The 72089-nt window shown below is 33.8% G+C and overlaps 4 protein-coding genes, 1 non-coding gene and 1 pseudogene across 5 annotated transcripts; 1 reads left to right on the top strand and 5 right to left on the bottom strand.

Annotated features, from left to right (window-relative positions):
• Nucleotides 1-474: 474 nt before the first annotated feature.
• LOC107615782 (E3 ubiquitin protein ligase DRIP2-like) lies at nt 475-4144 on the bottom strand. Its single transcript, XM_021111961.2, has 7 exons — nt 3550-4144; nt 3142-3241; nt 2461-2902; nt 1990-2381; nt 1838-1888; nt 1020-1092; nt 475-914 (listed from the first exon to the last, which is right to left on the bottom strand). Exons 1-7 carry the CDS (start codon nt 3752-3754, stop codon nt 750-752), a joined length of 1428 nt encoding a protein of 475 aa, XP_020967620.2. The 5' UTR covers nt 3755-4144; the 3' UTR covers nt 475-749.
• A 2689-nt stretch (nt 4145-6833) lies between these two features.
• On the bottom strand, nt 6834-14358 carry LOC107618506 (magnesium transporter MRS2-I). Its single transcript, XM_016320599.3, has 11 exons — nt 13553-14358; nt 13414-13443; nt 12537-12690; nt 12203-12324; nt 11970-12044; nt 8986-9216; nt 8834-8878; nt 7645-7689; nt 7495-7524; nt 7279-7398; nt 6834-7182 (listed from the first exon to the last, which is right to left on the bottom strand). Exons 1-11 carry the CDS (start codon nt 13799-13801, stop codon nt 7096-7098), a joined length of 1188 nt encoding a protein of 395 aa, XP_016176085.1. The 5' UTR covers nt 13802-14358; the 3' UTR covers nt 6834-7095.
• A 6720-nt stretch (nt 14359-21078) lies between these two features.
• Nucleotides 21079-21186, bottom strand: LOC148546119 (small nucleolar RNA R71). Its single transcript, XR_015901451.1, has one exon. It is a non-coding gene; the product is annotated as a small nucleolar RNA R71 (small nucleolar RNA).
• Nucleotides 21187-32820: 11634 nt separating this feature from the next.
• LOC148546118 (uncharacterized) lies at nt 32821-33485 on the bottom strand (annotated as a pseudogene).
• A 17965-nt stretch (nt 33486-51450) lies between these two features.
• LOC107615781 (uncharacterized) lies at nt 51451-55143 on the top strand. The gene is made up of 3 exons (XM_088499147.1): nt 51451-51470; nt 53040-54285; nt 54340-55143. The coding sequence occupies exons 1-3, from the start codon at nt 51451-51453 to the stop codon at nt 55141-55143; spliced, it is 2070 nt and encodes a 689-aa protein (XP_088355273.1).
• A 737-nt stretch (nt 55144-55880) lies between these two features.
• LOC148546117 (uncharacterized) lies at nt 55881-58603 on the bottom strand. The gene is made up of 5 exons (XM_088499146.1): nt 58535-58603; nt 57992-58100; nt 57358-57601; nt 57186-57273; nt 55881-57101 (listed from the first exon to the last, which is right to left on the bottom strand). Exons 1-5 carry the CDS (start codon nt 58601-58603, stop codon nt 55881-55883), a joined length of 1731 nt encoding a protein of 576 aa, XP_088355272.1.
• Between the last annotated feature and the right edge of the window lie 13486 nt (nt 58604-72089).

Raw genomic sequence — 72089 nt, 5'->3', positions numbered from 1 at the left:
GGGGAGTTTTAATTTCCACCTCTTAATTATAAATTGAACTATATCATTCTTAAAAGAATTCACATATGTGACAAGCATACAGCTTTATGTGTTAATTAACTCTCAAGTATTTTAGAAATAAATCACTGTAAAAAAATAAAAATAATAATAAACATTTACCATAATAGAACTTGGGTATATTGTCCCGTTATTAAGTTGAAATTTGTACCCAAACATTATAATGAGTAATGTTGGAACAGACTTTTTTCAGTTAATATTAACCAATTTTTTTAAAATTATTTTACTTATCTTAAATTTTACAAATTGTTTAATTGTCAATATTGTCTCGTTGCGATGCTAGGATGAAAATTTGTAACAAAACATTATAACATTGATCCATATATATAGTTGACCTTATTAATATGACAATTTAGTTACTAGCTGTGCTATTGTAATAAGACAAACAGGATCAAATTGCCAGCATCATCACTGAGATTACTACCAACATGTATAGGTTGAAATTAGCCTCATCGCTGACATGTATATAGCCTCACTAAAACCCAAAAAACATTGGTCATGGATCTCTTTTGCATGCGTACAAAACATAATAATAATAAGAAGAAGAAGAAGTCATATATAGTTATAGTTAACAGAAAAACATATTCCTTTGTTTTGACCAACGATGAAGACTATTGTCAACCTTCAAGAATGCCAATGTATATAAATTGATTCCAAAAGAATGTAACGGTGATTAATTAATATGAGAGCTCTCAAGACTTTCGATGATATGAAAGGACCATAACAAAATCCTTAGCTGAGCTTCCAACATGTGTTTGAATCTTCTCATTCAATGGCTTTGTTTGCAGCCACAACTCTACCAAGTTTTGCAGTTGCATGCAAGGTAGAACCGGTTTACCTTGCAACGAGATCTCCACCTGGAATTCGTGAAAGCAATTAGGATCTGTTTGGTTTCTGTTTTCATTTTCAATATTTTTCGAAAGATGTGAAAACAAAAAAATAATAAACAAACACTAGTATACCTCGGATTCGCTAACAAGACCAAGCTTCTTCACTATATACATTTTGATATGGGAAACAAGTAAACTACCATCCCTATAAACAAATTTGAATATTGGTTAGAGGAAATTCGTGCACCTATATAAAGTATATGCTACACAAAAACATAAACTAAAGACAACTATTACATTTAATTTGTGCTTTCAATGGAGCACCACAAAGAAGACCTTTCCAAGTAAAGGGGTGATGGAATTTCATCGAGGAACAAAATTTTTCATAACATCTACGTTACCAACAAAATTTATCATTTTTAATCAAACACTTGACCAACAAAAATATTTTTATACTAAATTCTAACCTTATATCCTAGATCGTAATAATATAAAAATAAAATATTGGACCAAAGTATTAACTAAAATTGATAAAAAAAAGTATTGGTTCCTGATCTTTCTCATTCTTACATACACTCGTAAACCTTAACCATCTTTTTCTTCTTCCAAAATTGTGTCCCTGTAACTTCTGTGTATACTATTCAAGTAACTAATCAACTGTAACAAACTAACTACTCTTAACTAGTTATTGCTAGTAGTAATTTACGCATATACTATTGAGATCCTAACATAACCACACAAGAAAAAAAAATAGAAAATAAGTCCCAAAGAGAAATGCCCGAGTAAGGCATTGAAGAGAAAAAAAAGGTTTAGATCAGATACTATGAATTGAACATACAAAAGCATAATCAAGATAAATTAATTACTTCATGCATGACATTGTGCATTTCAAACATCAGAACACAGCAAATTAATAATAGAAAATGGGAATACATATATATATAACTTACTTGACCCTTAAGTAGCTGGGGGTTATTTTTGGCAATTTTGCACTTTCTTCACTGTTTCCAGCAATTCATAATTCACAAACATACAAATATAGTTAATAAATTTTCAAGAGATTAAAAAATTGAATAACACATGAAATGTAATTTTTTCTCACTTCACTTCAGAAGCAACCAAGGAGAACCAAACTGGACCAAACCCTCTGTTGCTTTCACCATTTGAAGTAATCACTTGCTGCTGTACTGGAACATTCAAGTCCTCAGAGAATTTGAGTTTTCTTCCTTTTGTATCCGATGATCTCGAACGATTCGATTCATTCTCATCACCATTTTCAACCTTAGGCTGGCCATCATTGTCACTTGACTTTACTGATGGAATGACAGCATGTTCTTGCATAGTGGACTTACTGCAAGATTTGTTCTTCCTTGCAGCTTCTACAATGGAATTTAATGGCTCACACAAATCAAGAGCTTCTTGCCATGATTCAACATTGTCAATTGGAATCTTGTTTGGCACTATTTGTTGACTTGAATCTGGTTTTGAAGGATTCTGCTAATCCAAACAAAGCATATATTCAGAACAAGAAAACACAGAGCCAAAAAATGTAAGAGGACTTTGTCTCATTTACCTGAACTCTGGCTTTGGAACTGTCATTGGAAATTTCAAGCTGAAACCGGTCATCATTTTCTTTCCTCTGATCTCCGGTTACTTTATCCGGTTCACAAGATGATGTTAACTCTTTCAGAAGGTACTTTTTTCTTGCTACAACTTTAGCTCTTCTTGCAGTTAACTTTGTAGAGACTTCATCCAAGATTCCTATCCTCCGCGGTTGTTTCTCGTCTTTTCTGACATCTTCCTCCACCTTTTCAGGCTTAGGAGAAGAACAATCCGGTTGCGAAGGCGCGGAAACTTCTCTCTCAGGAGTAGCAGCTTTTGCTCCTGTTGCGTTGGCTTCTAGAGAAGACAGAGATTTCTTCTTTCTTTTCACACAATTCTTAGGTGTCTTGCCAATTTTTTTTCCTTCTTCAGGCAAAATTTTGTTCCTCAAATCTTGTAAACTATGATCTGTCCTGTGTATTTTCAACACAACATATACTAAAATTTCAGGAAAAATAGTGAGACAGAGTACAAAAGAAAAGCTGCATAGTTTTAGCACATAAAAGTGCTCAAACATGTTTAATTTAAATCCTCTATCTTAACTAAATCATTAGCCCTCACATTCATCAGAATATAAATAAATAAAGTGATGATACAAAATAATAATCATGTGATGATAAGAGTAAAATTAGCCATTGATGGTGGTGGGTACCTTAATTTATCAAGTGGAGAACAACCCAAGTCAGCATTGCATACTGGACAGTGCTTTAATTGCTCATCTATTAGCTTCTTATCTATGCATCCCCTGCAAACTGTTATTCAACAAACACAGACTCAGCTCACATTACATGCTGCATGGAACATACTCACAGTGACACAGCCAAAAATGCATCAAAAGATATCAGATGATAGATACAAACATTTTCCACAGAATTGATTAGAAAAGTACTAAAACCTGACAGTAACAAATAATGTATCCAAGAGTGAACAAAATAAATAAAAATTGTATTGAATTTACCGAGACAACAGGGCCAGATAAAAGAGAATTAAATCAGATCGAAACTAAAAATAAAATAAAAAGAAAAAGGGGAAAGAAAGGAGGAGGAGGAGGTGTACTGACAAGTGTGTAAGCATTCTGAAATGGTGGTGGCATTGTTGAACAATTTATTGCACAAAGGACATGTTAAGCATGCCTCAAGCTTGGCTCTATTCAGCTTCACCGCTTGCCCCGTCATTCTTTTGTTTTCTGTATATATATATATACGTATGTATTTGTATGTATGTATGTATATGTCTATATCTGACAAGGACGCAAACAAAAGCATAAACAAGAAAGATACGGCACAAGAAGCAGCTAATGATTTCCGTACGGTAACGTACTACAAAAGCTCCACATGGACATGGTGCATGATGATGATGGTGAATAATACAAACAACCTCATTCTCGACGAAGAACGACACAGCTACTGATGATGATGATGGGAAAGGAAAAACAAAAAGGGATTGAAGGATTGTGTGATCGATCCGATGAAAGGGCACGGTTCTTGAAGAAGCAAGGGACAAGGGAGGGGGTTGGGTTCTTGGATTATCGAAGGCACGTGCTGCGGGTGCGGTTTTCGATTGGTACAATGATGATGAGGGCGGGTGGAGTCTCTTTTCGTTTTATTTTAATGTGTTAGGGGCTCAGAAAACAACGTATATATATATGCTTGTGTGTGAAAAGACGAGGGGAAGATAGAAAGAGTGTATATATGCGTTCTTCGTTCGTTCCCGACGGCGTGTGAATGTGATGTGTTATTTGAAGGGGTTCTTTGTCGGATACACTACCCCCCTCTCTCTATCCAACTCTATGCACTTTGCTTTTATTTTCTCTACAATGTATCTCAATTGTGTTAATTCTCAATGATCCTTTAAAAATTACATCTATTTGTTAATTTCGTATTAAAAAAAAATTAGAATTAGGTTTTTTTGAAAATTTAATTTAACTCATTATTTACATGAATATATTTTTATGAAAAAAAAATATTTACTATCAATTAGATAATTTAGTATTTTTGACTAAACTATTTCATAAAATAAATGTCTATCATTTAATTGTTATTTTTATGAACACATTTTAATATAAATAACTATTTTAGAGTGATTATTTGTGAAATTTTTTAGAAACTATTTTAAATATTATCATATTAATTTATGTTTAATCTGTTAGATAAGATTTAAACTCAAGATAAGTGAGTAAGATAGTTATTTAATATTAAATAGTATGTTAATTAATTAACACATTTTTTAATGATAGTATAAACACATAGATTGCATCTTGTATTATCTTATTAATAGTAAATAGTATGATAATGAACACGTTTTTTTTCTAATGGTAGTATAAACACATAGGTTCCATTTTGTATTTAGATATTACTTTTTAAAATGAAATTTAAAGATACAAAAATAAAGATAGAGATGTAAAATCTCTTTTGTATGTTATGTTTGATTATAATTTCCTTCTTTATAATCACTACAAAGTTTGGAATTTGATTTTGATTTGTTAACAGTATAATAGTGATGTATAAGGCTCTTTTTTAAGTGTTAGTCTCTCAATGTGCGATTCTTGTTCAAGTATTGATTTTGCAAGACTCATAACAATATTTTTAGTATAAAAAAATGTATATTTATATTACTTTTAATATATTCACAATAATATAAAACATTTAATATTATCATCCAATCTACATATATATGAAACAACTTTGTTCATTTTGATTGAGCGATCAGATGATTTGTATAATCATAAATCATGTCACGTTTGTCTTGTACCAAATAATATTACTGAGTATATTATATATTTATATTACTATAACAAAAGCTAACATTTTTAATTTTTTATCTTATTTGATCTTATTTTATTCTTGCATATAATAGAACATCAATTTGAAAGGAAATCTTTTAACATGAGTCATGACCTACCACCTATAAAATAAAATTAAAAGAATAAATAAAAGAAGAAGTTGATGAAACTTCCTTATGTAACACAAGTATAATCGGATTCATACAAAACAAATTTATATTTTAATTAACCCAATAAAATATTTTTTTTCTAGACTTTTTAAATGGTGTTTGATAAATTATCGCTTATTTATCCCCATCCAATATGTAAAATGAAAGAAAGCAATTAATGCAAGGTCAACAACCCCATAGGTTTTCAAAAGTGTTCAACTTTAGCAATTACACGAGATTACGAGCATAGCCAAATTGACTTTATACATATATTATAATAAAAAATATTATTAATACATCAAAATCAGTCACTAAAATCAATTACTAATATATTTGTGTATAAATACGTATGTAATTTAATTTATTTTTAAAGTATATTTATATTTTAATATATATTTTATACTAATAACTAACTTTAATAGTTAATTTTAATATACACATAACATGATCTATTATAATATATATAAAAAATACTAAGTAAATATGTTATTCTTGTAAGTTGTAACGAAATTTAATTAAGTCTTTTTTCTTCTATTTATGCCTCTCTTTTTTCTTCTTCAAATAATATATATATATATATATATATATAATCCAACCGTTCAATTTCTTATACGTAATGAATTTAATTAATCCAACCGTTCAATCATATTATATATAGTTTAATCTGATATACTAATCACGTAAAAAATTTTATACATCTATCCAATCTGATTCATGAATTTCGATACCTTTTTAAGTAATGAGATTAGAAATTAGTTACTTTTATTAATATGACAACACACAATTATTTGTTTGTAAAACTCTATACTAATGATGTATGAAAATAAATTATATATATTATGAGTCTATATTTTGATGGCTTTGATGACCACAATGTCTTAAAAAGTGTTATTAACATTAAAGTAATATTTTTTATTATTTAACAATGTTAATTTAAAAATAAAAGACAAAATGTTACCTAAATGTGAATATATATATATATATATATATATATATAATTTTAATTTTAACAACACTTATATACCCATGGTAATCATAGGTAGCATAAACACCATGTATATATTCAACTGCTCTACTCACCCTTTTTTGTCAAAAACCTGAGAACAATGTGAACATGCATGTCCCAATAGTAAAGACGACAAATAATTAAGGGGAAGTCTGGAAGAGTGCTGCCATATATACATATCAAAATCTAAAACCCATTTCCATTTCATTTTATGTAGGATATGGATTTGAATCTTCTAAATTTTGAATTTTACTTTAAAGGATAAAGTGTGATCTCTCACCATTTATTTTATAGGTGAAACCAAGAGAAAAAAAAAGAGAAACCAATCAAAAATGAGAGATCACACTTTACCTTCTAAAGTGAAAATTCAAAATTTAGAAGATCCAAATTCGTAGAATATTGCTCAATAGTCAATAATACATGAATTTCTATAGCAACAAACTCAAAAATTTAGTCGGATTGTATATCAAGGAAATGGGAAAATAGGAGGTTAAAAAAAAATCACATCTATCTAAGATGTAGTATTGGATTGAAATGGAAGCATATAAATATTAACTTGTTCAACTTTTAATCTGTTTTAAGGTACTTGAATCCAGGCAGATAATAAACCTTGAATCATCTTGAATGTAACAGTGCAAGGCACTGCAAGTCAATATTCATTCATTCTTTTCATGATCCAACCAACCCTTTTTTACGAGCATACGCAATAATCAACAGAAACGTAACGGCAGAAATTGTTCCAGAGATAATAACTACCTGTGAATAAATAAGATATCTCTCATTTTGTATTCACAAAAACATAAGTTAAAAGCTGTGGCATCTGAGTGAAAAAATATCAATGTCTAAGCTTACCCATTTGAACATGTAACCGTGATTTTCATTCCACGTATATGGAATGTTCATGCCAAATATTGCAGTCACCAAGGAAAAGAAGGATAGGCACACAGTTCCAGAGCTAAGGAAGAGTTCTAACTGCATAACATATATACAAATGTTTAAACGCCTTAGCATCCACAAGAAAATAAAATAACGTTACAGAATACCGATGGATGAACCACATAAACAAACCTGAATGAGCTGATTTCGATGATTGTCAAGCTGGAAAAAACAAAAAAAAAAAAAAAAACAAAAAACTTTGCTTGTATTACATGCATATCACCGAATACCAACCAGAAAAATATAAAAAACACCAGTACCACTAAACTTCTGGTCACTTACTTGGATATTGATATAATCTTCAGTATCATCAATATACTCGCGAAGCTGATAATGAAAATAAATAGTAAAGTAATTACAAGTTAGAAATATATGATATTTAACACGATTAAATTTAGTGCACTATCTGAATATGAATAAAATCAAACACAGAAACTTTGTTGCTTTGCGATAAAATGGCAAAATCACAGTTTATGCAAACCTATTTGTTAATAACATACTTCTGTAGATACTACCAGTGAGGAATGGGAGTTTGTTCTAGGCGATGACGGTGAGCTGAAAAGCTTGAGAACAAGACTGATAATTGATTAATCGTTATCACTAAGAACAGGAGTAACTAGGACAGAGATAGGGCTTTCATTGGGATGAATGCAAAATAAAAGGGACTTGAAGAATTTTGAGTGACATCAACAGTGACAAATGGTGTTGAGATGCCTATGGGTGTTGATAGTGATTGATTATTTGGATCAGCAGTTTTCTCAACTGAGAAAATGGATAAAGACGAAGAAGTTAATTTTCTGTCATTAATTATCAATAAAAAACATAAGCAATATATACATATATGAAAGGCAAAGGCTGCTAGAGCCAAGAATAATAAAATCTAAGAGAAGCTATACAAATTTACTGAAATGAAATCACATGGAAAAGCATCTCACAAATGGTGAGTCATAGTAACTAAAATGTTCTAGAAGAGGTGAAAGAAAAAACTGCCAATATCTGATTGCTGTATTGGGCTTTTATCTGCTTCTTGTTTATCGGGCTGTTTGGTGTTGGAAATAGACTGTTGCTCTCTTAAGCATCTTAGTTTTCTGACCCTATATGATATGCTTAATGCACAAGATGATGACCATCTAACACATCTCACCATGAACAAATCTATAAAGCATAAACTAGAATCAACACAATTTTGACACTAGATTTGAAAGATCACCCTCTTGTGCCACGGAAATAAGAAAAGTTCCCTTTTTGATCTGTTCAAACGTCAACATGCTTGCGAATCTAAAACTAGAAGCCTCTGCCTAAAAGGTCTAGCCTTCAGTTCACTGCCTAGAAATTAGATAGGAGATATTCTTCACAATATATTATAACTTTGTCCAACTACTTAATCAGTACAAAGAAATCTCCTGAAATACATTATAATTAATCTAGCAAGTGTCTGACATATCAAAATAATAAGATAAGATGATTCTACCGTGGTTAATTTGTTCAATGTGCCGTCGATTTGCATGAAATAAGCCTGAAAATAGAACAACCATCACTTATAAGTTAGCACAGCTTTCTTCCGCCATTAAACAAGAACTGAAGACCCTTTCCTTCTATATTCTCTCAAGTAAATAGTATAACCTCAAGTAACATTTCAAGCTCTTCGACATCATTTTCATCCAAATGAACTGTGGCTAGACTTGCTCTACTCGCTCTGGATATCTTTGATCCTATGGTGGGGGAAGCAGCAAACCAAGCACCACCACCGCCACGCGATCCACTAACTGGTGATGCGCTTGCCAACTTTCTTGATAAGTAGAGGTCAGCCATATCATCATCATCGTCCAGTAGTTGTTCAAGTTCGTCTCTCACCTACAGAAGATAACAAGTTAGGAACTATGAATTGATAGAACTGATGTTTTGACAGGGAAGAGAATATATGTTGTATTCCAGTTAAAACTGATCCAGAATGTTTACAGTCCTTTTGAGCTTTACAAAATCCACCATATACAGTTGAGCAATGCGTTGATGAACACATTGTGAAGAAATTAATCTAATATTATGATTAGATAGATGAAGTATTTTGTTTAGGGTTGAAAGGACATCACTCTTACAACAATGATAATACCTATAAACTAATATAGTCTACTTATAAACTCCTTGGAGAAAATATTACAATAATAATGAAAAGATGGAAAAGGAATGAATGAACAGCACTGGGTTTAGAATAGATAGTAAAGATTAAGTATATAGTTTCTCAGGGAATCCTGGTTTTAAGTATTATGTATTGTTATTTAACTAAAAAAAAGCATAAGCTGTCTAAACTGGTTTATAAAATGTAGGGTTCTCTTTGATAAACCGCTATTTTACAGTTTATTTTGTATTGAATTGAGTGGATTTTATCCATTATTCTCACACTTATTCATATAGTTCGCATGTTTTACATTTTCCTTCCTGATTTTGTGCTATGATTGAAAACATGCTTCTTTGGCCTTAATTTTGCTAATTTTTAATCCTCTTTTATTACCATCAATGCCGTGATATATGTGTTAAGTGTTTTCAGGGTTTACAGGGCAAGAATGGCTTAGAGGATGGAAAAGAAACATGCAAAAATGGAAGGAACACAAGAAATGAAGTATTTCAGAATCTGGTAGCGACGCGCACGCATGGACGACGTGCACACATGACTTGTGCATTCGACGCACGACGCGCACGCGTGGCTAACGCCTACACGTGGCCAGTAAAAAGACCAGCGACGCGTACGCGTGACAGAGCGTCACGTGCTGCAGATATCAGAAAACGATGGAGGCGATTTCTGGGCTGCTTTGGACCCAGTTTCAGGTCCGAAAATACTGATTAGAGGCTGCAGAGTGGAGCTGGAAGGGGGAATCAATCATTCATACTTTCATTCACATTAGTTAGGTTTAGATGTAGTTTTCTAGAGAAAGAGGCTCTCTCCTCTCTCTAGGTTTTAGGGATTTTAGTCTTGTTTCTTCTCAATTTCAGAATTCTACCTTGCTTTAATTTAGTTTTCTTCTACTCTTATTTGTTCTAGCACTTTAGTTATCTACTTCTCTTATTGATTCCTTTATTTTGCTAATTTAGTTTATGAACTCATGTGTTACTCTCAACTTTCATTAATGCAATTTATGTTTCACGTTTCTTATTGTTCGATTGCCTTGTTATTGTTATTTCCTTGCTTTGGTTAGTCTTAGATTTTGCTATGTCTTGTTAGTTTTATCTGTTTTTATTTTATACCTTCCAAGTGTTTGATAAAATGTTTGGTTGGATTTTAAATTAGATCTTTATGTTCTTAACTTGGATTGATCAATTAGAGACTCTTGAGTTATCAAAATTCTTTTGTTGATTGGTGATTGAGGCTTGCTGGTTGGCTTAGGTTTCACTAAATCTAGTCTTTGATTAGGACTTGTGAACTTAAGTTGATTTTGCTCACTTGAGTTTCCTTCATTGTTAGAGGTTAAATAAGTGAAAGCAAAAGGCAATTACCATCACAATTGATGATGATAATAAGGATAGGAATTCCAATTCTCAATCCTTGCTAGGACTTTTCTTAGTTGTTATTTTATTTCCTTGTTATTTACATTACTTGTCTCTTATCACAAAAACCCCAACAATACTTTTCCATAACCAATAGTAACATACTTCCCTGCGATCCCTTGAGAGACGACCCGAGATTTAAATACTTCGGTTAATTTTATTGGGTTTGCTTAAGTGACAAACAATTTAAACATTGACTGAGATTTAGTTGTCGGTTTAGAACTATACTTGCAGCGCAAATTTTTGTGAAAATCTTTACCGACATTTTTCCTCCGTCACTCTTCAAAATATATCTCATATATTAAGATGTTTGCTCTACTGATGGAGATGTACATGATCTTTCACTGTCAATAACTGGCTGTTATCTCTAAAAATTGCTATTCTACAGGACAAAATAAAATTTTAAATTGGGAACATTTGGATCCTATGTTTGTAATTCTCTTAAAATAATAAGCATCCCAAATTGGTATACAGTGGCTTGAAAGACGAAATTAGGTAAAACTTTACACAAGATCCTGGCACACCAAAGTTGTCATTTTTATTCTTGAAGAAAACAAAATGGATGAAGTAACTAGGAAAGAAACAAAAAAAATCCTGAACTTGTACTAAGTACTAACTATCACATGTAGAAGTACAAGAGATTGACATAATCTATTTCACCAAAAAAGGAAGAAATAAGTAACTACTAAGTTTAGTTGTGTAAACAAGTATCAAACTATGTACCATTTTGAAGATTCATACATGCTAGAGTGGTATATAATAAAGCATTAATTCAAAAGAGAAGCAAAGATACCCTTGTATATCTTTCACCTTTATGTACCACTAAAGAATAACACGAAAGGGTCAATGAAGTATTGAGAATTGAATCTTCTGATCTTTAATGAAATTTTGGAACTAGTGAACTGATATAAAAGCATTATAAATTTCTCATGCATCACTACAAACCGAATAGCCTATTTCAATTCAAAAAAAGTCCAGAGTATCAAAAACATTGAAGTGAGGGGCAGCAGGTGCAAATTTATTGGCATGCAAGATGATTTTCCAAATACATAATTTACTGCTCTGACCTTTTGCACCCTAGCAGTCAGCCTAGTCATTGCACTCTTCAATTTTCGAACTCTGTCCAAATTACGGCTGCTAATCTGCAGAACCAAGAGACTAAAACCGTTGATAACAGAGTGCAGATTTTTGTTTTTTTTGGGGGGGGGGGGGGGGGTGGGGGTTGAAGGAAAATTTTAATATGGTTTCAGCTCAGAACCAACATAAATAAATAAAATATGGAGTTCAATTATATATGTACCTTAGAGGTAAGTTCATCCAATGCAGGATAAGCAGCCATCTCCAATTCTGTTGTACGTGCCGCAAGGAAACTACAAATGGCTTCTAAAGCAACCTCCAAAGCCCGAAATTCAAAGGGTGACTCTGCATTGCTTAATCTAGAACATTCAGATGCCAAGGAAAAATAAAATAAAAAATGTTGGAGAAGAATTAAATCTAATATCTAGTATATCAATGCTCATTCACAAATAACAAGGTCACGAGATGATGCAAATAGAAGGATAAATTTCCCATAGAAGCAAAAAGTCAAAATGTTTGACATCATATTGCCATGCTTCGTCTATAATGTAACGTACCATCTTCTTCAGCTCCTTCCATATCATGTTGACCAACATTGTACTCTTTACCATCCCCTTCTTGTTGATGACCAGAACCTACTTGAGGAAGTCGTCTTTGCAGTTCCTCGACAACAGGGACCACGTTATCATCCGTTGGATCTCGCAGCAATACCTATCCAATAATCTAAATACGGTTACAATCCAGAAACAGATATCCATCTCAATCTGTATAAACAGTCTGTTCCACACAGGCAAAAGGTTGATATTTGATACATTGATCACAAATACACAAACCAGGTCAGAGAACAACGTAAATGAATTTGATGAGGCTGACTTCACAATATTCTAGTTGTATCAAAACCTGTCTCCCAAAAGTTTAAACTATTGGATACAGGTAATTGAATGCTTTTATATCTAACATGTCTTCACACCGAATGCTGGGAATCAATTTATATTTAGAAGAATGGGGAACAACAAGGATCAAATAAGTTCATACTATGTCATAAAGCTCGCTCTCTCTCAAATACTTTATAAGTTATTGAGTGGAAGCACGTGAACGACTTTATATTTAACAAGTAGTCCATGTAAAAACAGCAAGAATATTGTGACCCGTGCAGCTAGAACAAGTCAAGTTCTTTCAGCTTTAGCCGATTGGTATACTGAAGAGACAAGTATATAAAACATTTATGGATCTCTTTTAATACCAGTTGACAAGAGAACGTATATATTTTAAAGAAAAAAGTCTCATGGTGAGAAATTGTTTCCAACCAGTTTTTCTTCAATTCAACACACCCTGATGTAAACTCCAGAAATAAGTTTCAACCAACTATCAGAAAAAGTCAACCCCAAAAAAAATCACAGAAAAAAAAATAATTAAATAATCTGACTAACTAACCTCTTCAGCCGTGATAATTGCCTTGATATGCTGGGAAAAAAGAAAAAAGCAAAACCAAATCAATAACAGAGAACAAATTGCATCTCGAAAAACCATTAAAACAAAAAGAAGTAAAGAAATGATGATAAGTTTAGGTCACCTCCAAGTTAAGAACAATGGCCTTCTCACGACCAAGTATGGTGGAAGGGTAAGAGAGCAAGGGATCAAGGATCCTGAGATCACGAGCGTGAATCTGAACCCTGTGCATGATGGCATACTTGTCCACATCAAGAAGAGACCCTTGCCCAGACGCATCGAACAGAATCCAACTTCGCGATGACTGCGTCTTCTTCTTCACTAACGCCATCGCCTGCGGGTCCGCAGGGACTACGCTCCCGTCCCTTGCCATCCCCTCTCCTCTCTTATCCTCCACCAACGCAATTCACATGCCCCAAAAAACAATACCTCAATTTCCAACCTTCAATGCCCAGAAACAAATCAGAACTTTTCACAAACACCTTGAGCTCAATGCAATTCACCAGCTATACAACACAACCCCCTCTCGCGCATTTCATCAAACAGCCTATAGGGTATCCGAGTCAAGCCTCAAAATTCGAGTTTTCTTTCTTCCCAGTTTTCAACCACTATACTGAGGAATCAGATTCCCCAGAAGAAAAGAAAAATGCCCAAAACAATAATAGCAGTGTATTTTATTTGAAAAAAAAAACATCACCCTTCTATTGGCATCTGTCTTCATGAAAGAAACAAAGGTACGATTATGTGGGTGTTCTGAATTGATTAGTATATTCCTGTTTATACACTAATTAGCTTTGTCTTGTACTTTTGTTTTAGTTTCAACGAAGGGATGAATAATAGCGTGTGGCTGATTAAATATATGAAAAGGAGAAAAAAGGAAAACGGAAAAAAAAGCATGGCCATGAATAAGAATAAGGATGAAGAAGGGTTATTAGTAGTTAGTAGTAGCAAATATATGAACGTCACGGTTTGCTGAGGGGGTGGGTGCGGGGCGGCGCACGGTTAGTGATGTGGGGCCTGTGGCTCTTAGCCAATGAGATCATGACACGTAAGACACGAGAAGTTGAAGATCTGTGATATTGGGACCCACACTGACATATAGGTACGGCGGATCTCATTGTTGGTCTTGCCCTGTAGGCCTATACTGTTTGTCTTAAGATTAATACATCTTCTCAATTTTTTTTAATTATTTAATAAAATATCATTTTTTATTTTTTATTTTTAAATAAAAAATATATTAAAAATATTAAATAATAAAAAAAGTATATTTTCTTAAACAATTAAAGAAAAAAGTGAGAAGATTCACTCCCTGTGAGTCAATTCCTATCATTTCTTTTGCAGTTTATTTTATTGAGGTTTAAGGAATCTTTAGGCACTTCGGTCTATTAATTACTGTTGCGATCTCAGTGTTATCGATGATTACTATGTTTATTCGAAGAAGATTAATTGGTTTGTGATTTATTTGTAAGAGAATGAGATTTACAAAATAAGAAAATCTCTACATACAAGTGTTTTGCGATTACAAGCTTTATAAGCATGAAGAAAACGAAATCCACTAAATGCGCTGCTTATGTTATGTGACTCTTTAACAGACTTTTAAATTAATTTAAATCAATTAACGCGCAAATATATAACTTCCATTTTTCAAAAGATTTCGTTTCTTTTTTCGAGTTTTTTGTTTAATTTGTTGGATCTCCTTCGTGCGTTCTCTCTTTGCCTTTTCATTCGTTATTTTACCTGCGTTTATCACTGGTTTCTTCTTTGTCATTTACATGCGTTTTCTCTCTCTATATTCTTGCTTCGTTTTTTTTTCGATTTTCATTATTTCTGAAATCAAGCTTTGAAATCGTTTTGAAGATAATGGAACTTTAGAAATACACCCAAACGATTTTAGAAATACACCCAAACAGTTACAGAAAGAATTACAGAAATACACCCAAACCGTTACCCAAAGGATTTAAGAAATACACCCAAAATATGGGGGAGACAGTATATTTTTTTTTTTTTTGAAATCTTTTAATGTTTTGCTGGTTAAGGATGAGGCACATGGCTGAGACAATCTAGCAAAAAAACCTAGAAGAACAGTAAAACAGTACCTTGAATAATGTTTCTTCGTTTTTTCTGGTGATTTTTATGGAGATTTGTATCTTTTCTTCTTGATTTCTTCTATTCTTCGCGAGGAGTTGAAACGTTTCTGCAGAATCGTAATTTGTTTCAAATGTAGCTTGAATCTTGACGGTTTGCGTTTTGATTGAGGAAGAAGAGGAAGAGTAAACGTATTGTGGAAAGGGTGATTAAGGCGCGTGCGTTGGACGCTCGATTCTAAAAGAGTGGTGTGCGTGTTTTTTTCTTGGACTTGAACCAACTTATATAGCTTGTAAGTCAAAAAGACTTGTATGTGTAACAGACCTGTTACAAAATATGTAGAATAAACATTATACAACTAACATGACAGTTAATATTTAATATTAAAATTTTTATATTTTTTAAATTTAGAACATTTAAATTTTGACAAATATTTATTTTTAATAAGTTTTATACTGAATTTATTTAACAATTTGTTATAATATTAGTTAAAATTGACTATTAAAGTGTTAGTTTTTTAGTATTATTCTAATTTTATTTTTCAATTAAAACAATAATATTTTAAAAAATTGAATTATTAAACACATTTATTACTTATTTCCAAACTCGAAGGAGTTCCTTTATAGTGAAGAAAAAGGTATTAAATTTTAAATATTTTATTATTAATTTATTATTATATGATTATATGTAGGAGTTATAATCATGTAAGATTTTAGGGCAATTTACTATAATAAATAAAATGCAAACCAATTTTATCCGAATGTATAAAATGAAAAATGAATACCAAAATGTATTTTTTGTATAATCAATATAAATCGCAACAAGAGTCCTGCGGTTTACAAAATACACGTAATTCGCTCTAGGGGTGTCGCAGATTACGTGCAAGCAAAACTGGTCATAAATCGCGATAGGGGTGTCGCAGTTTACGTGTATGCGTGAATTGTCCATAAATCGCGATAGGGGTATAGCGGTTTATGCATTACTATAAATATTTATGTTAAACATAAAACAAAGTGTGATGTAACACCCTCACTACCAGAATGTCATGCTTTCGACTGCGCCACTCTGATAGCAAAAAGTATTACGACTACTTTATATACTTAATATTAAAATAGGAGCCTATGACTCAACACCATATCGCTGATTTCTTTGAAAACCGGAAATAAATACTTTATCTTAAAAAAAAACAAGCAGGCATAGATTCATATACAAGACTTCTTACATAATATCTTATAATATAATATATATCTAAAACATACAACTCCTATCCCTCTCACAAAATTGTAATAACAAAGACGAGGGAAGAAAATAATCTAATTAATACAACAACATATAAATCAAACACAGTATAACTCTTCTTAATGCTTCTTCATTCGATTCCTGAAAAGGTAAAGCCGTAGGGGGGTGAGAACCTAACTACACGGTCTCACCTTGGAGTTTCAAAGTTGTCATAAGAAGATATTTAATAAGAAAATTATTTTCAAGCTCAGTGATTATCATTGCCTTATGGATCTTTTTTAAAAACCAATAGGTAATCGTTTAAAACCTTTTCAGAGAAATAATGTTTATTCTTTCAGAAATCCGAAACATTTCCTTTCTTATTGATGAGCGGATAATTTATACGCTTTTTGGTATTGTTTTTAGTATGTTTTTAGTAGAATCTAGTTACTTTTAGGGATGTTTTCATTAGTTTTTATGTTAAATTCACATTTCTGGACTTTACTATGAGTTTGTGTGTTTTTCTGTGATTTCAGGTATTTTCTGGCTAAAATTGAAGGACTTGAGCAAAAATCAGATTCAGAGGCTGAAGAAGGACTGCTGATGTTGTTGGATTCTGACCTCCCTGCACTCGAAGTGGATTTTCTGGAGCTACAGAACTCAAAAAGGCGCGCTTCCAATTGCGTTGGAAATTAGACATCCAGGGCTTTCCAGCAATGTATAATAGTCCATACTTTAGCCAAGTTTAGACGACATAAAAGGGCGTTGAACGCCAGTTCTACGTTGCTGTCTGGAGTTAAACGCCAGAAACAAGTCACAAACCAGAGTTGAACGCCAGAAATACGTTACAACCTGGCGTTCAACTCCAGAAAGAGCCTATGCACGTGTAACATTCAAGCTCAGCCCAAGCACACACCAAGTGGGCCCCGGAAGTGGATTTATGCATCAATTACTTACTTCTGTAAACCCTAGTGACTAGTTTATTATAAATAGAACTTTTTATCATTGTATTCGCAGTCTTGGTTACTCCGGTTCCCCTCTGGGACCGAGACCAATGAACTCCATTATCACTTATGTATTTTCAACGGTAGGGTTTCTACACTCCATAGATTAAGGTGTGGAGCTCTGCTGTTCCTCAAAGATTAATGCAAAGTACTACTGTTTTCTATTCAATTCATCTTATTTCGCTTCTAATATATTCATTCGTACTTCAACCTGAATGTGATGAACGTGACAATCATCATCATTCCCTATGAACGTGTGACTGACAACCACTTCCGTTCTACCTTAGATTGAATGAGTGTCTCTTAGATCTCTTAATCGGAATCTTTGTGGTGTAAGCTAGAATGATGGCGGCATTCAAGAGAATCCGGAAAGTCTAAACCTTGTCTGTGGTATTTCGAGTAGGATTTAATGATTGAATGACTGTGACGAGCTTCAAACTCGCGATTGCTGGGCGTAGTGACAGACGCAAAAGGAGGGTGAATCCTATTCCAGCATGATCGGGAACCTCAGATGATTAGCCGTGCCGTGACAGGGCATCTTGGACCATTTTCACAAGAGGAGAGGATGTAGCCACTGACAACGGTGATGTCCTTGCATAAAGCCAGCCATAGAAGGAAGTAAGACTAATTGGATGAAGATAGCAGGAAAGCGGATGTTCAGAGGAACGATTGCATCTCCACACGCTTATCTGAAATTCTCACCAATGATTTACATAAGTATTTCTATCCTTCTTTTATTACTACATTTCAAAAACTACATAACTATTTTATATCCGCCTGACTGAGATTTACAAGGTGACCATAGCTTGCTTCATACCAACAATCTCCGTGGGATTCGACCCTTACTCACGTAAGGTATTACTTGGACGACCCAGTGCACTTGCTGGTTAGTTATGCGAAGTTGTGAAGATATGTTTAGACCATGGTTCTGTGCATCCGTTTTTGGTGCCATTGCCAGGGAATCAATTTCGAATAATAATTCACAACCTGAGTAACAATTTCGCATACCAAGTTTTTGGCACCGTTGCCGGGGATTGTTCGAGTATGGACAACTGACGGTTCATCTTGTTGCTCAGATTAGGTAATTTTCTTTTTGTTTTGTTTTCAAAAATTTTTCAAAAATTTCTCCTTTGTTTTTGAAAAAAAAAATAAAAAATATAATAAAAATGTTTTCAAAAAAAATATTTTTCCTCAGAATTTTTAAGAATGAATTCTAGTGTTTCATGAAGCATGTTGAAGCCTGGTTGGCTGTAAAGCCACGACTGTAGGGCATGTTAGGCGTGTCATGTCTGAGTTACATACTAAAGCTTGGCTGGCTATTAAGCCATGCCTAACCCTCATATTGGAGCTTTAGACTAAGAATGCTAGATTCCTGGAATTCATATTAAAAATTTTGGAATCCTTATTTTTGTTTTTCAAATAATTTTCGAAAAAATACAAAAAAATTAGAAAATCATAAAAATCAAAAATGTTTTTTGTGTTTCTTGTTTGAGTCTTGAGTCATGTTATAAGTTTGGTGTCAATTGCATGTTCATCTTGCATTTTTCGAAAAAATTCATGCATTCATAGTGTTCTTCATGATCTTCAAGTTGTTCTTGGTAAGTCTTCTTGTTTGATCTTTGCATTTGCATGTTTTGTGTCTTTTCTTGTTTTTCATATGCATTCCTGAATTCTTTATGTCTAAGTATTAAAGAATTCTAAGTTTGGTGTCTTGCATGTTTTCTTTGCATTAAAAATTTTTCAAAAATATGTTCTTGATGTTCATCTTGACATTCAAAGTGTTCTTGGTGTTCATCTTGACATTCATAGCATTCTTGCATGCATTCATTGTTTTGATCTAAAATTTTCATGCATTGAGTCTTTTTCATGTTTTTCCCTCTCATCATTAAAAATTCAAAAATCAAAAAAATATCTTTCCCTTTTTCTCTCATAAAATTCGAAAATTTGAGTTGACTTTTTCAAAAATTTTTAAAATCTAGTTATTTTTTATGAGTCAAATCAAATTTTCAATTTAAAAATCTTATCTTTTTCAAAATCTTTTTCAAAAATCAAATCTTTTTCATTTTTCTTGGTTATTTTCAAAAATTTCAAAAATATTTTTCAAAAACCTTTTTCTTAATTTTATATCATAATTTTCGAAAATAACATCATCAATTAATGTTTTGATTCAAAAATTTCAAGTTTGTTACTTGCTTGTTAAGAAAGATTCAAACTTTAAGTTCTAGAATCATATCTTGTGATTTCTTGTGAATCAAGTCATTAATTGTAATTTTAAAAATCAAATCTTTTTCAAAACTAATTTCAAATCATATCTTTTCAAAAATAACTTCTTATCTTCTTATCTTTTCAAAAAAATTGATTTTCAAAATTTGTTTCAACTAACTAACTAACTCTTTGTTTGTTTTTTATCTTTTTCAAAACCACCTAACTAACTCTCTCTCTCTCTCATTTTCGAAAATATCTTTCCCCTTTTTCAAAATTTCTTTTTAATTAACTAATTATTTTAATTTTTGATTTTTTATTTTCGAAAATTACTAACCTTTTTCAAAAACTATTTTCGAAAATCATAAACTCTTTTTCAAAAATTATTTTCGAAAATCATCCTTCTCTCTCATCTCCTTCTATTTTATTTATTCATTTACTAACACTCATCTTCATCTCACATCACTGCTCCTATCCTTACCCTTGTGTTTGGATTCTTCATTCTTCTTCACCCCTATTCCTTTTCTTCTTCTACTAACAATAAGGAACCTCTTTACTGTGACATAGAGGATTCCTCTTCTTTTCTTGTTTTCTTCTCTTTCTTATGAGCAGGAACAAGGAAAAAGGCATTCTTGTTGAAGCTGATCCAGAACTTGAAAGGACTATGAAGAGGAAACTAAGAGAAGCTAAATTACAACAATCCAGAGACAACCTTATTGAAAATTTCAAACAAGTAAAGGAGATGGCAGCCGAACCCAACAACAATAATGCAAGGAGAACGCTTGGTGACTTTACTGCACCTAATTCCAATTTACATGGAAGAAGCATCTCCATTCCTACCATTGGAGCAAACAATTTTGAGCTGAAACCTCAGCTAGTTTCTCTGATGCAGCAGAACTGCAAGTTTCATGGACTTCTATCTGAAGATCCTTTTCAGTTCTTAACTGAATTCTTGCAGATCTGTGATACTGTTAAGACTAATGGAGTAGATCCTGAAGTCTACAGGCTTATGCTTTTCCCTTTTGCTGTAAGAGACAGAGCTAGAGTGTGGTTGGACTCTCAACCCAGAGATAGCCTGAACTCTTGGGATAAGCTGGTCACGACTTTCTTAGCCAAGTTCTTTCCTCTTCAAAAGTTGAGCAAGCTTAGAGTGGATGTTCAAACCTTCAGACAGAAAGAAGGTGAATCCCTCTATGAAGCTTGGGAAAGATACAAGCAGCTGACCAAAAAGTGTCCTTCTGACATGCTTTCAGAATGGACCATCCTGGATATATTCTATGATGGTTTATCTGAGCTATCAAAGATGTCATTGGATACTTCTGTAGGTGGATCCATTCACCTAAAGAAAACGCCTGCAGAAGCTCAAGAACTCATTGACATGGTTGCTAATAACCAGTTCAAGTACACTTCTGAGAGGAATCCTGTGAGTAATGGGACGCCTATGAAGAAGGGAGTTCTTGAAATTGATACTCTGAATGCCATACTGGCTCAGAATAAAATATTGACTCAGCAAGTCAATATGATTTCTCAGAGTCTGAATGGAATGCAAGCTGCATCCAACAGTACTCAAGAGGCATCTTCTGAAGAAGAAGCTTATGATCCTGAGAACCCTGCAATAGCAGAGGTAAATTACATGGGTGAACCATATGGAAACACCTACAATCCATCATGGAGAAATCACCCAAATCTCTCATGGAAGGATCAAAAGCCTCAACAAGGCTTTAATAATGGTGGAAGAAACAGGTTTAACAATAGTAAACCTTTTCCACCATCCACTCAGCAACAGACAGAGAATTCTGAGCAGAATCCATCTAGCTTAGCAAATTTAGTCTCTGATCTATCTAAAGCCACTGTGAGTTTCATGAATGAAACAAGGTCCTCCATTAGAAATTTGGAAGCACAAGTGGGCCAGCTGAGTAAAAGGATCACTGAAATCCCTCCTAGTACTCTCCCAAGCAATACAGAAGAAAATCCAAAAGGAGAGTGCAAGGCCATTGAATTAATCACCATGGCCGAACCTGTGAAAGAAGGAGAGGATGTGAATCCCAAGGAGGAAGACCTCCTGGGACGTCCAGTGATCAATAAGGAGTTTCCCTCTGAGGAACCAAAGGACTCTGAGGCTCATCTAGAGACCATAGAGATTCCATTGAACTCCTTATGCCATTCATGAGCTCTGATGAGTATTCTTCTTCTGAAGAAAATGAGGGTGTTACTGAAGAGCAAGCTACCAAGTTCCTTGGTGCAATCATGAAGCTAAATGCCAAATTATTTGGTATTGAAACTTGGGAAGATGAACCTCCCTTGTTCACCAATGAACTAAGTGATCTGGATCAACTGACATTGCCTCAGAAGAGACAGGATCCTGGAAAGTTCATAATACCTTGTACCATAGGCACCATGATCTTTAAGGCTCTGTGTGACCTTGGTTCAGGAATAAACCTCTTGCCCCTCTCTGTAATAGAGAAACTGGGAATCTATGGGGTGCAAGCTGCTAAAATCTCATTAGAGATGGCAGACAATTCAAGAAAACAGGCTTATGGACAAGTAGAGGACGTGTTAGTAAAGGTTGAAGGCCTTTACATCCCTGCTGATTTCATAGTCCTGGATACTGGAAAGGAAGAGGATGAATCCATCATCCTAGGAAGACCTTTCCTAGCCACAGCAAGAGTTGTGATTGATGTGGACAGAGGAGAATTTATCCTTCAATTAAATAAGGACAACCTTGTGATTACAACTCAAGGATCTCTCTCTGCATCCATGGAGAGGAAGCAGAAAAGGCTTCTCTCAAAGCAGAGTCAACCAAAGCCCCCATAGTCAAACTCTAAGTTTGGTGTTGGGAGGCCACAGCCAAACTCTAAGTTTGGTGTCGAACCCCCATATCCAAACTCTAAGTTTGGTGTTGGGAGGTCTCAACAAAGCTCTGCACATCTGTGAGGCTCCATGAGAGCCCACTGTCAAGCTATTGACATTAAAGAAGCGCTTGTTGAGAGGCAACCCAATGTTTAATTATCTAATTTTATTTTTGTTTTTCATGTTTTATTAGGTTCATGATCATGTGGAGTCACAAAATAAATATAAAAATTGAAAACGGAATCAAAAACAGCAGAAGAAAAATCACACCCTGGAGGAAGACCTTACTGGCGTTTAAACGCCAGTAAGAAGCATGTTTTGGGCATTCAACGCCAGAACAGAGCATGGTTCTGGCGCTGAACGCCAGAAATAGGCAGCATCTGGGCGTTTGAACGCCAGAAATGCACCCTGGAGGAGAGCTGGCGCTGAACGCCCAGAACAAGCACCAACCTGGCGCTCAACGCCCAGAGTTGTGTGCAAGGGCATTTTACATGCCTAATTTGGTGCAAGGTTGTAAATCCTTGAACATCTCAGGATCTGTGGAACCCACAGGATCACCTCAGGATCTGTGGACCCCACAGGATCTCCACCTACCTCCACTCACTTCTTCTCACCCCTCTTTCACACAATCCCATAAACACTCTTCCCCAAAACCCTTCACCAATCACCATAATCTCTCTTCCCCATCACCTCTTCACCACTCACATCCATCCACTCTTCCCCATAAACCTACCTCATAAACTCCACCTACCTTCAAAATTCAAAACCAATTTCCCACCCAAACCCACCCTAAATGGCCGAAACTTACCCCCCTCCCTTCCCTATATAAAGCCTTCCATTCTTCCTCATTTTCACACAACACAACCCTCTTTTCTATTCTTGGCCGAAACACACCTTCCCCCTCCTCTCCATATTTTCTTCTTCTTCTTCTTCATCTTTTCTTTCTTCTCTTGCTCGAGGGCGAGCAAAATTCTAAGTTTGGTGTGGTAAAAGCATAAGCTTTTTGTTTTTCCATTACCATTGATGGCACCTAAGACCGGAGAATCCTCTAGAAAAGGGAAAGGGAAGACAAAAGTTTCCACCTCCGAGTCATGGGAGATGGAAAGGTTCATCTCCAAAGCCCATCAAGGCCACTTCTATGATGTTGTGGCCAAGAAGAAGGTGATCCCCGAGGTCCCTTTCAAACTCAAAAGAAATGAGTATCCGGAGATCCGACATGAAATTCAAAGAAGAGGTTGGGAAGTTCTAACAAACCCCATCCAACAAGTCGGCATCCTAATGGTTCAAGAGTTCTATGCTATTGCATGGATCACTAGGAACCATGATCAAAGTAAGAACCCGAACCCAAAGAATTATCTCACCATGGTTCGGGGGAAATACTTAGATTTTAGTCCGGAAAATGTGAGGTTGGCGTTCAACTTGCCAAACATGGAAGAGAACGCATGCCCCTACACAAGGAGAGTCAACTTTGATCAAAGGTTGGACCAAGTCCTCATGGACATATGTGTAGAAGGAGCTCAATGGAAGATTGACTCAAAAGGCAAACCGGTTCAACTAAGAAGACTGGACCTTAAGCCTGTAGCTAGAGGATGGTTGGAGTTCATTCAATGCTCAATCATTCCCACTAGCAACCGGTCTGAAGTTACTATAGACCGGGCCATCATGATCCATAGCATCATGATTGGAGAAGAAGTGGAAGTTCATGAGATTATACCTCAAGAACTCTACAAAGTGGCTGACAAGTCCTCCACTATGGCAAGATTAGCCTTTCCTCACCTCATCTGCCACCTATGCAATTCGGCTGGGATTGACATAGAGGGAGATATCCTCATTAAAGAGGACAAGCTCATCACTAAGAAAAAGATGGAGCAAGCAAGAGAGCCCATTCATGGAGCTCAAGAGGCGCATGAAGCTCATCACCATGAGATCCCGGAGATGCCTCAAATGCCTTTTCCTCCACAAAACTATTGGGAGCAAATCAACACCTCCCTAGGAGAACTAAGCTCCAACATGGGACAATTAAGGGTGGAACATCAAGAGCACTCCATCATCCTTCATGAAATAAGAGAAGATCAAAAAGCAATGAGGGAGGAGCAACAAAGACAAGGAAGAGACATAGAAGAGCTCAAGGACATCATTGGTTCCTCAAGAAGGAAACGCCACCATCACTAAGGTGGACTCATTCCTTGTTCTTACTTTCTCTGTTTTTCGTTTTCTCTATGTTAAGTGCTTATCTATGTTTGTGTCTTCATTACATGATCATTAGTAGTTAGTAACTTTGTCTTAAAGTTATGAATGTCCTATGAATCCATCACCTCTCTTAAATGAAAAATGTTTTAATTCAAAAGAACAAGAAGTACATGAGTTTTGAATTTATCCTTGAACTTAGCTTAATTATATTGATGTGGTGACAATGCTTCTTATTTTTTGAATGAATGCTTGAACAGTGCATATATCTTTTGAAGTTGTTGTTTAAGAATGTTAAATATGTTGGCTCTTGAAAGAATGATGACAAGGAAACATGTTATTTGATAATCTGAAAAAATCATAAAAATGATTCTTGAAGCAAGAAAAAGCAGCAAAGAACAAAGCTTGCAGAAAAAAAAAGAGAAAAAAAAATAGGCGAAAAAAAAAATAGAAAGAAAAAGCAAGCAGAAAAAGCCAAAAGCTCTTAAAACCAAGAGGCAAGAGCAAAAAGCCAATAACCCTTAAAACCAAAAGGCAAGGGTAAATAAAAAGGATCCCAAGGCTTTGAGCATCAGTGGATAGGAGGGTCTAAAGGAATAAAATCCTGGCCTAAGCGGCTAAACCAAGCTGTCCCTAACCATGTGCTTGTGGCGTGAAGGTGTCAAGTGAAAACTTGACACTGAGTGGTTTTAAAGTCAAGGTCCAAAGCAAAAAAAGAGTGTGCTTAAGAACCCTGGACACCTCTAATTGGGGACTTTAGCAAAGCTGAGTCACAATCTGAAAAGGTTCACCTAATTATGTGTCTGTGGCATTTATGTATCCGGTGGTAATACTGGAAAACAAAGTGCTTAGGGCCACGGCCAAGACTCATAAAATAGCTATGTTCAAGAATCATCATACTGAACTAGGAGAGTCAATAACACTATCTAAACTCTGAGTTCCTATAGAAGCCAATCATTCTGAACTTCAATGGATAAAGTGAGATGCCAAAAGTATTCAAGAGGCAAAAAGCTACAAGTCCCGCTCATCTGATTGGAGCTATGTTTCATTGATAGTTTGGAATTTATAGTATATTCTCTTCTTTTTATCCTATTTGATTTTCAGTTTCTTGGGGACAAGCAACAATTTAAGTTTGGTGTTGTGATGAGCGGATAATTTATACGCTTTTTGGCATTGTTTTTAGTATGTTTTTAGTAGAATCTAGTTACTTTTAGGGATGTTTTCATTAGTTTTTATGTTAAATTCACATTTCTGGACTTTACTATGAGTTTGTGTGTTTTTCTGTGATTTCAGGTATTTTCTGGCTGAAATTGAAGGACTTGAGCAAAAATCATATTCACAGGCTGAAGAAGGACTGCTGATGCTGTTGGATTCTGACCTCCCTGCACTCAAAGTGGATTTTCTAGAGCTACAGAACTCAAAAAGGCGCGCTTCCAATTGCGTTGGAAAGTAGACATCCAGGGCTTTCCAACAATATATAATAGTCCATACTTTGGCCAAGTTTAGACGACATAAAAGGGCGTTGAACGCCAGTTCTACGCTGCTGTCTGGAGTTAAACGCCAGAAACAAGTCACAAACCAGAGTTGAACGCCAGAAATACGTTACAACCTGGCGTTCAACTCCAGAAAGAGCCTCTGCACGTGTAACATTCAAGCTCAGCCCAAGCACACACCAAGTGGGCTCCGGAAGTGGATTTATGCATCAATTACTTACTTCTGTAAACCCTAGTGACTAGTTTATTATAAATAGAACTTTTTATCATTGTATTCGCAGTCTTGGTTACTCCGGTTCCCCTCTGGGACCGAGACCAATGAACTCCATTATCACTTATGTATTTTCAACGGTAGGGTTTCTACACTCCATAGATTAAGGTGTGGAGCTCTGCTGTTCCTCAAAGATTAATGCAAAGTACTACTGTTTTCTATTCAATTCATCTTATTTCGCTTCTAAGATATTAATTCGTACTTCAACCTGAATGTGATGAATGTGACAATTATCATCATTCCCTATGAACGTGTGACGAACCCCAATTTGAGGGTTTATCTTGTGCCGATTTCGGGGGTTTTATCAATGATTCCACACACTTTCTATATGAAAATACAAGATTTTGCATTCCTTTCCTAGTTTCGCCTCATGAATGAAAACATGCTTATTTCGCACTAAAATAGATACATTTCTAATCTTCTCTTGATGCCATTCGATGCCGTGACTTGTGTGTTAAGTGGTTTCAGGATATAGAGTAGGAATGGACCGAAAGAGAGGAGGAAGACAGGTACAAAGGAAGGAAGCATGAGGATTGAGCTTTGGAAATTTCCGCATGGGCGCGTGCGCGCACCTTGCGCGCCCGCGCGGATAGGGCAACGTGGAGCCAAAGCCAAGAGCCGGCTTGAGAAGCGGCTAAGCCAGGATCTTCATGGGCGCGCACGCGTACATCACGCCTCCGCGCACATTACAAGACGTCTCAACGGCGCGTGCGCGCCGATTTACGAATATGATTTCTTTTAGAAGTCACGTGACTTAGGCGTGGAGGCAGTTAAGGATCCCACTCTTGGAGAAACACCTTGGCGGGAAAAGCTTAAGAAAACCAAAGGAACAAGGGTTAAGCACACTTAGTTAGTTCATTTTCTAGATCTAGATATTTTGGGGAGAAGAGAGTGAGTTACACTTTTTGGGAGAAGAAGAGGGAGATTCCAAGCTTCACTAGGGTTCATCCTCATCTAATTTCTGAATTTTCAATGACTTTTTGGTGAGATCCACTACAATTCTCACTCCACCTTGTTCATGTCATAGATTTTCTTCTCCAATTTCAAGTAGTAGATGCAATTGATCAATTCTCATAGATCTAGAATTCAACTTTGTAATTTGGATTTCGTCTCTATTTTGGACTTTCGTTACTACTCGTTGAGATTTGTTGTTAGATCTTTGTGTTGCAATACTTTCAATTTGACTTTCCTTCTCATTTTACTATGACTTTCCTTATTGCTCATCACATGTTTGATAAAATGACAACACTAGCTGTGGAGTAGAATTTTCACACTTGGCATAGGGTTTGGTCCTTGGAAGAAGTTGAATAGTTGTATCAATAGTTGATTTGGAATTAGGGATTGCTAGTTGGCTTGGAGTGCACTAAAGCTAGATTCCCATAAGGTGAAGCTAGGACTTGTGACTCAAGTTGATTGCTTTCATTTGACCTCCCTCTATACCTAGGGGATAACTAAATGAAGCAAGGCCTAATTGTTGTCAACATTGAATGGACTATAAGGATAGAATTTCTAATGCCAACCCTAAGCCAAGTCTTTTGATAATTGATTGTTTGTTTCTCATTACTTTGCTAAAACCTTCAAAGAATTCCAACAAGGCTTACTAAATCAATAAGATGCACACTTTGGCAATTCCAAGGGAGAACGACTCGGGAGACTAGTACTCTCGGATATAGATTGTAGATTTGTTTGATAAAGGATTTTGCGTCGGTTTAGACTATACTACGATTGATCATTTGATAATTTCTATACCGGAAAAAAAAATCATTTGTCAACGTGTGCCTGACAACCACTTCCGTTCTACCTTAGATTGAATGAGTGTCTCTTAGATATCTTAATCGGAATCTTCGTGGTGTAAGCTAGAATGATGGCGGCATTCAAGAGAATCCGGAAAGTCTAAACCTTGTCTGTGGTATTCCGAGTAGGATTCAATGATTGAATGACTGTGACGAGCTTCAAACTCGCGATTGCTGGGCGTAGTGACAGACGCAAAAGGAGGGTGAATCCTATTCCAGCATGATCGGGAACCTCAGATGATTAGCCGTGCCGTGACAGGGCATCTTGGACCATTTTCACAAGAGGAGGGGATGTAGCCACTGACAACGGTGATGCCCTTGCATAAAGCTAGCCATAGAAGGAAGTAAGACTAATTGGATGAAGATAGCAGGAAAGCGGAGGTTCAGAGGAACGATTGCATCTCCACACGCTTATCTGAAATTCTCACCAATGATTTACATAAGTATTTCTATCCTTCTTTTATTACTACATTTCGAAAACTACATAACTATTTTATATCCGCCTTACTGAGATTTACAAGGTGACCATAGCTTGCTTCATACCAACAATCTTCGTGGGATTCGACCCTTACTCACGTAAGGTATTACTTGGACGACCCAGTGCACTTGCTGGTTAGTTATGCGAAGTTGTGAAGATATGTTTAGACCATGGTTCTGTGCATCCGTTTTTGGTGCCATTGCCAGGGAATCAATTTCGAATAATAATTCACAACCTGAGTAACAATTTCGCATACCACTTATAAGAAAATCTCAATCAAAAACCAACCACGCAATCAAACAACACAATCATTAATTCAGCACCAAAGTTCATTCTCAAGTGTAGCACGCCAGGACAAACACAGGCAAGACAAACAAGGAAAGCACAGGTTTAGGTAGCAGTTACAGCAAATAGTTCAAGTAGCAGTTAAGAACAGTTTAGCAATTAGGCAAGCCAAAACAAGTTCAAACCCAAGCAAAGCATACAAATGCATATGATGCATGCCTGTCCTATGATTGATGAGGCTCGTCTGTCGGTTATCCAGTCAGCCCGACAAGTCTGAATTGTCCTTAGACTGTCCCCCGATGTGCATCCCCAAGAGTCTATGCATAGCTTTTTCTCAAATAATTAATATTGCTCAATGGGGTAACATTCCTGGGAATTTATATAGTGTCCGGCCACACTTACGTCGTAGGGTCAAGAGAGTATCGAGTTCTCTACCTGGTACACGTGGTGGCAAGCCACGTCACTTTATCCAAGGAAACTCGTGTCTCAGATAATTCAATTTCATAAGCTATATAAATAATTCATTGAACATTCATCAATGTCTAAGTCATTCTCAACATCATCATCATTCATCAATCCATATTTCATTTCCAATTTCCAATTTCATTCAAAATCATATTTCACAGAAAATCCTCATCATCCTTCTTTCCATTCCATTCGCTGACAATTCCCAATCCAAAACATAACTCTTCCTTTGATAAATAAAGTAATCTTAAACCATATAATTCTTAAAATTAAACCTTTTTAAAATAACTACTTCAAATAAAACTTCTAATTTTATAAAATTTCGGTAGCATCTCCTCTAAAACTTGGACATTGCCACCCTTTTCGGGTCCCATCCAATCATTCCTCAAATCAACCAATTCCAAATCTGAATCATTTTCCCGAGTTGAACCAGTTCCAATATCAAATTATTTTCAAATCAAACCAATTCCAACAATAAAACTCTTTTTTAAAATCAAATCAGCTCAAATATTAAATCATTTATAAAAATCAAACCAACTCAAAATCAAACCGCTCTCAGAATCAATTTTCATATCTCAAATTATTTCCAAAATCGATTCATTTATATTTCCAAGTAAACTCCAAAATCAAGAAAATCCATCTTTCATAATAATCAAGTAAATAACATTTCAAACCGGTTTTTATCAACAACTATACACCACTCATGCAATCAAGCACCCAATAATCTAGTCCAACAAACCATCACGTCCACAAGACAAATATAATCACAGAAGTATATCTTTTTGCATCAATATCTATTTATCACAACTCTGTAATGTAAAATAGATTTTAAGAAAAACCCCTATCTCAGTTAGCTGAGTTCGCATAACTTATCGTGATAATTCCCTTTCCTTTTAATTCATGGTAGTAGCGATAACATTAACCCCACGAGGACAGCAACAATTCTGATGCCTCTTATAGTAATCGCATTATTACAAATTGCAATTACAGTAGCTGGAACTGTTTCAAGAAACCCAGACAAAGACATATACAAAAATCAAATCAAAACAAGCATGGAAAAGATAGTAAAATATGTAAACAGCCTAGAATCGAAAAAGATACCTGACCCGAATCATTAAGAATAGCTCTGGTGTCTGCTCCCAGCGACAGAAAAAAATAGAAATCAAACCCGGGCATCCGTCCTAGCGGCAGTAACATCACTCCGAGCAATTAAGGCAGCAAAGACACCAACAATAATAAGAATAGTGGAACAAAATAGAAGCGGAACAAATTCAAGAAAGGAAGAAACAGTTACCAGTAAATCTGGCCTGGTTTCGGCGACAATGTATAACTAAGTAACTCGCGGCAATAGAAACCCAAGAAGACAGAGGCTTTAGCTGTGGTCTCCGGTGACGCAGCAGCAACCTGGGTGCAACCATGGCGGGCCCAACAGCTTCAGTGACAACTCCCGGCAAGCACAGCAACTCTAATCGCACCTATAATAACCGAAACTCAATTATATAACAAATACCACCATAAATTCCTCAGTAACTTATAACAGAATGACGATTATGGATGTTCGGAACGAGAATAGCTTACTGTAATTAGGGACCCATGGAAACGGAGCAGCGGCGGCAATTCCAGCACTCAGAAGAACCGAAACCAGCCTAAATAAATCGGTCCAGTACCAAAACTAGAACCAGATGGGTTTGGAACGGTAAGAGCGTCCTCCTACAACTGCAACAGCATTTTCCTGCATCCTTCAATGAGCAAAGATAGAATAGTAACGGCATCTCCCACCACCGTCACCTCCTCTCTTCCAGTGACCAGCTCCAGTGGCAAGGACAGTGAAGGCTTCGGCGGCGACAGCCATGGGAGCTCGACGCGAAGCTGACAGCTACAGGAGACACGAATGGCGGCGATTCCTCCCGTGGATGCAGCTGACAGCGTGAATCGTTCTCCCTCTGCCCGATCTCTCTCTCTCCTCTTTGCGACATCGCCAGCGACGATGGTGGCGGAAGCTCGTGCTCCTTCCTTCCTCAGCGACAACGACGCGGCTTGTGACCCCCGTGAACAGCGACGATAGGGCGTGGGTCCTCTTCCATCCCACTGCGCCTTTCATCTGCGAACCTTCTCTCTCTCGCACGCGGCTGGACTAGCGGCGACGACGGCAGCAAGACCCTCCACGCGCCAGGGCATTCTTCCTCTCTTCCCACTTTTTTCTTCTCAGTTTCCCCCTCTCCTCTCTGTCCCTTCTCCATTCTCCCTCTTCTTTCTTTTTCTTTTTTTTTTGTTTTGTTTTGGTGAAAGGGGTGAGCAGCTGAGGGTTTTGGGGGGTGGTCACGGTGCTGTTAGTATTAGGAAGGTTAGGGTTTAATTTGGGAATATTTGGGTTAATTAGGATTTGGTAATTCTAATCAAATTTGGGTATATTTTATTAATTCGAAATCTAATTTAATCCCTTTAAATTACTTTAAAAAATATTACTTAATTATCAATTTGCTAATTAGATTTTAATAAAGTATCTTAATTTAAAATTAGAGATGATATAATTTATTTTTATGAAATTAAAATATTAAATTCTAAAATCTCAATTTTTTAAATTAAATCATATAAAATTCTTATTCTTTTACAACTGCTAAATTTTATAATTTAAGTATAGAAAATTATTCAACAATAATGAAATTAAGTAAAATTTATATTTTATTTATCAAAACCTGATTTAATTATTTTCAATGAAATAATTTTTGAAAATAAAATCTCTAATAAATAAATAAATTTGAAATTGGCTCATAATAAAAAAATTTTCCAAAATTTCTGGGTCTTACATGTGAGGTTAACAAAAAACATACATTACATACACCTAATTCAATAGAAATAAACTAAGTACAAACACATATAATACAAAAGTACATGGTAAATCCGACATACATAGGTATCATCAATGGAAACATAAAATAGTAAGCTACGGCCCCTGCCTATCCTCATCCTCGTCGGCAGAGTCATGTCCAAATGCGCCCAGGAGATGCGACCCTGTCCCACATCGAGCGGCCCGTCTCACTCTGGTGTGCCTCTGGTGCTGCTATGCTGGAGGATCGATATGCGACCCTGTCCCATATGCAGATGCAGGCGTCCCACCCAATCCCAACCTACTGTCATACGGGCTGCCAACGGGCTCATTCAGGTCTACATGTAGTTGGGGCTGGAATCCATGAGGGTCAGACATCTGTGGCTGGTACCACTGCCAATCATCCATGTTTGGGTGGTAGCCCTGCACAACGTCCATCTGGGGCTGGGTCTCAGGCACCTAATCCTGTGGGGTCTGCTGATGAAAATATGGAGGGCCGTCATCCCGGATGAGATCTGCAAAGTCGGAATAGAACTGTGAAGTCCCAACCTCATGGTCCATATCCATCGTGAAAGTCGGACCCGCCGGGTCATCATACATCTGGCTATCGATGTCGTGGTATATCTGGGAGCTGAAAACATGTGTAAAAGAAACCTCCTGGGTCTCTGCCGCTGCATGCCCAGTGGGTCTATCACTAGGACCAGCAGATGTGCCCCTGATGAACCACCCCGATGCTGAGGACGGCCACGGCGGACATGGTGATCGGCATGTCTGCCGCCGTCGCCACCGGATCTGTCAACCTGAATCATGTCATCCAGTCATCGCCATTTCCGGTCTGTAGCACGGGTACCAACGCATCGTCGGCGCTCGACGCGCCTGTTATCTGGCACGTCTGGCATGGGTACCCTCGGAGGAGCCTATGACAACCCTCTCTGAACAACATCCTGTGAGATCTCCTCAGCCCTAGGATCGGCAATCAAGAAATCTGGCGACAGAAACCTAAGAGCCACTCTGCAGCGTGATAGTGCACTCTCCAAAGGGCATATGAAAGGTATGCGTCTCAGGACGCCACCGCTCAATGAAAACACTGACTAAGGGCTCGTCCAACCAGAACCATCTGGCGTTGAGCCTTACCAAGTGGTGCAAACCCGCTCTCTCCAGATATGGTATGATCTTGACATGCAGAGGTATGTTCTGCTGCCTCCGAACACTATATATACACCTAGTCGGCTGGCCAATGTCACAGAATAAACCAAACATATAAAAAATCCAACAGTAATTTATAGTCATCTACCAGGTGACTACAATTTTAAAATTTACACTGCTAATATACACTTCCTATTTTCTAATCACGAAATTCGATAAAAGACATAAACGATTAAAATATTAATTTAAATATTACATTTTCTGATTAAAATAATAATTTAAATCTAAATTTAGATACATTAATTAACAATAAATAAATTAAAAATAACCTAAAAAACGAAAAATACGAAATATCATTAAAATAATAATTTAACTAACAAAATTATGCAAAATACATTAACTAAAAATTATAATGCTAACCTCTACCTATATGCTCCCAGCCACGTGCGCAAGCCGTTGACCTTGTATAGACTGCGTGCTTCCGCCATGATCCCGACTCCTATCTCAACTCAAATCAACCACTATTCTCTCTATTCCTCTCTCTAGAAAACCACTACTTCTCTCTCTAGGATACTTTTTCTTCCAGCACAAATATAATCTGCGAGACCCCTCCAGCGTATTTATAGTAATGCATAAACCGCTACACCCCTATTGCGGTTTATGCACAATTCACGCATACACGTAAACCGCGACACCCCCGTCGCAGTTTATGACCAGTTTTGCTTGCACGTAATCCACGACACCTCTATAGCAAATTACGTATATTCTGTAAACCGCGGGACTCTTGTCGCGGTTTACCTAGATTAAGCTAAAAATGCATTTTAGTAGACATTTTTCATTTTGTACATTTTGGTAAAACTGGTTTGCATTTTATTTAGGGTAAAGTATACATTTTGTCCCTGAAGTTTGGCAAAAGTTTTATAAATACCCTTAAGTTTTATTTTGTTTCAATTTTGTCTCAAAAGTTTTCGATTTGCATCAAATATACCCCCGACGGCTAAATTTTCAAAAAATTTAAGACCAATCTAACAATAATATATAAAAATGATGCTTGATTTACTTGTGTTGAGAGTTATTCTTATGAAATTGTTGTTGAATTGGTGTTAAATTTTTTGAAAAATTAGCCGTCAAGGGTATATTTGATGCAAATCGAAAACTTCTGAAAAAAATTGAAACAAAATAAAATTTAGGGATATTTTTGAAACTTTTGTCAAACTTCAAGGACAAAAAGTATACTTTACCCTTTTATTTATTATAGTAAATTGCCCAAGATTTTAAATTAGGATAAACTACCTTTTTTTTTAATTTTTAATGTTTAAGTTAAGTTCTAATTCCGTTCTTCACGTTTAAAATGTTTAATTTTTATTTTAAATTTATTTTACTTTTTTTTAATATTTGATTAAAATTAAATTTTTTTTTAAATATCTTTTTCTTATTGTCATATTTTTTTTATTATTTTTATTCAATTCTTAATCACTATAACTACTACTATAACTATGATAATTACAATTTTTGTCACTATTTAAATAAAAATCATAATAGAAAAAGGAATATTTAAAAAAAATATTAATTTTGACAAAAAATTTAAAATAAAATGAAATAAAAATTTTTTAAAATAAAAATAAACCTTTTTTAATATTAAAAATAAAATTATGACTTAACTTAAATATTAAAAATTATAATAGTATTTTATCCATTTAAAAAATTTCAATACATGAATATAAATTCTAGACTCCACAGTTTTTTGTTTAGTGTTTTTTTTCCCCTTAAAAATTTTATATAATAATAACAATGCATCATGTACAAGATGTCTCTGGTACGGGTTGAGAGATGGATCGAGAACTTGCGGATTGAGGCAGATGCCGGATCACTTGTCTGGAACAATGGGGGGTGGTACCTGCAAAGACACTCCGACGCTCAAGTCAGAATGGATCCAAGAGGCAGAAGGTGTCAGGGATGAGTGAATACCTGGAAGGACTTGGGTCCTCTTATTTATAGATGATGGGTGTTCTTATCTTATCTGGTCAAGATAAGACGGACGTGTGAATTCAAGAGTTGGTTAGGGCCGGTTTTTAAACCTTTCGGAGTCGGACCCGGGAAGTCGGGTAAGGTACAGTCCCGGGTTTAGAATCTGTGGCCCGGATTCGTAACACATCACATATACGAGGTTCGATCTCGAGTTGTATTTATTGATCCATGTACTAATTTTATAGATGTGAAAGTTCAATTTATGATTGAGGGATTGCAATCCCAAGTTTTATAAATCAATTCATATTCCAGCGCCTTCAATGACATTGAATTCTCTTATTTTAATTTTTAAGTTTAGTTTTTATTTATGAAAAATACATTTAAAATTAGTTAATAATTAATTATTTATATTTTATTTACAGAAAATTATTTTTTATTATATTAGTTAACAATTAATTACAAAAAAGTATTATTACTATTAAAATTAAAATATCTATGAAAAATATTTTTAAATAACTATAGCAAGTACTTATTATTACAACAAAGTCTTGTCCCACTAGATGAGATCGACTACATGAATCAAACAACGCCATTGTGTTCTGTCATGTATCATGTCTACAGAAAGATCGTTTACATGTAAATTTTGTTTAATCACCTTATAAATGATTTTTTTAGATCTTCTTCTACCTTTTGCTCCTTGTCCATCTTCCATCATGTTCACTCTCTTAATTGGGTGTTCTATGAATCTTCTTCTTACATGTCTCGTGAGACGCGATTCAACGATCTTTATTGCACTCATTATGTTAATATTTGTGATTGAATATCTTAGGGTAAAAAATCATTATAAGCCAATGCCCTCTAGAATTTACGTATATCTGTGATAAACCACTATTTTGTGGTTTATCTTGTGCTCAATTGAGTGGTTTTTATCTACTCTCCACTTATTCATACTATTTGCATGGTTTTACATTTGCCTTCCTAATTATGTGCTTTGATTGAAAACATGCTTCTTTGATCTTATATTTGCTTATTATTAATCCTCTCTTATCACCATTAGATGCCTTGATATGTGTGTTAAATGTTTTCAGATATTATAGGGTAGGAATGACTTGGAGGATGGAAAGGAAGCATGCAAAAGTGGAAGGAATACAAGAAGATGAAGAAGTTGCTAAGCTGCCCAGCCTGACCTCTTCGCACTCAAAAAGCTATAACTTTATCTACAGAAGTCCAAATAACGCGGCTTTAGTTGAGTTGGAAAGCTAACGTCTGGGGCTTCGATTTGATATATAATATGCTATAGTTCCTCTGACGCTAGGCGACGCGACCGCGTGATCCATGCGGCCGCGTCGCAGTGACGAAAATCAGCGTGTTTGAATTCTTCTCCAGCGATTTCCTTGCTGTTTTCGACCCAGTTCGCGGCCCAGAAAACACAGATTAGAGGCTATAAAGTGGGGGATTGCATCCATTCATGGGGAAGCTTTCATATTCACAATTTTAGGAGTAGATGTAGTTTTTAGAGAGAGAGAGGTTCTCTCCTCTCTCTTAGGATTAGGATTTAGGACTTCTCTTAGTTTTAGGAGTGACTCTCAATCCCAGGTTCTTTATTTTTATTTATTTTTCCAATTGGCTTATGAACTTTTCCATGTTAGATTTTACTACTTTGAATGTATTTTATTTGAGGTATTCCAGATATTTATGATTTTAATTTAGCTTTCTACATTCTTGGCTTTGGTTAAGGTAATTGGTGACGCTTGAGCTGTCAAATAAAACAGTGGTTGAAATTGGCAGATTCTGATTGAACTAGGATTGCTCTAAAGCTAGTCTCTCCACAGGAGTTGACTAGGACTTGAGAATCAAGCCAATCAGCCCACTTAACTTTCCTTTGTTTAGTAAAGGCTGACCAAGTGGGATTAAAATCCAATTCTCATCACAATTGATGAGGATAGAACTTCCAGTTCTTATACTTTGCCAAGAGTTTATTTTATAGTTATTTATTTATCTTATTCTTCTTATGCAACATACTGCTTCCTTACTTTCTAAAACCCCTAATTTACAAGACTCATAACCAATAATAAGAACATACCTCCCTGCAATTCCTTGAGAAGACGACCCGAGGTTTAAATACTCGGTTATCAATTTAAAAGGGGTTTGTTACTTGTGACAACCAAAACTTTTGTAAGAATGGTTGATTACTTGGTTTAGTAACTATACTTACAACGAGAGTTTATTATAACTTCTAAATCATCAATCTTCAGTTCTTCAAAATGGCGCCGTTGCCGGAGAATTGCAAACGTGTGCCTTATTATTGGTTATTGTAAATATTTTAAAAAAGAATTATTTTATCTTATCATTCTTATTTTTAAAAATCAAATATTTTTTTTTAAAATCATATCTTTTTCAAAATCTTTTCTTATCCTTTTTCAAAAAAAATTATATCTTTTTCAAAATATTTTCTTTTTATAAGTTTTAATTTTTATTTTCTCCTACTACTATGAACTCTCACCCCTTTGGCTATGAGTCTGGTTACAATTATGTTGCAGGAAGAAGAAATTACAATGAGAACAGGCATCAAGGTTGGAACAATCAAAGATGGGAGGAGCCACAAGGACTTGATCAATCCTCATGGCAACAACCACCTCCAATGGACTATCAACAACCACCACCATATGCCTATGAACCCTTTCCTCAACATAACTTTGGACCACCAAACTCACAAGCTCCTTTCCGCCATTCACCTCCATATGACCCTAACCCTCAACCACCATACCAACCACCTTATGAGCCATATGAACCATATATAGAACCACCCTAATTCCAACCCAATTACTCCCAAGAACCACCACTTCAATATTCATCATCTCCATATCCATCAATCCAAGAGCACTATGATCCTACTTATGAAAGCCGAGTGCATCAAGAGACAAAGGATCGTTTCAAGGAAATAGTAGATCGATTTCAGGCAACCATTCAACAAATGGAGCAAGCAGTAATTCAATGGGTTTCTAGGCACTCAAATATACAAGGATCAGCCACAGCTCCATGTGGACAGTCTAGTGAAGAGCGTAGCATGAAGGAGATACCAGAAACCCCAGTGGACAAGACAGGGAATGAATTCGTACTAGAACAAGTAGAAGAAGCTGTCATTGTTCAAGAAGAAGAAGAAGTGGTTGAAGACTTAGGAGATGCAGAACCTCCATGGGAAAGTCAAGACATAGAGCCTCCTTCCAAGACGGTTGAAATTGATGCTGAGGAGGGTGTACAACCTCCAAAGCATATCATAGTTGAAGACTTGGAAGAGGTTGATCAAGAGATGGAGATTCAAGAAGAAGAAGCACAACCTCCCATGCCCTTGGAAAGCAATGAAGAGGAGATTGAATTGAAAGAGAGCTACCAAGAGGAAGAGGTTGAAATTGAAGAAGCTTGCAAAGAGGTGGTAGTTATCAGAAAATAGCACAAGGGAGTGGAGCTTGTAATTTCATTAAAAATACCTCCCCCTAAGTTGCCATCATCCTTCACAACATTCAAGTGGGTAAAATTCATATCCCTTAGCTTTCTAATTCCACTTGAATATGAGCTACTGGAGACGGATGGTCAACTTAGAGCTCTTTGTGACATTAAGAGTAAGAGGAGGATGGCCAGTGGTAAGAATTGTCCTGCAAGGTTCATCATGGTTGGAAGCTTTAAGTTTAAGAGTAAAGGTTGGTATAGAGCTCAACTGAATGGGTCTAGGAAGTTGTTTGGCCGCTTACGTGAGAATTCAGACTGCTTGCCAGCCGGATGGAACAATATTGCTCAACTAAAAGACGGGTGCAAAGGCAAGGTCTGGGACCCCGGAATCCATTCTATCAATCACCACTCTTGGGGCCTTATCACTTGCTTTAACTTACTTGAAGGCTTTCTGCACCTAGTTTGGGATCCCGGAGGTTACTGGAGATACAAACATTGGTGGAGATTCTTGGATCAGTACAAGCATAAGCCACCATAACAGGGAGCTCACCAAATGTCCAACTTAAAAACTTTAACTAAAAGTGCCAGGTGGGAGACAACCCATCATGGTATGATCGTTCCTTTTTCAATTTTAATTTTATTTAGTTTTGTTTGTTTTTAAGTTTTATTTTATTTTATTGAACCTGGAATCATGCATAACATTCACATTAGCATTGCATTCTGCATACTGCATTATTTAAAAAAAAATGCCACGCGACGCGACCGCATCAGCGACGCGTCCGCGTCGCAAGGAGCTGGGAGAAAATAAAAACGAACAGAGAGTCACGCTGGAGCGTGGCTGGAGGCGTGCCAATGGCACAAATCGTCCCACGCGACCGCGTCATATGGGAATAATGGCCTCCCACGCGACCGCGTGCCCCACGTGGCCGCGTGATCAAGATTTCGACGTCAAAGTGGTGCACACCCGAAAGTTGTGCGAGAGTGGTGCTGGATTGGTGCTCAACGCATAATCCTTCCCACGCGGCCGTGTGACCCACGCGACCGCATCATATTCCTTTAAAGCCCACTCACGCGATCGCATGCCCCATGCGATCGCGTCACTTAAAATTTGGTACTAATATGATTTTGAACAGAGAGTTGTGCGAGTGCGAGGCTGCCCTCGCACCAGTAGCATAAAACAGGTCACACGACCGCGTGACCGACGCGACCGCGTCAGTCAGTTTAAGCGCAACTCGCGCGACCGCATGCCCCACGCAGCCGCGTCGCTTGCGCCGCATAGCTTACATAATTTTGCCACTTATCTTATCTTTTCTTTCCCCAAATCCTATTTTTCCTTTTCCCTCCTTACTTTTTTTATCCTTCTTCTTTATTTTATGTTTTCTTCTTCCTTTCTCTTCCTTTTACCTTCATTGTACATGTTTTCTTTTTTCTTTCTTTTTCTTTTAATTGGTGTTAGAAATTTATTTGGGTCATTGTGGATTGTTGCAAAAATTGTTTGGCAATTATATATATTTATTTTTAAAGGGTTGCCTGCATGTTCAATTTATTATTTTCATTAGATTATTTACCATGCATGCTATGTGTTTGTGAAAACGCCCGTATGGCATTGTGCACTGCTTTTCAGTATCTTTTATCCTACTACTCTGAATGCCTGCTTTTCACAAAACCCTTTTTCATATCATATTCATTCAATATAATTGTCATTACAAACATGTTGCTAGTTTGAAAGACTTGGTAATCTAACTTGGACATTGAATGCTTGATCTATGCTACTCATGCCTTTGCCAGCATGCCAATAAACATCTTGCATTTAATTGTTATTACATGCACCTACTATATTTCTATTAATAAACTTTTCACATGTAGTCATGACCATATGTTAAGGTCATTCTTCTTTATTGTGCATTGATTACCACCTTTCCCGCTCTCTTCCTTGCTTTACCCCTTTAAATTTAATTTACTTTCTCTTCTCTTTTTCAGGATGACCACCAAGAAAGGAAAAGAGAAAGCTACCCCCAAACTACCGGCAAGAAAAGGAACAAAAAGAGCCCCAGCTGAGGAACCACAACCCCCGTCCACTTGCAAATCTTAGCATGCACCGAGGACGGTGCAATCTTTAAGTGTGGGGAGGTCGATACCGATCTCCGTGGGTTAGTACCTTCCTATCTCAAATACCAATGGTTTATTTTTCTTGTTAGTTGTTGCATTTGCATATTTAATTGCATATTTGTTTGATTTTTTTTTTTTTTTGCATATTTTACCACTTGGTTAAAGTAATATTTTCTTTTTCAAGAAACCTTTTAGAAAATTTCACTAATTTGAATAAAATTTAATGTTACACTTGTTTGAAGAAATATTATACTGGAACATGGTTTAGAGCTCGAACACACAAAACCTGTGAGATTTTGAGCCTATTTGAATTGGTTGCATTTTTCAACCAATATTTTATTTTTGATGTGTGTATTTTTCTCTCTAAAATTGTGATCTTTGTCTTGCTTAATTCTATATTTCCATTATTTTATGTATGCATACACTTCCATGATTGAGGCCTTTGTTTCACTGAGCTTACATACTCATATGGCCTTACCTTTCATTATCCCTTGCAAACCAATTTTGAGCCTATTTTACCCCTTTGTTCTTTACTTTAGCACATCATTAACTCTAAGCGGAAAACAATAATGTCCTTAATTTGAATCCTTGGTTAGCTTAGACTAGTGAGATGCTTATGATTTAAGTGTGGGGAAATTGGGATTGAAAACATTTGGTTTGAAGAAAATTGAGTATGTTAGAATTTTCTGAAAATGTGAAAGAAATATTTAGGACATGTCATGCATTCAAAAATTTAATCATATGCATTGAAAAAAAAAAAGAAGAAGAAGAAAAAGAGAAAAAGAAAAGAAAAAGAGCAATTAAGCAAAAAGGGGACAAAATGCCCCAAAGTAAGTGAAAGCAATGCATATGTACTGTACTTGAAATTAGAATGCATGAATATGTGGAAAACATGGTTAATGGATGGTTAGATGTTGTATTATGATTACATGGATTGTTTAAGTTAGGTGGGGAAAGTTTAAGTTAATTAAGGATTCAGATTTTAGTCCATTTGGCCAAATACAATCCTACCTTGACCCTAACCCCATTACAACCCTTAAAAGACCTCTTGATATGTGTATCTGTGCATTAAATTTATGTTGATTGTTAGATGAAGAGCAAGCCTTAGAAAGCAAGGTTAGTAGAGAATTGAGAGATCGAACCTTAAACACCTGAGTGATTAGAGTGTATACACTACCAGTAAGGGTTCGATGCTCAATTCCTTGTTCCCTGCTTTCATAAGCTATTTTCTTCTTGCAAGTCTATTTTGTACTTCATTTTCATGATTTGAATTAGTAAAATCCAGTTCATATTTCTTTTTGAAAAATTTGTTTATCTTTAACTAAGTAGGTAGAAACATTTTGCATGTAGTTGCATTCATATAGATAGGTTGCATTTCATACATTCTTACTTTCCTCTTCACCCCTTTATAGTTTCTCTTGAACTTAGCATGAGGACATGCTAATGTTTAAGTGTGGGGAGGTTGATAAACCACTATTTTATGGTTTATCTTGTACTCAATTGAGTGGTTTTTATCTACTCTTTACCCACTTATTCATACTATTTGCATGGTTTTACATTTGCCTTCCAAATTATGTGCTTTGATTGAAAACATGCTTCTTTGATCTTATATTTGCTTATTATTAATCCTCTCTTATCACCATTAGATGCCTTGATATGTGTGTTAAGTGTTTTCAGATATTATAGGGCAGGAATGACTTGGAGGATGGAAAGGAAGCATGCAAAAGTGGAAGGAATACAAGAAGATGAAGAAGTTGCTAAACTGCCCAGCCTGACCTCTTCGCACTCAAACAGCGATAACTTTATCTATAGAGGTCCAAACGACGCGGTTCCAGTTGAGTTGGAAAGCTAACGTCCGGGGCTTCGATTTGATATATAATATGCTATAGTTCCCCTGACGCTAGGCGACGCGACCGCGTGATCCATGCGGCCGCATTGCAGTGACGGAAATCAGCGTGTTTGAATTCTTCTCCAGCGATTTCCGGGCTGTTTTCGACCCAGTTCGCGGCCCAGAAAACACAGATTAGAGGCTATAAAGTGGGGGATTGCATCCATTCATGGGGAAGCTTTCATATTCACAATTTTAGGAGTAGATGTAGTTTTTAGAGAGAGAGGTTCTCTCCTCTCTCTTAGAATTAGGATTTAGGACTTCTCTTAGTTTTAGGAGTGACTCTCAATCCCAGGTTCTTTATTTTTATTTATTTTTTCAATTGGCTTATGAACTTTTCCAAGTTAGATTTTACTACTTTGAATGTATTTTATTTGAGTTATTCCAGATATTTATGATTTTAATTTAGCTTTCTACATTCTTGGCTTTGGTTAAGGTAATTGGTGACGCTTGAGCTGTCAAATAAAACAGTGGTTGAAATTGGCAGATTCTGATTGAACTAGAATTGCTCTAAAGCTAGTCTCTCCACATGAGTTGACTAGGACTTGAGAATCAAGCCAATCAGCCCACTTAACTTTCCTTTGTTTAGTAAAGGCGGACCAAGTGGGATCAAAATCAAATTCTCATCACAATTGATAAGGATAGGACTTCCAGTTCTTATACTTTGCCAAGAGTTTATTTTATAGTTATTTATTTATCTTATTCCTCTTATGCAACATACTGCTTCCTTACTTTCTAAAACCCCTAATTTACAAGACTCATAACCAATAATAAGAACATACCTCCCTGCAATTCCTTGAGAAGACGACCCGAGGTTTAAATACTCGGTTATCAATTTAAAAGGGGTTTGTTACTTGTGACAACCAAAACTTTTGTAAGAAAGGTTGATTGCTTGGTTTAGTAACTATACTTACAACGAGAGTTTATTATAACTTCTAAATCATCAATCTTCAGTTCTTCAAAATGGCGCCGTTGCCGAGGAATTGCAAACGTGTGCCTTATTATTGGTTATTGTAAATATTAAAAAAAATTATTTTATCTTATCATTCTTATTTTTAAAAAATCAAATATTTTTTTTTAAAAATCATATCTTTTTCAAAATCTTTTCTTATCCTTTTTCAAAAAAAAATTATATCTTTTTCAAAATATTTTCTTTTTATTAGTTTTAATTTTTATTTTCTCCTACTACTATGAACTCTCACCCCTTTGGCTATGAGTCTGGTTACAATTATGTTGCAGGAAGAAGAAATTACAATGAGAACAGGCATCAAGGTTGGAACAATCAAAGATGGAAGGAGCCACAAGGACTTGATCAATCCTCATGGCAACAACCACCTCCAATGGACTATCAACAACCACCATCATATGCCTATGAACCCTTTCCTCAACATAACTTTGGACCACCAAACTCACAAGCCCCTTTCTGCCATTCACCTCCATATGACCCTAACCCTCAACCACCATACCAACCACCTTATGAGCCATATGAACCATATATAGAACCACCCCAATTCCAACCCAATTACTCCTAAGAACCACCACTTCAATATTCATCATCTCCATATCCATCAATCCAAGAGCACTATGATCCTACTTATGAAAGCCGAGTGCATCAAGAGACAAAGGATCGTTTCAAGGAAATAGTGGATCGATTTCAGGCAACCATTCAACAACTGGAGCAAGCAGTAATTTAATGGGTTTCTAGGCACTCAAATATACAAGGATCAGCCACAGCTCTATGTGGACAGTCTAGTGAAGAGCGTAGCATGAAGGAGATACCAGAAACCCCGGTGGACAAGACAGGGAATGAATTCGTACTAGAACAAGTAGAAGAAGCTATCATTGTTCAAGAAGAAGAAGAAGTGGTTGAAGACTTAGGAGATACAGAACCTCCATGGAAAAGTCAAGACATAGAGCCTCCTTCCAAGACGGTTGAAATTGATGCTGAGGAGGGTGTACAACCTCCAAAGCATATCATAGTTGAAGACTTGGAAGAGGTTGATCAAGAGATGGAGATTCAAGAAGAAGAAGCACAACCTCCCATGCCCTTGGAAAGCAATGAAGAGGAGATTGAATTGAAAGAGAGCTACCAAGAGGAAGAGGTTGAAATTGAAGAAGCTTGCAAAGAGGTGGTAGTTATCAGAAAAGAGCACAAGGGAGTGGAGCTTGCAATTTCATTGAAAATACCTCCTCCTAAATTGCCATCATCCTTCACAACATTCAAGTGGGTAAAATTCATATCCCTTAGCTTTCTAATTCCATTTGAATATGGGCTACTGGAGACGGATGGTCAACTTAGAGCTCTTTGTGACATTAAGAGTAAGAGGAAGATGGCCAGTGGTAAGAATTGTCCTGCAAGGTTCATCATGGTTGGAAGCTTTAAGTTTAAGAGTAAAGGTTGGTATAGAGCTCAACTGAATGGATCTAGGAAGTTGTTTGGCCGCTTACGTGAGAATTCAGACTGCTTGCCACCCGGATGGAACAATATTGCTCAACTAAAAGATGGGTGCAAAGGCAAGGTCTGGGACTCCGAAATCCATTCTATCAATCACCACTCTTGGGGCCTTATCACTTGCTTTAACTTACTTGAAGGCTTTCTGTGCCTAGTTTGGGATCCCGGAGGTTACTGGAGATACAAACATTGGTAGAGAATCCTGGATCAGTACAAACATAAGCCACCATAACAGGGAGCTCACCAAATGTCCAACTTAAGGACTTTTACTAAAAGTTCTAGGTGGGAGACAACCCACCATGGTATGATCGTTCCTTTTTCAATTTTAATTTTATTTAGTTTTGTTTGTTTTTAAGTTTTATTTTATTTTATTGAACCTGGAATCATGCATAACATTCATATTAGCATTGCATTCTGCATACTGCATTATTTAAAAAAAAAATGCTACGCGACGCGACCGCATCAGCGACGCCTCCGCGTCGCAAGGAGCTGGGAGAAAATAAAAACGAATAGAGAGTCACGCTGGAGCGTGGCTGGAGGCGTGCCAATGGCACAAATCGTCCCACGCGACCGCGTCGCTGACGCGACCGTGTCATATGGGAATAATGGCCTCCCACGCTTAACTAGAACCACTAACATAAAACAGCTTAACTAAAACCACTAACATAAAACAGCTAACATAAAACAACTAACACAAACCACTAACATAAAACAACTAACACAAACCACTAACATGAAACAACTAACATAAACCACCAACATAAAAAAAAAACCAACATAAACCACTAACATAAAACAGCTAACATAAAACAACTAAACCATACCACTAACATAAAACAACTAACATAAACCACCAACTAAACCACCAACATAAAACAACCAACACCTACCACTAACGTAAAATAGTTAGCATTAAACAACTAACGTAAACCACTAACATAAACCACTAACATAAACCACCAACGGAAACCAACTAAATAAACCACCAACTAAACCACCATCTAACCCGCATCCTAAACCTCTCAACCAAACCACCAGCAATACCACTACGCTTTACCGCTAACATAAACCGCCACTAAAACCAAATGCAAAACCACTAAGTCACATATACCGCTAGCACGAAGTTATTTCTGTACTAACCTCGTCGTTGATGACCCCGGCTATATGAGCAACTCCGTCCAAGCGATATAACCGTGCCGGATCGTCCCCCATCAGCAGAGTATTCCGTTCAGGTCTTCATCGGAGAGAATCTGGGTCGTTTTCTCTGGGATTTGGTGGTGTAGGGGAAATGAAGAATGGTTCGAATGAGGCTGATTCGAACTCCTTATATAGCCGAATCATGAGTAATTCGAACCAGGGTGGTTCGAATTACTAATGGAGCCACGAGAAGGGTAATTCGAACCAGGTTGGTTTGAATTACATGGTTAGCTATCGTAGGTATAATTCGAACTAGCCTTGTTCGAATTATGTGCAATTTAAGTTCGAACCACATTGGTTCGAATTACGTTCAACGTTTTCTCATCCTAATTCGAACTATGTTGGTTCGATTTACTAAGGAATGTAGTTCGAACCAGGCTGGTTCGAATTACATTAAAATAGGCCTTGGCTCATTGTTGAAACGATTTTACTTTTGGCTTATTTACGTAATGTGAAACTTGCCTTGCCTTATTAGGATTTTTTGCCCAATATCTTATTAACTTAATTACTATTAGTACTTTAGTAGTGTCATGTGTGAATGGATATCACATAATTATTATAATGGATGAATGAATATCCTATATGGAAAGAATCAATCAAATAAAAATGTATATTAGATATGGTTCTTTTAACAAATTATATCAATTATATGACAATCAAACATAATTATTGACTTATTGTAATTAAATTAGAATTAAAGTATTGTATCATTAATTATAAATTTATTTTTAATTTTCAAATAGATCAATCCTATTCTATAGATATAATCCCTGAATATAATGAAACGTTATGACTTTAAAAAATTACAAAATTTTTAAATCAATTTTCTTTATTTTTTTCTTAGCATCTAGTTTATTTTTCCGTACCTTGCATGAGATTAAATTTAATTTAAATTATACATATTATTAAATATTACTATAAATTATATACACAATTATTAAGGTAGGTTATACTTTGTATTTTCACAATATTTATTTTCGCAAATTTTTGGTTATCTCTATTTGCGAGTTGTCTTATTTTAATTTTCTAAAATTATTAAAAATTTAGCTACTAAAATTTTGAGTTATATAAAAATACTTAATTTTGATTTAGTTTTCATATTCACAATATAATGAATTAGTCCATATAATTTATTATATTGAGCAAATTATTTTTTTTATCTTTGAAAAAAATATTTTTATATTTTTTAATAAAAATTATAAATATATTTAATTATTTTAAATTAAAATTTAATTTCGATATTTATCTACAACATTACTAAAATTAGATCTTTTATATTTTACTTTAAGCTTTTAATTTTATTAAAAAAATTATGATTCAAAAATTTTAATTATTAAGTAAATTAATAAATTATCAATGTGTAAACATTAAATTGAGTAGATTTTTTTTTCGTTTGCTTTCTCAGCGCCCCATTAAATTCTAGGTAGAACAATCCTCAGCGCCTCCTCCATCTGCTAGAGGAATCTCTCAAAAACAAACACAGGCAAAATAGAAAAGAAAAACACAAGTATAACTATTAGAGCAGCGCAAGTAGATTAAGTGGCAGATAGTTACAGTTAAACAATTAGGCAAGTCAAAACAATACATATTCAAACAAATCATTCAAATGCACATGATATATGCCTGTCCTATTGGCCATGAGCTCACATGTCGGTTACTTTTCCCGAACCCGACACACTCGATAGCTAACCCGAATATCGTCTCTCTGATATGCATCCACACTCTTGGGGTATAGTACTCGTTCCACTCATGAGATATAGTGCTCGCCACACTCTTGGGATATAGTACCCGCCGCATTTTTCAGGATAAAGTCCAAACTCTTGGGATTACTGTCCGCCACACTCTTGGGATATAATGCCCACCACACTCATAGGATATAGTACCTAATGCATTTTCTATAATAAAATGCTCCCACACTCTTAAAATATATTTTTCGCCACACTCTAGGAGTATAGTGTCCAACACACTTTACAAAAAGAGAGAATATAACACATTAAAAGAGAAAAAAATTATACAAAAAAAAAAATTATACACAACTAATATGCTTATCATACCATCTTTAACATACTCAAGATCAAACATATTCAAAATCAGAAGCAAAATCACAATTTAATATACTCATCCAATCACAATTCTATTTATTTTTTTAATTACACCATCTAATGAAAAAAAATAATATAAGTGTTTGTCTTATTCAATTCAACAACACTCTTATTTCATGAATTATATATAGAATTTTAATATGGATTTACATCTGAATGTTTAACAATTATTGAAAAATATCTAACACGAAAAACATTATATAGATATATATATCAAATAATTATTTAAAATATTTATATAATAAAAATCATTAATATAAAAATTTAATTTTTATGCATTATTGTGTAAAGCAATTTCGTACCTATATTAAATCACGTAACACTATATTTAATAAAAATAATTATTGTTTAATTTTTATTATATAAATAGTCATCCCAAAAAATAAATATATCATTATCAAAGCATCAAAATTAAATTTTAATATAACTTTTAATACAAATTTATAAAATCTATGTGCACATTTATTTTTTTAATTAAAATGAGTCATCCACTAACAATATACTTATAAGTAGGTTCATTTATAAATAAAATTAATTATAAATTTATCATAAACATTACCCGATCTACTTGCAATTATAATATATTATAATATATATATATATATATATATTTGAAGTAGATAAAAATTGAGCTCACATATATTCATTTCTAAAAATTTGTATTATAATATATTATAATATATAATTAAAAATAATTATATATATATATATATATATTAATTATATTTGAAGTAGATAAGAATTGCGTTCACATACATTCATCTCTAAAAATTTGTAGAAACACTAAATTAATTACTCTAATATTTTAAAGATATTTGTTTTTTTTTTTTTATAAATCGTACCTGTTACTTAAATAAATAGAATAGAGAAAACGTTTACCCAAATGTGCAAAACTGGTTCTTGTTACCTGCATGTGCAAAAAGCCATTTTTATGTAATCCGTGGCAACCCACCACGGTTTCAAAACGTGCATAAACCGTGGCAGGTCCCAACGGATTATGGCCAAAAGATATAGAGTGTAAACCGTGGTAGGTCACCATGGTTTACTAAGGAGAGATGGCGTGCATAAACCGTGGAGAGTCACCACGGTTTATGAAGAAACTTGTTTGCACATAAAATCTTGTGGGTCACCACGGTTTATGTGTGGTAAATAATGGCCAGAAAACCTTGTTAATTTTATGTCCAAGAGACACAACTTATTTTTTATTTTTTTTATTATTCTTGTTAATTTTTTATAATTATATTTTTTATAATTTATAATTTTTTATAATTTTTTATAATTTATTCTAGTTTATCACCAAGCAGAATTACAAGAACACAAAATTTTGTATTTCTGTCCATCAGTGTCTTGTCCTATCCTATTTTCAGTTTCTTATCCTATTTTGTTGTTGAAAACAAAGGCAGCCTAATAAATACACACTATATAATACATTTTATAAAGAAAAAAAAATCATCTATTTCTATTGAATATTTATAATAAAATTTTTTCGTTCTCTTTATGTATTATTGGCTAATATATACTATAAAATTTTTACATGTATTATAAAAAATATTAATGAACATAATAAAATAATTACTTATTAATATTTTTTAGAGTATTCATTAATATTCTTATAATATAATAAATATTTTTTATTTTAAATTTAACAAATACTAATGTATCAATATACACTTATATGTGAATTTATTAAATCTATATAAAAGATTTAATCAATAAGCATGTTAATGAATATTAATATACCAATATTAACAAGTAATTATTTTATTGTACTCATTAATATGTTATAGTGTAATGAATCTTTATTTTATAAATGAAAAAATAAAGATGAATATAATGAGAGAGGTCACCTTAAGCTTAAACGAACTTTTGAGTAGTTTTTATAAGTTCGCCTAAGATTTTGAAAATTTCATAAAAACTCAAAATAAAAAATAAAAACACAGATTCCAAACATTAATGTTAGTGTAATTTATTTTTAAAAATATTTTTTTATTTTATAATAGAAAAAAATCCAAAAATTTTATGGTGTTTATTATTGGAGTCTAATTTTTTTCTAATTTATTTTACATAACAAATTTTAAATATTTTAAATTTATTAAATTTCATCATTTTAAATTAAATATTAATTTTTTATTTGTTAGTAAATAGACATCAATTTTTTAAGCACTATAAAAATTATTTTCTTAGTATTATCTATTTTTTTTTCTATTGTACTCTTTCTATTATAAAAAGCTGTTGTTGATAAGACATAATTTAAGATTCTGCTCATAAATTTATTGTGCTAATAAATTCATTTTCTATTGGACATAAAATTAACAAGGTTTTCTGGCCATTATTTACCACACATAAACCGTGGTGACCCACAAGGTTTTATGTGCAAACAAGTTTCTTCATAAACCGTGGTGACTCTCCACGGTTTATGCACGCCATCTCTCTTTAGTAAACCGTGGTGACCTACCACGATTTACACTCTATATCTTTTGGCCATAATCCGCTGGGACCTGCCACGGTTTATGCACGTTTTGAAACCGTGGTGGGTTGCCACGGATTACATAGAAATGGCTTTTTGCACATGCAGGTAATAAGAACCAGTTTTGCACATTTAGATAAACGTTTTCTCTATTCTATTTATTCAAGTAAATTGCCCTAAAATAAACTAATATATAAAACACATTGGTTTTGTTGCAGGTAGAGTTGAGCAGTGACGCGGATCTATAAAAATTTAGAAGTAAGATAAAAATATAATAAAATTTAGATATATTTATAAAAATTTAGCAGTAAAAGTAAAACTATAATAAAATTTAGGTATAGATATATGTTTTTGGCTAATTTTATAATATTCAACAAATTTAAAATTAATTTATTATAGATTTAAATTTTATTTAAGTGTCTGTCATTAGCTAATAAATTACTCACACAAAAGATGTAATTTAAATTTTTGATACTTGTATATGTAGATGATTAAGCTGATCATTTGATCAATCCAAATTAGTTTAGATATATTTAAAATTTTAAATTAAAACTTTCTATATGTATTGAAAAAAAAAAATCAAAACTGCACACATAAACATCTATACACACATTTACTTATTATAATATTTAAAATAATGAAAAGATAATTTTAGACCCATGTTATAGTATTTAAAATAATAAAAAAGTAATTTATAATAATTTTTTTATTTTTAATATGACTAACTAATATCTTTCTATGTATATTCTTAAACAATTATTTAATTTTTTATTATTTTCTATTCAATTGTAAAATTTATTTATTATATTATTTATGGTATAATAAATTTTTTAACCAAAATAATTATTATAATTAATATTATTTTAATAAAAAATATTAATACAGTATATTCATATATTTTTTGAAAAAATAATTAATAATTTAAGTTGCATTTAATTAAAAAATTAAGTTTTAATTTAATTATCAACTAATTAGCTAATATCTTTAAATTAATTATCACTATTTTTTGAGTTTATTTATTTATTTATTTATTTTTATACTAAATCAAATTTAACAATATAATTATTATTATATATTAAGCTTAACAAAATATTTTTCAACATAAAATGCAAGAAAATAATTTATATTTTATTTTAGGGACAAATATAATATAATAAAGAATATATAAATATATATATAGGTATTAATATTTTGGGCAATGTACATATATAAAATAAAAGAGAGAAAATTTTACCTGAATGCAACATTTGCAAAGTCCTTACGTGCATGTCCTTTTTTATTATTATGTAATCCGTTGGAGCTAACCACGGTTTCAAACTTATACATAAACCGTTGCAACCTGGCATTGTTTAGGTGTGAAAAAGAGTGATCATAAACCGTGGTAGGTCACCACGGTTTAGTAAGGGAGAAATATGAGCATAAAATCCTGTAACCAGCAACGGTTTATGTAGGGTTTTGGAAAAGCATAAACCTTTGTTGGCTGTCACAGTTTATGAGGAGAAGAATTCTATATATATGTGAGTGAGATTCAAGCTACTGAAGAGATCATTATCACAATGGTAAGTGAGGAAGAGAGTTTTTTTTTTTGGTCTTAGTGCATTGCTCTGGGAAAATCAAAAGAAGCAAAAAATATGGTGTGAAGTTCACTGACAGAGAACCATTGAGTGTGTTCATCAGTTCATCAAGCACTTTGTCAGATGTAAAGAACAGCATCTTGCAGAAGCTTGGGGTATTTGGGAGCAAGTGGGTGAAGAAGCTATTCTACAAGATTTTTATCGCAGTTGTCTCGACCGGTGTTAAGTATGATACGTTTGTGCTAGCGGCTGATGAAGATATAAGGGTTTTGTTTCATTGTGTTAGGAGTTTTCCGGATGTCAGAATACACGAGTTGTATGCTAAGTTGGAGGTTGGTGTCGATAGTTCTGGGGCATCAACTCCAGTTCATAGCTCGACTGCCGCGGGCGGTGCGTCTAGTTCGATGCCTGCGGCCGGACCATATGTTCCGCAGGTCGCATCCCCTTCCTTCGCAGTTGATTTAGATCGAACGGAGGCAGTTGGTTCTGTACCGTTGGAGAATCCTGGGGTCTGGCAGCAGGCATTTGAGGTGGATACCGGTGGTGGCATGATTCATGATGTTCAAGACTTTGGGAAACCTGATCGAGTAGAGAATGCAATGCGGGACGATGACTCTGACCAGGAGCCTGTAGATATCATTGGGGACAGCGATGATAACACAGGTGCCAATCCACATACACAACACGAGCCTTCAAGTTCTGGCACACAGCAGTATCCTCCACACTTCTCCACTCTAAACTTGGAGGCTCTGGGTCAACAGGCAGACGGAGGTGCTACAATTGGGGGTTATTCTACAGATTTTCAGATTGGGCAATCAATCCAGAATAAAGATGAAGCTGTTCTGAGTGTGAATGACTATAGCATCCGTCGAGGTGTTGAGTACAGAGTCTTGGAATCGGATCATCTGAAGTATTATGAAAAATGCAAGGAGTTCGGCAAGGGTTGCAGTTGGTTGATTCGCATATCGCTTCGTGCACGAAAGGGCACTTGGGAGGTTAGGAGGTACAATGGTCCGCACACTTGCTTGGCCACCTCTATTTTCAGTGATCACCGTCAGCTTGATTACCACGTTATCTGTGTGAGAATTTTTCCGTTGGTTAGGGCAGATGCTGCGGTTACGGTAATGGTCTTGCAACAAGCAACAGAAGCTGATTATGGGTTCAGGCCTAGTTACAGGAAGGTTTGGATGGAAAAACAGAAGGCAGTAGCACAAATATATGGAGATTGGGAAGAGTTGTATGCCGAGTTGCCACGTTGGATGCTAGGGGTACAGTCGACCATGGCTGGGACAGTCACCGTATTGAAGACCTCTCCTGTTCGACTTGGGGATCAGGTTGACGAGTCAACGGTGTACTTTCATCGTCTTTTCTAGACATTTCTACCCTGCATCGAGACATTTCAGCATTGCAAGCCCCTCGTGAGTATTGACAGTACCCACTTGTATGGCAAGTATGGAGGCACGTTACTATTGGCGATAGCGCAGGATGGGAACTCGAACATCCTCCCGATAGCCTTCGCCCTTGTGGAGGGAGAAAATGCGGAGTCATGGTCATTCTTCTTGAACAACCTACGATTGCATGTGACGCCACAGGAGGGTATCCTTGTTATCTCTGACAGGCATAATGGCATCAAGTCTGCACTTGAGGCCCCCGAAAATGGTTGGCTGCCTCCACGTGCTTTTCGAGCGTACTGTATTCGTCATGTGGCAGTGAATTTTAATCTTAGCTTCAAAGGTAAAGATGCAAGGAGGATGCTGGTGAATGCTGCCTATGCAAAAACGGAAGCGGAGTTTTATTACTGGTTTGACATCATGCGGACTGAGAATCCGGCCATGTGTGACTGGGCCAACCGGATAGAGTATGACAAGTGGATCCAACACGAGGATAGCGGTAGACGGTTTGGGCACATGACAACCAACATTAGTGAATGTGTGAATTCCGTGTTAAAGGGAACTTGCAACCTCCCGGTCACTTTGTTGGTTAAGTCAACTTACGGGAGGCTTGCTGAGCTATTCGTGGTCCGCGGACAGACGGCAGAAGCACAACTTGGATCTGGGCATGAATTTTGTCAGGAGTTGGTGAAGGCTACTGATCGGAACATAAGAGACTCCAGGTGCTTCACCGTCACGTTATACGACAGGCACCAATCAGAGTACATGGTGGCTGAGACGACACAGACCGGAAAATTCTCGCTAGGTAGCTATTGAGTTTCCCTTAAGGATCACATATGCGATTGTGGCCACTTTCAGGCGCTCCATTATCCATGTTGTCATGCCATTGCATGTTGCGCCTACTCGCGCCTGAATTGGGCATCATATGTTCTTGAGGTGTATCGTATGACTGAGGTGTTCAACGTGTACAAGAACAGGTTTGTTCTGCCTATCCCAGAAGGTCTATGGCCCCCATATGCTGGACCAACAGTCATTCCTGATCCTAACATGAGGCGTGCAAGGGAAGGACGTCCGAAGGCAACCAGAATCCGCGGTATCATGGATCAGTCTGTTGAGAACCACTCGAAGCGCTGTGGCCTCTACTGTCAGCCTGGTCATACGCGGAGGAATTGTGACCAGCGAAGACATACTGCTGCCAGGGATGGTTAGATGTTATGACGTTTATGATCTCGTTGTTGTTGTCTAAGTTGTATTAGGATTTCTTAATTTGAGTAATGTTAGGAATTGAGTCAATGAATGTCGTTCCTTTGTTGAATGTATTAAGTTCGTCTGTTTAACTCCTTTTATTTTAGAAGTTTAATTGAAACACGTTGGTTTGCTTATGAATGCGCGTAATATTTGTGACAATTTAGTTCGTAACCATAGATCCTAAAACATATATAAGACACACATATCAAATAATATACAACAACAGTCTGAAACATAAAACCCTAAACATGATGCTAAGAACATAATCAGACATAGTTCCCACCATATGTAAAAACAACACATAACTAATCAGAATCCTCGATGGTGTCACTGTCATCATCGTCGAAATGACTAAGCAGGTGACCTCCGGTGCCACACAAAGGAGGACGCCGCATCCTCCTTGGTCGCTGATCCGCTTTTGGTGCGGATGTCTGTGGCGGAACGGTGCTGAATGCTGATGCTGGGGTCCCTCCTAACGCGAACCATGGGTCAGATGGAGAAGCTGTAGGCTCATTGAGGTCAACCGGCAACTGAGGCTGAACATCGTGACTCGGTGGCTGGGACTCGGCAAACTGGGAATGAACCTCAGGCATCTGTGGCCTATAATAGGTCGCATCGTCGTCCCTCAGCATGTCTGCTATATCCCTAAAGAACTCTGACTGACTAATGGGGTTGTCGATGTCCATGCCGACGGCCACGGTAGTAAAGTCAGCAAATACCTGCGGTCCGACACTCCCGAACAGCTGAGAGCTACCCCCTACATCGTAGGTGGGCTGATCCATCCCTATGTCCAAACCTCCAACATCCTCACCAACAGCGTACTGAGCACCATCGTCCTCAGCGGATGGTCCTTTACCTCGTGCCCGTCCACGACCATCCCGCCCACCCTGCCGTCTGGCTCTACATCGAGGAACACGATGATTCACAACACCTCCATCATCGGCACCACCTAGGTCCTCATCCAAACGGTCGTCGAGCCATCGCCACTCTCGATCGGTGGTACGTGTGCCTATATGCCGACGCCGATCCACTCGCCTTTTGTCCAGTCTGTCGAGAACCTGCACCCTAGGAGGTGCCTGTGACGATCCTCTGTGACGAGCCTCCTCGGTCAAAAGAATCGATCTAGGATTATGAAATGCAACATCTTGGGATAGAAATCTGTGGGCCAGACGGCACCACCAGTCCAAGTACTCAGCTAATGGACCGGGGTCAGCTACTCGACCGATCGGTATGACTGAATCAACCCGATTCTCCCAATGAAAATGCCACTCCTGATAATATTTGGGGAACCATCGATCTCCACCCCTTCCATCCTTCGCATGGAGCCAATCTATGTTCAGAGCCAACTGAGGGAGATGCTGAACACCGCCGAACTGCGATACCACCCTATCCACCTGATGCCATTCAATCACAGCAAAATATATCAGGCTAGTGACCGCCGTCCATAGCCTATGGTACTCGTCAACTAGTATCTCTGGATGACCAACAGCATCAACCTTGGGAGAAGAATAAGGCTCCCACACAAACTGTATCGGAGAAGGTAATGTTAGGTAAGACCATAAGAGTAAACATGAACGATTACTTGTAAGAGCAATAACTAAACGACTCACATCGCAGAAACGCAATCTATCTAAAGAAAGGCGTGCAGACACCACTCTTTGATTCCCTGCGTCGTTTCTCGGTAGATATGTAGCCCACCTACAAGTTTTATTGAAAGCATGTCATAACGAACAACAACACGTGAAATTGAACAAGTTATGGACCAAAAATAATAAACCGTACCTGGATGCAAGTGAAAACCCAAACACATCAAAACCACTAGGTCTCAAACTGGGAAACCTCCAGAAAATCCAAGACTGTAGAAGCCGTAGTGGCCCGGCCAAGTTAAGAACGTTTCTATTTGTCCCACGATAAAGACATCTATACAACCATGCCAGTGCAGTCGAGCCCCAGCTATATCTATCCAAGTCATCCATCAATGCCAAATAAGGCAACCAGCGAAGGTGAACCCGGTTTGCGTTCTTGTCTGCAAACAGCTGAGAGGTCAACAACATCAGAATATAAGCACGCGCGTATATACGCACGGTCTCTTTACTAGCATCTGCTGGGAGAACCCGAAACCTCTCATGGAACCATGTGTAGCACACTATCATCTGCTTGACTTTAATCTACAGAGGTAACTCCCCAAACAACTCGCAAAACCACACCCATGCGGGTCTTTCGTTCTCCATCAGATTCTCAAAGTCAGTCAGGCACCCACTAACGGGATCCCCATCGATGGGCAAACCCAGCTGACAAGCCACATCTTGCAAAGTGATAGTGCACTCCCAAAATGGCATGTGAAAGGTGTGGGTCTCAGGACGCCACCTCTCAACGAATGCGCTAAGTAGAGGCTCATCAACCCAGAATTACTGACTGTTCAGCCTAGCCAAGTGATACAAGCCCACGGTCTCCAGATACGGTATAATCCGGCCGTGTAAAGGCATATTCTGTTGTCTTCTAACACCGCTAATAACCCTAGTAGGCTGCAAAATATGGATAAGAAAATCCTCAACATACGACCAATACTAATAATAGCAACTATAATTTAAAAAAATTATTATACACCCACATTGGTTTTCTATTATCTCTAATAACAGTGATAAAAATAACAAAACAATGGCAATAATAATAATAACGACAGTAACAATATTTACTAAGAAGGATAAGACTAACATTAATATGAATAATAATACCAATAGTACTAATAATAACAACAATAACAAAATTAACAATGCCAACAGGAATAATAATAATACTAACAACTCCCAATAATAATAATAATAATAATAATAATAATAATAATAATAATAATAATAATAATAATAATAATAATAATAACTCACATTAATAATAATAATAACAATAATAATAATAATAATAATAATAATAATAATAATAATAAAGTTTTTTAACTAACTTCTTGGTCGATGTATCCAGCCACATGCGCAACGCCATTTAACCGGTACATGCGAGCTTCGTATTCCATAGCTCCACCACCCAACTGGTTCAAAATCTCAAAGCCTCCCCCTAAACCTCAAAACTCCCCAGATTCTCTCTCAACCACCCAACTTCACAAAATTTGCTTTGCCTCAAATGTGATCCGCCATGATTTACAGCGGATAATGTATTTATAGTATCTCATGCATAAACCGTAGTAGCCCACGAGGTTTTATGCCCACCATATTTTCTTCATAAACCGTGGCTACCACCAACTGTTTCTAGCACGCATTTTCCAAACGTAATCCGTGGTAGTCTACAACGGTTTACATTCAACTCTTCTTGCATGTAAACCGTGCCAATTTACAGCGATTTACGTATAAAATTAAAACCGTGGTTATCCACCACGGTTTACATAGAAACTAAATCAGGACATGCACGTAAGGAACTTCCAGTTGTATTTAGGTAAAGTTTTCTCTCTTTTATTTTATATAAGTACATTGTCCTAATATTTTTTAAAATTTTTATGGATACAGACCAGATGTCTCCTTTTTATTGCATGCGATCCGTCTCTTAAGTTGGGTTAAAAATTTTCGGATAATAATAGAGTTAAGGTTGAGATCTTCAATTTGTAGAATACATTAGAGTTTCATTGAATTTTAAAAAAATTTTTAATCTACAAATAAAATTAGGATTGAGGCTAAATTTTATCTTACTTTATTTATTATCAGCCCTACTTAAAGATTAAATTATCGGATAAAAATAGCAAAAGAAAAAAAAATGATAAAAAAAGTCTCAAAAAATAGTATTAATTGGACAAAAATTAATAAAAATATTATTTTTTATAATGACAAATGATTTTTATATTTTGTAAATGACTTATATATTTAATACTTTAATTTGATTTTTGGATGACCATTGAAACAATTATTTAAAGAGTGCATGAAATATATCAAGAAAAATTTTCTATCTCTAGATTCATTTTAAAAAAAAATTCTATTTCTAGATTCATTTTTTTAAAAAAATTGGCCATTTACAAAATATTTTTAATTCCAAAAATTATTAAATTTTAAAAATAAAAATATCTTATTTTTTAAATTATACTTAAAAATTATATCAAACTTTGATTTTTAAAATTATTTTTAAAAATATATAAAATTTGATTATTTTTATATTTTAAAGTTATTTTTATTAACGTATAAATCTTTTAAGTATAATTTTTGTAATTTACCTTGTTATAATTTATACTACTATATTAAACGGATTAAATATATTGAATGCTTAATTTTGACGATGTGGTGGCATGAAAGTAACTTATTTTTTTATTAAAATTTGTACTACTATATCGTTTGTTAACAAAATTCCTAATTAATTTTAAAAAAAAAATGTGCATAAGAAATAAAAAATGTAAATAAAGTAGGACAACACAGTCATGGTTAATAATAGCTTTTGTTATTAATAAAAAAATATCTTAATAATAGAGACAGTTTAACACATATTTAACGATATTAAATTACTTAGATGATGAATTTACACATAAATAACATCTAAGAGGTGTTTAATTTTATAAATATATCATCATATTTTATATACAATTCATTCGAAATACATATATATTTATCTTGTATTTATTGTGTTCGAAATGTAGAGTTAAATTTCACTTTAATTTTTGAAATAGATGAGTTGCATCAATTTAATCTTTGAAATTTCAATTACTCTAAATTAATCTTCTAAATTTAAAAAAATGCATCACATTAATCTCTCTCTCATTTTCTATTATGGGAGCACTAACACTGTCAATAATGTGGTCAATTCTTGTCACCCTGAATATATATATATATAAAAAACGACGTTGTTTATGTTTTGGTGCTAAATACACTTTTAAATGTGTTTGATTATGAAAAAGAAACAAAATATTACCTCTCTGTTATATCATTCTTTGTTTTTAATTTTTCCATGATAGTTACAGAAAAAAAATTCTCTCTTCTATGAGTGATGAAAATTAGTGTATGATAGTTGCGTTAAGATTTTTGAAAACCATCGGATCACCGTATAATCTGTACAGCATTAAATTTCATTGTAAACTTCTGAAAAACAGGAGAGTAATCACACTCATACTATTTTAGAACCCAATGTTATGCTTCAATTGGGGGTCTTTATGGTTGACCGCATGGAATTCTAGTTCTCACTTGCAATCATGATCCCAAAATCGAAATTATGCCAACAAAGAAAAAGAAAAAGAACAAGAAAAAAGAAGAAGAAGAAACATTTGAAGAAGTAAGTGAAGAAGAGTGACATGAATTTGATTTAGGTTATAAAAAAAAAACATTGATTAAATTGGAACAACTCTACTTTTATACTATGTCATCTAACCGTTATTATGTCTAGCATAGTAAAAATTGACCATATTACTGACAATATTAATATTTTGGTGACAAAAAAAAATTAATGTAGTATATTTTTTTGAATTAAGAGACTAATTTAGAGTATTTGTCATCTTGAAAACTATATTGATATATCAAATTTTAAATTTATAAATAATTTAAGAATTATGCATATTAATAATAAATAAAGTATTTATTTTATTTATATATAAAAAAATCCAATTAATTACTATGTTTGATGATAAATATTTCACTTTCTTGAAATATTAAAAAGTTTTGCCACTTTAATTTATTGATTTTTTCTTTTGATGTGGTTAACTGGCTATATCTAGTCCCATCACATCTGGAGTAAGTAGTATTTATTAAGCACAGGACTCTATTTTGACTTTAATTACATTACCATTACCATCCCCATCCTAAATTTTATTGCTACTATTTATTCATTTAATAGGATTAAATTTTTCTAAAGTAAAAAATTGATAAAAAAAAAAGAAAATAAATTTCTAGTTATTCTTAAATTAGGATTATAAAACTAACATATAATTAATATTATAAATTTAATAATAATTAAATCTTATTTTATTATTTTATCAGTTTGTTAGGATTTTTTTCTCACTTAATGATAGGCTCCCACTACAGCACCATGTGCTTTTAGTCTTTTACACTGCACGGTTCGTCGTTGACTCTGTGTGTTGCAAAATGAGGAAAATAGGAAGAAGTGAACAACAACCCCTTAAAACAGTACTAGTCATCTACAATTCCACATCTACATTTGTTTATAAGGAAACCGTCTCCTGCATATGTTAATTAAATGATAATAATGACAATTAAAAAGGCAAACGCATTTTACTTTCTTTTCTTTGTGTGATTATGTTGAAAATAACAAGTGAATTTTATTTGTTTATTTGTCAATTTAACATTAAAAGTAGTAACTCCTTCTTTCCTTTAAGTCTTAAACTTCATAAGTAATTACCCAATAAAAATTACCTAAAAATCAAAGAAATTGTCCAACACAAAAATTTATATTGAAATTGTGATGGAGTGAGATTAGCTTAATTTCAAAAGTTAGTTTAAAAATTGAAAAATATTTAAAATTAATCCTCTCAAATTTAAATATTTATAACTAAGTGATTCAATAATACTGAATTTTATAAACTCTAATATTATATTAAAATTAAAATTGATTAGATAGACTAGTTCAATTATAAAAATTAAATACAAAAATATAAAAGATCTTATCTTTATAAATTATCTAAAAGTTATATTTTTAGAAAATATGAGACTTATAATAATTTGATTAATAATTACGTTAAGAAGTTCTTCAATATTTAAAAAGAAAAAAAAATCGTATTAGAAAAGTAAAAAAGTTTTCAAATATTTAATGATTAATAATGTCTATGAAACACTAATGGGCTCAATTTTTTTGTTATGAAAGCCTTGTATATGATGTGCCTGGTTATAGATTCTGAAGGTGCTAGACAAATGTGTGGGACAGTTTTTTTTAAGTGACAGTAAAAAAAATTTGGACTCTGCGAGTTTTTTGTTTTAAAATTTTGCTGAACAAATTGGAGAGTCTAATTTAAAAGGAGAGAAATTTTGAATTTCGAAGCAAGAATCAGACCGTTCGTGTTGTATATATCTATAAATTTTTTTATGAATGCAAAAATGAAATCGCACGGTTCGAGTTTAATATTATAATTTTTTTTCGAATCAGCTGAAACTAATCGATGGTCCGATTTATGTATAGATGTATATATAAAAGTGTGTAACTCGTAAAAGATATTAGATCCCATCTTCTTCTTCTTCTTGTTCGGCTTCTTCTTCTGCTTTCTTCTATTCGTGTTTCTCTCTTCTTTGGTATAAAGCAAAAAAATCTGACAGTGAAGTTTCTGTTCTTGTTTAGGTGAGTGAGAGAAATGGATGACAGAGTTCTATTAAAAATGTATTATTTTGGTCAGATTTTATTACAAACATTTAAGAGTAAAATTTATTTTTGAAAATCCGTTAGATGTTATTATTCTCTTCACAATCTTATTTGAAGAGCTCAAAGGTGTGAACTGTGAGAAGATAGATTCTGAGATGTCAAGGAAAATATCATGTATTTTATACAGATATCCCATACCGGTATTTAGTGGATTCGTCCAATTTCAAACCAAATATGTAACAGACGAAGCAAGTATGCAAGAGATGTCTTCAATGTATATTGAAAGTCATGATCAAATCTCGTTCATCGAGTTGTACGTTGAATTCGAACAATCCGAGGCCGACCGGAATATTGTACGGGAAGATTACAATAGTGACAATGAAGAAGAGTTCGAAAGCAATTACGAAGTTGTTGGTCTAGACGGAGATGAAGATCAAGGTGACGACACTATTACTCCAAATGTGACAAACGTGGCAAATGCACTCGCAAACGAAGTGCCGTTTGAGGAGCCATCTTTCATGCGAGTTTTGGATTTAGAAGCCATGCATGTCCCGGAGTTTTCGAAATATATGAGTGCAGGTACATAATTGTCTATATTTATAAAAAGGATTAGAATTTTGTAATAATTTATCTTGATCGATGGACCAAATAGTTAAGTGAAATGTGAAAATATACTCAATTAGCATTTGTTTATCTGTTTATTTAATTAAGTTTAAGATAATAATTTTTTTAGTTAGTTATTGATTTAGTTAAATATAAATTAGTATCTATTAATCAGTATTTAATTATGTGTTTATGTTCTTATTTTGTTTAGACGGAAATAATAACTTAATGTAAAGTTTATTTATATCATAATTGATGCAATGGGTATTAATTTACTTTTAATTTCGATTATTAAATATTCATGTATTAAGTATTTTTTGTGTGGCTACCGTCACGATAGAAATTCCTATTATCACAGATAATAAATTTGCAGTTGGGATGGAATTCAGTTTCACGGACAATAGGAATTCCTATTTTAAGGGTTCTTCACTTCTTCCTATTTTCCTCATTTTGCAACACACACAGAGTGAACGACGAACCGTGCAGTGTAAAAGTCTAAAAGCACATGGTGCTGTAGTGGGAGCCTATCATTAAGTGAGAAAAAAATCCTAACAAACTGATAAAATAATAAAATAAGATTTAATTATTATTAAATTTATAATATTAATTATATGTTAGTTTTATATGTTAGTTTTATAATTTATTTTCTTTTTTTTTTATCAATTTTTTACTTTAGAAAAATTTAATCCTATTAAATGAATAAATAGTAGCAATAAAATTTAGGATGGGATGGTAATGGTAATGTAATTATAGTCAAAATAGAGTCCTGTGCTTAATAAATACTACTTACTCCAGATGTGATGGGACTAGATATAGCCAGTTAACCACATCAAAAGAAAAAATCAATAAATTAAAGTGGCAAAACTTTTTAATATTTCAAGAAAGTGAAATATTTATCATTAAACATAGTAATTAATTGGATTTTTTATATATAAATAAATTAAATACTTTATTTATTATTAATATGCATAATTCTTAAATTATTTATAAATTTAAAATTTGATATATCAATATAGTTTTCAAGATGACAAATACTCTAAATTAGTCTCTTAATTCAAAAAAATATACTACATTAATTTTTTTTTGTCACCAAAATATTAATATTGTCAGTAATATGGTCAATTTTTACTATGCTAGACATAATAACGGTTAGATGACATAGTATAAAAGTAGAGTTGTTCCAATTTAATCAATGTTTTTTTTTTATAACCTAAATCAAATTCATGTCACTCTTCTTCACTTACTTCTTCAAATGTTTCTTCTTCTTCTTTTTTCTTGTTCTTTTTCTTTTTCTTTGTTGGCATAATTTCGATTTTGGGATCATGATTGCAAGTGAGAACTAGAATTCCATGCGGTCAACCATAAAGACCCTCAATTGAAGCACAGTATCGGAGTTTTAAAATGGTATGAGTGTGACTGCTCTCCTATTTTTCAGTAGTTTACAATAGAATTTAATGCTGTACAGACTAAACGGTAATCCGATGGTTTCCAAAAATCTTTACACATCTACCATTCACTAATTTTCATCGCTCATAGAAGAGAGAATTCTTTTTCTGCAACTATCATGGAAAAATTAAAAACGAAGAATGATAAAACCAAGGTTGCGAGTACCGAACCATTCAATAAACCGGTGAAATAACTGGTTTATTGGTTCACTGGTTCGACCGAGATTCAACCGGTTTAATTAAATATTACTTAAAAATTTAATATATAGTTTCAAATATTTAAATTTGAACTTTTCTAACCTAATAAAATTCAAAATTGCACCTAATGTTCTACACCAAAAAAATATTAACAAAATTCAACTACCCACAGGAACTAATTATCACTAATTAGTAATCATCAGAAAATCAGCAACAACATCATCCTCATTTCAAAAAATCAGCATTTCAAAATAAGCAAACATCAACAAAATCAATATTATTAACTCAGCAACTCAGAATTAAATCCAGTAACTCAACTAAATCCAACTCCAATTCAGAATTAAACAAAGCCACTAATCATCACTAATCAGTAATCATCGGAAAATCAACAACAAGCCAACAACATATCAGTAATAACATCATCATCATTTTAGAAAATCATTCTAGAATCATAAATCAACAATCAACATGATTATTCCAGTTTCATAAAATAAGATACTATGTACTCATTCACAATTTTAGAAATAATGAAAATTTTGATGACAAATGTAATCATATTTGTCTTAAAATTTTCATAAAAGCTTTTGAGTGAAGTGATTTGCAAATATGAAGATTGGGACCTGCATCAACACTCAGAAAGTCAGAGTGCTTACTGCTTCCCGGCAGCGAGGAGGAAGTGGAGTGACGGCGACGACAAAGGAGACGGCCACACCGGAGAACACAGAGAAAGAGAGAGCGCTTGAACAGGGGAGACGGTGACGGCCACAGAGCTTCCACGCGACGGCAAGGGAGCTTCCTACAACGGCAACACAGCTTCCTAGGACGGTGACGGAGCTTCCTACGACGGCAACACAGCTCCTGCGACGGCGACGGAGCTTCCACGGTGCGACACCGGCGAACAGAGAGAAAGCACGCTCGAGCAGAGGAGATCCAGTGTCTGTGGGTTCCGCGGGGTTGTGGGGCTGTGGTGGTTGCAGTGGGTGCGGCGGCTCCAGTGGTTGTGGTGGGTGCGGTGGCTAGTCCGTTAGGGTTTCCATCTGTTCTTTCAACTTTGATTTTTTGAGAAAGAGATGAGAGGAGATGAGTGGGAGTGTTGGACTTTTGGTTGGGGGGGAGGGGTCTGGGCTTCGGGCAGATGATTTAGGCTTTTTTTTTTTTGAAGGCCAAAAACGGCGCTGTTTTGAAGGGATTTTCAAACTGGAAAACTGCAAAAAAAAAATCAGACGATTCTGTCGGTTTACTGGTTAATTGCCGGTTCAATCAGTTTTTCACCAATTTTTTGTCAAACAGTTTCTGATCTTATCTGAACTGGCTAGGTGATCGGTTCTCGATTATTCCGGTTGAACTGGCCGGTCTAATTCGATTTTCAGAACCATGGATAAAAGAAAGAGGTAATATTTTGTTTCTTTTTCATAATCAAACACGTTTAAAAGTGTATTTAGCACCAAAACATAAACAACGTCGTTTCTGTATATATATTCAGCGTGACAAGAATTGACCACATTATTGACAGCCTTAGTGCTCCCGTAATAGAAAATGAGGGAGAGATTAATGTGATGCATTTTTTTTTGAATTTAGAAGACTAATTTAGAGTAATTGAAATTTCAAAGATTAAATTGATGCAACTCACCTATCTCAAAAATTAAAGTGAAATTTAACTCTACATTTTGAACACAACAAATACAAGATAAATATATATGTATTTCGAATGAATTGTATATAAAATATGATGATATATTTATAAAATTAAACACCTCTTAGATGTTATTTATGTGTAAATTCATCATCTAAGTAATTTAATATCGTTAAATACGTGTTAAACTGTCTCTATTATTAAGATATTTTTTTATTAATAACAAAAGCTATTATTAACCATGAATGTGTTGTCCTACTTTATTTACATTTTTTATTTCTTATGCACATTTTTTTTAAATTAATTAGGAATTTTGTTAACAAACGATATAGTAGTACAAATTTTAATAAAAAAATAAGTTAGTTTCATGCCACCACATCGTCAAAATTAAGCATTCAATATATTTAATCCGTTTAATATAGTAGTATAAATTATAACAAGGTAAATTACAAAATGTATACTTAAAAGATTTATACGTTAATAAAAATAACTTTAAAATATAAAAATAACCAAATTATATATATTTTTAAAAATAAATTTAAAAATCAAAGTTTGATATAATTTTTTAAGTATAATTTAAAAAATAAGATATTTTTATTTTTAAAATTTAATAATTTTTTGAATTAAAAATATTTTGTAAATGGCCAATTTTTTTAAAAAAATGAATCTAGAAGTAGAATTTTTTTTAAATGAATCTAGAGGTAGAAGTTTTTTCTTATATATTTCATGCACTCTTTAAATAATTGTTTCAATGGTCATCCAAAAATCAAATTAAAGTATTAAATATATAAGTCATTTACAAAATATAAAAATCTTTTGTCATTATAAAAAATAATACTTTTATTAATTTTTGTCCAATTAATACTATTTTTTGAGACTTTTCTTATCGTTTTTTTCTTTTGCTATTTTTATCCGATAATTTAATCTTTAAGTAGAGCTGATAATAAATAAAGTAGGATAAAATTTAGCCTCAATTTTAATTTTATTTGTAGATTAAATTTTTTTTTAAAATTCAATCCAACTCTAGTTTATTGTACAAATTGAAGATCTCTCAACCTTAACTCTATTATCTATCCTAAAATTTTTAATGCAACTTAAGAGACGGATCGCATGCAATAAAAAGGAGACATCTGATCTGTGTCCACAAAAATTTTAAAAAATATTAGGGCAATGTATTTATATAAAATAAAAGAGAGAAAGCTTTACCTAAATACAACAACTGGAAGTTCTTTACGTGCATGTCCTGATTTAGTTTCTATGTAAACCGTGGTGGATAACCATGGTTTTAATTTTATACGTAAATCGCTGTAAGCTGGCACGGTTTACATGCAAGAAGAGTTGAATGTAAACTGTTGGAGGCTACCACGAATTACGCTTGGAAAATGCGTGCTAGAAACCGTTGGTGGTAGCCACGATTTATGAAGAAAATATGGTGGGTATAAAACCTCGTGGGCTACCATGGTTTATGCATGAGATACTATAAATACATTTTTCGTTGTAAGTCATGGCGGATTACATTTGAGGCAAAGCAAATTTTGTGAAGTTGGGTGGCTGAGAGAGAATCTGGGGAGCTTTGATGTTTAAGGGGAGGTTTTGTGGTTTTGAACCAGTTGGGTGATGGAGTTATGGAAGACGAAACTCGCATGTAACGATTAAATGGCGTTGTGCATGTGGCTTGATACATCGACCAAGAGGTTAGTTAAACAACTTCATTATTATTATTATTATTGTTGTTGTCGTTGTTGTTGTTAGTCTTATCCTTCTTAGTAAATGTTGTTATTGTCGTTATTATTATTGCCATTGTTTTGTTATTTTTATCATTGTTATTAGAGAGAATAGAAAACCAATGTGGGTGTATAATAATTTTTTTAAACAAGTGTAATAACCCGTATCATGCACGTGATAAGATTGAAATTATAATTTTAAATTGTTTTGTTAAGATTAATTTGATTTATAATAGTTTGATTAATAAAAATGTAACATATTATGTATTATTTGTTTTTTCTTAATCTAGTGTTAAATGTATTAACTCTAAAATAGTTATTAATTGATTTTAGTAATCTACTCTCTTCAATAAATCAAACATATATACTCAATGTGACCATAAATAATCTAGTAATACTTAGACCCACCAACAAATTTTTATATATTGTTTTATTGTCAAGTAAGAACATATCAAAATCTGCTCAAAATAAATAATAAATTATTAAAGAATTTTAATGAACAAAATTCTCTAATAAACAATAAATAATTTAAACCCACTAAAAAATAACTCAATACTTTTCTTTGATGCCTGTAAAACATATACCTGAAATAATATTATATCAATGTTAGTATACAATTTAACAATTATTGATCGTATTTACTATATGTGACTTCTTCTTAAAATTTATTCTCCACACGTGTGTAGTCGGAAGATAAATTACTGGACTTTATTTTATTTTTCTAAATTATTATAATTATGTATTATTCATTAAATGTTAATTGTAATATAATTGTAATATTGTAATATAATTATAATAAAAATATTTTTCTAAAATAAATTTAGAAGAGAGAATAATACTTTCATTTTGGAGAAAAAATAAATTTACGAGGAATTGACACCTCACTTTTATTAGTTGATAATGTATTAAATATTGATTTTATATAATTATAATAAAGATATTTTCCTAAATTAGTATAATCATGCATTATTCGTTAAATGCTAATTGTAATATAATTATAATAAAGATATTTTTCTAAAATAAATTTAGAAGAGAAAATAGTGATTTATTTTAGAGGAAAAATAAATTCATGAGGAATTGACACCCCACTTTTATTAGTTGGAGAAAAATCTAATTTTAGTATATTTCTCATTATTATATATTTTTCTCTAATCATATATCCACTGTTTTCTTTTCTTTGTTTTAGCATTTTAAATCTGGGTATAACTTCTCGTAGTTCTCACTTCTCAGTCATTCTATTAGATGTAGTTGATAACTATTGAAATTCTTCGATTAACATAGAAAAAATATATTATTATATGATAAAATTAATATGAGTATATTTTGTTATTAAATAATCAAAGTTAATGTAAAATAAAATTACACATAAAAAAACAAAGAAAATAAAATTAAAATAGCAAAAGTGATAAAAATATTATTTTTACAATTTTATTTTATCATTTTTATATATAGAAGATTATAAAATAGTAAACTTCTAACTAAATTAATTTGTATTTGTTGTATTCAATTTAAATAAGTAATAAATTATCTTATTTAATTTTAATTTATTCCTTAAATTTATATATCATAAAAATCAAATCAAATAATTGATATACATAATTTTAAATTATGTGATACTTAAATATCTAATCAAATTAATTAGTTAATATAACTAATTCATCATAAAGAATTGTATTTAACGAGTTAAACAAAATAAATTAGGAAACACTCTCAGAAGCATGCTACGTTGACTCTATCATTAAATGTAAAAATTCAATTCTTATATAATAGAATAGATAATATAATAGACGGTGAGAAAGAGAAATATAAACATTTTAGATCTTAGGTTGTTTCATTTGGATGTTGCAATATGGGTATCACATTATTTTACTTATTCTACCCTATATGGACCTTTTTGTAACTTTATTTCGGTATCAATAGAATTTTACTACTTTTGAGTAACAAATTAAAATCCAAAATGAAACTGAAAAAAAAGTAAAGAGTATAAAATTATTGATGATTGAAATTTTATTTTATTTTTTGTTATTATAACAGGTATTTTTATTCAATATACCAATACCATACAAAATTAATCACAAAAAATATAAAATATAAATAAATACACTGAATTAAGAGATAAAATTATATTTGTTATCTCATTTTTACTTTTAGCAGCATAATAGAATATCATGTACTCAACATAATTTAAGATGTAAATTATAATTAATTAAACTTTTTATTTTAAAATATTTAAAACTAATCTTAATATAAATAAAAATAATTTAATATCTTGAATAAATTAATAGAATAATATAAGTTAACTATTTTTTTGATCAATTTTATTGTTTTTTTCTGACTACCTTTAAAATTATGATTTTTTTTTTAATTTGACTATGAAATAAAATTAGAGTTGTTAGTCTATACCATTAAAAAAAAATTAACACTATGAAATTACATTTGTACATATAATATGTTCCTAAATTTTTATATGCAAAACTTAATATTCTGTATTTCTTTATTTATGCCATAAATAAGTATTGTTTACAATGATCCGTATTGATTTAAAAGTTTAAAATTTTTTGTACGTATTAATTTTATATTTAATATTAAAATATGATAATTTACTATGTTATTTTATTATTAATGTATATAGTATTACATTATAAAATATAAAAATTAAAATGATTATTATATAGTTTAGATGGATTGGATTAAATATAAAAATATAAAACAGAATTGTATTATTAAATTTTAGTAATTTTAATTAGTTAATAATATAAAATAAGATAGAAGTGACTATTAATAATTGAATAGTTTTGGTTGATTAGACTAAAAAAATCAAAAAATACTCTAAATAAAAAGCCAATTAACTTTAATATTAAATTCATTAATACGATTTTAATTTTATATAATAGTTAGATAATAAATTAGTAAAAGCAAATGGAAAGATGACTTTAATTAGTATTTGATAAAATATTCATTTAGAATAATTAAAAAAAATAAAAGTATGATATTATTAAAAATAATACATTTTTATGTTTAAAAAATTATATTTAAATAAAATATTTGTAAATATAAAATTTAGAGTAACATAGCTTCATGAACATTAATTATTAATCAATTATGAACTAATATAAAATTATAATACAATTTATTTACGAAAAAATAATCAACAATTAATATTAATAAATATAAAAATCATCCAAACACTTTGATTAAAAGTATGAGTGGTTAATAATTATTCATTATTAATAATATTTTGTTCATAACAAAAACTAAAAATATAATTATTCAAATTTAGATATTAGAAGAATAAACGTATAAGTAACAAGTGATCTATTTTATCATGCATATTGTAAATTAATGAATTAAACTAATTGATATAATAAATTATAATTAATTAATTGGTATAAATTATAATAAATTATATGATATTTAAAAAAATAAAATGAATAAGAAGAAAATTAAAAAATAGAAAAAATAAAAAACTACAATAAAATAAATTGAATGTGAGAGTTTTTTTTTTACAATTTTTATATCACATCCGTTTCAATAATAATAAATAAAAATACATCAACTTGATATCTAAGAGAAAATGATGAGATAAAATTATAACACAGTTCTAAAATAAAAGTTTGAATTAAA

This window comes from Arachis ipaensis, chromosome B9, assembly GCF_059453495.1.
Source record: "Arachis ipaensis isolate K30076 ecotype BB chromosome B9, ASM5945349v1, whole genome shotgun sequence".
NCBI classification, from domain to species: Eukaryota; Viridiplantae; Streptophyta; class Magnoliopsida; order Fabales; family Fabaceae; genus Arachis; species Arachis ipaensis.
This window is presented reverse-complemented; position numbering and strand designations above follow the sequence as displayed.

Coding starts and splice junctions, on each gene's coding strand:
- LOC148546117 (XM_088499146.1), bottom strand. CDS start 58,603: ATGGAATACGAAGCTCGCATGTACCGGTTAAATGGCGTTGCGCATGTG. Junction 57,274..57,357: donor GGGTTTTCACTTGCATCCAG/GTACGGTTTATT, acceptor TAAAACTTGTAG/GTGGGCTACATATCTACCGA. Junction 57,102..57,185: donor ATAGATTGCGTTTCTGCGAT/GTGAGTCGTTTA, acceptor TCTCCGATACAG/TTTGTGTGGGAGCCTTATTC.
- LOC107618506 (XM_016320599.3), bottom strand. CDS start 13,801: ATGGCAAGGGACGGGAGCGTAGTCCCTGCGGACCCGCAGGCGATGGCG. Junction 12,691..13,413: donor CAATTATCACGGCTGAAGAG/GTTAGTTAGTCA, acceptor ATTATTGGATAG/GTATTGCTGCGAGATCCAAC. Junction 7,183..7,278: donor ACGGTTACATGTTCAAATGG/GTAAGCTTAGAC, acceptor ATTTATTCACAG/GTAGTTATTATCTCTGGAAC.
- LOC107615781 (XM_088499147.1), top strand. CDS start 51,451: ATGGCTTTTTGCACATGCAG. Junction 51,471..53,039: donor ATGGCTTTTTGCACATGCAG/GTAATAAGAACC, acceptor TGTGTTCATCAG/TTCATCAAGCACTTTGTCAG. Junction 54,286..54,339: donor ATCAGGTTGACGAGTCAACG/GTGTACTTTCAT, acceptor GAGACATTTCAG/CATTGCAAGCCCCTCGTGAG.
- LOC107615782 (XM_021111961.2), bottom strand. CDS start 3,754: ATGCTTTTGTTTGCGTCCTTGTCAGATATAGACATATACATACATACA. Junction 1,093..1,837: donor CCCAGCTACTTAAGGGTCAA/GTAAGTTATATA, acceptor ATTTGTTTATAG/GGATGGTAGTTTACTTGTTT. Junction 915..1,019: donor GTCTTGTTAGCGAATCCGAG/GTATACTAGTGT, acceptor CACGAATTCCAG/GTGGAGATCTCGTTGCAAGG.